The sequence below is a fragment of the Apodemus sylvaticus genome, chromosome 9 (assembly GCF_947179515.1).
Source record: "Apodemus sylvaticus chromosome 9, mApoSyl1.1, whole genome shotgun sequence".
Classification (NCBI taxonomy): domain Eukaryota; kingdom Metazoa; phylum Chordata; class Mammalia; order Rodentia; family Muridae; genus Apodemus; species Apodemus sylvaticus.
In genome coordinates this window covers 86,449,248-86,521,336 of record NC_067480.1, presented here as the reverse complement: position 1 = coordinate 86,521,336, position 72,089 = coordinate 86,449,248, and the positions used below count along the sequence as shown (strand labels likewise).

The window sequence follows — 72,089 nt, the reverse complement described above, 5'->3', positions numbered from 1 at the left end:
CCTACCTTAGTTTGCATACAGAATTGCTCCTGGCTCAACATTCTGGATTTTCTCTCTGGAAACACAAAATGGAGAATGCTTGATTAAATCTATACCAGATCCTAAAACGAGAAGAAAATTCTCTTCAAATCAGTATTTGAACTTAACATATCTTCATGGGTTATGTAAAATAATGTGGAACTATTTATGAAAGCTGGACTTTTTAAGGTTCAAGTCTTTGAGTTATAATTATTTAAGGTTCAAGTTTTTGAGATATATTTATTTAAGGTTCAAGTACTTGAGGTATAGCTAAATGCACTTTAGCTGCAAAACCAAATAAACATGAATAATTTTTGTTCATGTCAAGTGCAATACTTGATCATTCCCAGAGCATTTCTCCAACCTGAAATAGCCTAGTGAGGTTTAGGTGTTCAGTAAAAGCCTAGCTCTTAAGAAATATACTCTCATCTAAAAACCAACACAGCTCTATTAGGTGGACAATATAGTCCAGATTTATACATTCTGAATTTCAAGAACATTTAGTAATTTTGGGATAGTCACATCATAAGAAATACCTCACAGTTGCATGTCTCAAAAATTTGTAGTACTTTTTTTCATTTTACTGCCTTGTTTTATCTTTTTATTAACATCTCTTCCAAACAATTCTTTCATTGTCCCTTTGGCTATATTGAGAGCCAGCTTCACCTCCATTTCTGCAAATGCATTTTGTCCCTGCAGGCTTCTGACACTGGGGCATCAATGACAATCCATGCCTTTGGAGCTTACTTTGGCTTAGCTGTTGCAGGTGTCTTATATCGGCCTGGCCTCAGACATGAACACCCAAATGAAGAATCTGTGTACCACTCTGACTTGTTTGCCATGATTGGTGAGTAAAATGAACCTGATCCCTGTCTATTTGGTGATACCTACACTTGAGCATGTGTGTAAAGATGCTCAGAAGGCCTCTTTTGGAGATCACTTTGTTTTATGATGCGTCAGTAGTCCCTGTTCTGCCTGACTTTTTGGTTACCAAGCCTTCTAAAAGGACAGACATCAATTTCCAGGGCAAACAACCCTTTAAAATGGTCTTCCCTATAATAACAAACAGCATTTATGATTTACAGGAACACTTTTTCTGTGGATATTTTGGCCCAGCTTTAATTCAGCCATTGCTGATCCTGGAATTAATCAGTATAGGGCTATTGTCAACACATACCTGTCCCTGGCTGCCTGTGTGATCACAGCCTATGCCTTGTCCAGCCTTGTTGAGCGCCGAGGCAGGCTGGATATGGTAAGTGTCAAGATTCAACCAATTGAAACTTCCTTTAATGTTAACAGTTGCATTTTGGAGAACGTTTTGAAAATAATATTTATTCATTCACAGTTTTGTAAGGTATGCCGGTAAGTTAAAGTCAGACAGAATGGATCTTTTCTTTTTTACATATTAAAACTATGTGCTCTTAACTCCATAGAAATTTCCTGTTAATTCTTGAGTTGCCAAAGACTAGAACTAGGAAGTAAGATGGTGGATGTCAGCTCTATTTTCCTGCCTGCAAGCATTCTCACAGTAACAATGATTCTGTGCAGTAACTGGTCAAGTTTCCTTCCTCCTGTGAATGGTCCCACACCCTTGCATGTCTGAGCAGCACCAGCTGGACTTAGTGGGGTCTCAAAAATGTGACATTAGAAGGGAGCATGTTATAGTACATATAATACAGAGGAATTTGGAAGAAGAAAATAGGAGGTAGTTGTGATTATATTTTATTGTATATATGCATGATTTTTAAAGGAAAAAACAAACAGAAATAATAATCCCAAATATGGCTCTAGGAAAGGAAAATGACAAATTGGGTACTATTTAAATACAAATAAGAGTTTTAATGAGATTGATGGTTTTATTTTTCTATGTTTATGTAAGATGTTGATGCTGGAAGAATGTAGGCATATAGGAATTCTCTGCAGCAATTTTTGCAACTTCTGTGTGCCAAAAAGTAACATGACATCCTTTTTTAAAAAAGTTCTTGCCTGTGAGTTAGAGAAATGGTTATTTAGGACAAAACTTCAGATCAAGTACTCCTCTTCTCCTCTTTTACAATCTAAGTTAGGAAATAGATGTTGTATTATATATATATATATATATATATATATATATATATATATATATATATATATATATAAAGTTTTGTTATGTTTATAGATGTTTTCCCACGAAGTTTATCAGTGGACTACATGCATATAGTGCCCATGGAGCCAGAAAAGTACATTGGATCTCCTGTAACTAGAATCACAGAGCAGGTGTTAGCCACTGCACGGGCTCTGGGAACTGAACCAGGGTCCTCTGGTAAAGCAAAAAGTGTCCATAAATACCGACCCATCTCTGAAACCCATATATAGCATCCATAAAGCAAGGTTAAGAGCATATATTTCAACTCTTTACAATTTGTGTCATATGAGTCAACTGTCAGTACATTTTTTTTTGTTTTTTTGTTTTTGTCTTTTTTGTTTTTTTGGATTTGGTTTTATTGGGACTGGGTTTCTCTGTATAGCCCTGGCTGTCCTGGAACTCACTCTGTAGACCAGCCTTGCCTCGAACTCAGAAATCCGCCTGCCTCTGCCTCCCAGAGTGCTGGGATTATAGGCATGCACCACTACCGCCTGGCTGGACATTATTTTTAATCATACTGAACTGGTACTCTTTTTTAAAATGGCAGATACCCAACTCGTTGGGGATACAGGCCAGACTGTAGCTTCTGAGAATTCTGGTGAGCTGAAATTGGTTCTTTCTCTAAGCCATAATGTGTCTCAAGGAAAGAAAAAAGTATGTGTGTATGTGTATGTGTGTATGTGTTTGTGTGTGTATACATATGTGTGTACATGTGTGTCAACTAGCAACTAACCCAGAGTTCACTGACTCTGCCTTTCTCCTGCCTTTCTGACTTTGCCTTAGCCCTCTTCTCATTCATGGTTTTCCCTCCATGCAGGTACACATTCAGAATGCTACTCTAGCAGGAGGTGTTGCTGTGGGCACATGTGCAGACATGGAAATCCCCCTATATGCTGCTATGACCATTGGAAGCATTGCAGGGATCATCTCTGTGCTTGGATACAAGTTCCTGAGTGTATGTATGATAGGTATATTGAACCAAACCTTAAATCTGCATCACTGTCTTCTCACTTCCAACCAGTGGGGTGAACCAGTGGGATGAGTGGGAAAGAGAAATGGCATTCCCTACCCTAGGTGCCTTTCCCTGGAGGCCAGTTATCTTTCTTTCAGAAATACCATGCATATTGCAGCCATGCAATGACTCTTTCCTGACTTCTGTGAAGGAGAAGAGAATCTGGTACTAGTTACCAGTAACTTAGCATGAAGTCAATGTTAAGAGCTTATGTTCATTTCTTTAAAGAGGTTCCAGAAAATCTTTTATTCTTGTTTATTTGTTAACTTTGTGTTCTAATGAGGCAAATGGCATGTTCATAGAAGATGAGAAGTCACTCCCTTCCAATCTAGACATTAAAGCCCGTATTATCAGCAATTGTATTTAAAGTGTTTGGTATTGATGCATTTCAATTTCAAAAGAAAATCAGGCCTTGAATATCTTTTCTTCTTCTGAGAAGAGAAAGAAATGAAGAGATGGTGCGAGAGAATACAAAGTAGCAGACAGCAGATGTGTAGGATAAAAGAAACTTGATGTACACAAGAATTATAGATTTTTTCTTTCTTTTTTTTTTTTTAGTGTACCATATATGACAGTTACGCTAATGAGTAGTTTTTTGCTATTTATATCAGAAAATCAAAATTTTAAAAAAAGGAGTAAATGTGGACATTATGGGACACTAATTTAGTTTGCTATTATAACATTTTAACCATCCATTTGTATTGAGTAGCAGCACATGGTGTGTCTTATATATGTGTGATATGAATTTATAACTATATTCATATACACAGTGGTTTGCTCCAGTATGGAGCTCTGTCTATATACCTTACAAAATAATGACCTTCCTCTCTTTTACAACCTTAGCCACTATTAGCTAATAAACTGATGATCCAAGATACATGTGGGGTTCATAACTTGCACGGCTTACCTGGAGTGCTTGGAGGCCTTGCCAGCATTGTGGCCGTAAGCTGGGGGAAGTCTACTGCGTGAGTACAAACCAATGGGTGTGTCTTGGCCCTGTCCCTGTATTTGTAATTGTGTTTGTGGAAATAGTGATGAGGGTGGGCCCCTGTTGCTCCTATTGTTGTCATTGTTAACATTTTAGGCTCAAGGAGACAGAAAGGAGAGCAAACCACAAATGAATCTTTTCAGGTTGCCTCCTTTCATAGACTTCACTTGTTTAATCTTTCACCAACTCAGTTACTGGACCGTGCTAGTGATGCCACCACATTCAAAGTTCACCTACCATTTATTTAGTAGCCATACACATTCCACGGCTGCTTATCACATTCTTCTGTCCCCAAATTAGAATGGCTTTTTAAAGGTTTACACTTACTCACTTGATGTGCAGAAGTTGATTCTTTCCTTCCATGTGGATCCAGGTATACAACTCAGGTAGTAGGACTTGGTAGTAGTCTATCTTATACACTGAACCTTCTCCTGGACCAATATTTTATTATCTTTATTTCAAAGCAACGTTTCTCAAACTGTAGACCCCTTTGGAAGTTGAATGAACCTTTCATAGACGTTGCATATCAGATATCCTACAGATTAATAATAGCAGCCAAATTGCAGTTATGAAGTAGCAACAAAAATAATTTTATGGTTGGGGGTCACCCCAACATGAGGAACTATATTAAATGGCTGCAGCATTACAAAAGTTGAGAACCACTATTTTAAGATAATTGTCTTTGGCATTACCAACATATTCTTCAGTGTGTTCATTGCCTTCTCCCTAATATGTATGCTGAACTTTAGCTTTAATAAAGTTAATAGTGAGCCTCCTAATTTCACTAAAATTGATTATGTAGAGTGGTAAGAAAATGGCAGCTATGTTGTTTTAGATATTATTCTACTTACCATGTAAAAGAGGGGTTTAAGAACTGCTATTCAGTAGATAATTATTGTTTGAATCAAATCAAGGATCAGTCTTTTGAAAGTCTATAACTCCTTCTGATGAATTCTTTATTAACTATGGCTAGTAAATGACAAAGAAAAAAACAGAAAATAGAAAAGCACAAGTGACCACACATTTGCTTGTAGGTAAAGGAATACGTTGTCCTCAAGATGGTAAACACCTTCAGTAAACAAGATTTGTTTGTTGCCATTCATTCTTAGAAAAATATCTAATTCTTTGACCTTGATTATCTAGATCTATGGAAATGCAGGCAGCAGCCCTGGGATCTTCCATTGGCTCAGCGATTGTTGGAGGTTTGCTTACAGGTCTGCATCAAAAGGGAGCATTTAGTTGGGTATATGATTGTAACCATGGCCACTTGGGTGGTGACTATGAAAGGACGGAGACTTCTGGACCACTTTAAAATTATCTCAAAACAATAGGAGTAATATGAACGCTTGCCAGTTCCCTATTACTGTGTTTGTTACTCAGCAGAAGATACAAGTTCACTGGTAAACCTAAATGTGCTAAGCTCCTGCTAACTAATGATGTCAGCTAAAAGAGGTGTTTTCATAACAGTGCTCTAACCACTTAGTAAGGAAGAAGCCTCCCCCTTCATGTGCTTTGTTCTCCCTCTGCCCACACAGGTCTAATTCTGAAGTTACCTGTCTGGAACCAGCCACCTGATGAGTACTGCTATGATGATTCTGTTTCTTGGAAGGTAATGTGCAGGCTTCAAACAGGATGTAGATGACAGTTCTGCCACTATTCAGGTAGCCAAGGACCCTTTTGCTCTTCCACATCAAAATAATGGGTGGGTAAGGAGGACATTCTAAATGCTGGTATCCAGCACCGTCTCTTCTTTCCTGTTTGGTGGTGTCTGTGGGGACAGCAGCTAGGTAGAAACAATGACAACGGGTTCTCCCTAAAGTTTTAGTCCTAATGTAGGACCTCTATTGCAATGAAACATCCACCCTTGTCAGCAGCCTGTGCTATTGCTCCCATCCTTGGCCTAGACCCTTGACCTAGGAGACGTCATTGTGCTTGTGATGCTTACGGTGACCAGGCCTTTATGTTCCCAGGCCTTTCTGGCTCCTCTATTTCTCTCTCTCCCTCCCTCCATCCCTCTCCTCTGTCGGCCACCTTCTTCTACCTTGGCTGCTTTTGAAACTATCCACCCGATTCTTCATTTAAGACATGCAACAAATCAGCTGCCACTAGGATGAGAGTAGCCAAAGCACCATCTTCTGCCATTTTGTTTCTGGTGAATGTGAGGATCTTTCAGGAATCAAAGTCACTTTGGGAAGACATTCCAGGCACAAATTAGGCCTCTTAGAAGATGGGTGCTGAGAACCAGTCACAGAAAGAATGAGAAAGAGAGAGACAGAAACAGAGACAGAGACAGACAGAGAGAGGGAGGGAGGGAGGGAAGAAGGAAGGAAGGAAGGAAGGAAGGAAGGAAGGAAGGAAGGAAGGAAGGAAGGAAGGAAGGAAGGAAGGAAGGAAGGAAGAAAAAGAAAAAGGAAAAGGAAAAGGAAAAGGAAAAGGAAAAGAAAAGAAAAGAAAAAGAAAAAGAAAAAGAAAAAGAAAAAGAAAAAGAAAAAGAAAAAGAAAAAGAAAAAGAAAAAGAAAAAAAAAAAGAAAAAGAAAAAGAAAAAGAAAAACTAAGCTCCTGGTGCAGCTTGCCATTGCTACTCTATCATCCCTGCTGTTTTGCTGTTGCTGTTCCTGTCTGCTGGTGCTTTCATATTACCAGCTCAGTTTGCAACTACTCAAAAGAAGAAAGATCACTCAAGAGAGGCCATGTACTGGTGTGATCCGCCACATCAGGAGAGGCAATGCTGCGGTGCCTCTTGACTCCCTGGATGAAGCTGGGCAGCATACACTTACAGCATGAGAAGGGAAGACTGGAGCATGCACAACCACCTCGTCCTTGATGTTCAATCACAGCCTTGTCTTCTAGCGACAATCACACTCATTAAGGCTTGGGTTCCTTCTGCCAGCACCAGAGGAAATGCACTCCCTCTGGCCAGCATGGAGACAGTCACAAAGTCATCTAGAATTGATTGTGTCTTTTGATAGCAAAATATCTGGTACAAAAAAGGCTGTAATAGACCGGATTGGGATCACTCTGTAATCTTTCCAAAGTTTTCTCAAGGCATCTGTGGAATGCATGAGACAACTAGTGCTAGCTTTAAGAGTAGAGCAGTTGCCTGTTAGATTGGTAGATTTTTTTGATCAAGATATATCTATCCAGTAAGACTGAGCCTAGCAGCTGCTAATTAAGACCCCAAATGAGAGCTTACTTACAGGAAAACACACACCAGGAATTCTTATAAAATAACTTTAAAGAACTTAGAATGAACAGAAATTTTAACACCTTTTTGTATTGTGCACTACAGTGTGTAGCTGCTTGAGAAGAAGTGAGTTCTGCTTACTTGTCTCAACTCCACTGAGGAAAGCTGTGCTTAAGTCCCACACTTGAGTAGCATGTATGTGGTAAAACTGTGTAAACTTCCTAGTCACAGACAGAAATAAGGTAGCTCATCTAGCCAGAGAAAACCAAAAGTTAAGGGCTGGGGAGATGGCTCAGCAGTGAATGGAGTTTACTTCTCTTGTAAAGGACCCAGGTTCGTTTCCAGGATCCAAATCACCTGGCTCCCAGCCACCTCCACTTCCCCGGTATCTAAAACCCTCTTCTGTCCTTCATGGGTACCTCTATGTACATGGTGCACATAAATGCAATGCAGGCACACACATACAAATAAATTAAAATAAGTAAATGAGAAACAAAAATTACAAAAATTTCCTCTCTGAAACAGAAACTGATCAAAGACAGAATTTAACCAACATATATCTTTCCGTTCTTTTATACCAGTTCTTAGAAGGTGTGCATAGAGAATATGAGCCAATAGTTTGGTGTTTTGTATTCAAGGTAAAAGTGGGGGGGAAAAAAAGCAGATGTGTTGTGTGAGGCTGAAGGACTTTAGAGAGCACATGTGAAAAGGTCCTGTGTCTAAAAACTTAAGCTTCTTGCCAGCTCCCCACCCCCTATTCAGATGGTTGACCCCAGGGTCACTTTCACCCAAAGCATCTTCACACCTTGAATGGCATAGAAGCTTCAACAGATTAGTAGGAAACCTGGGTGCAGGAAGTAGAGAATGCAGTCAAAGTTAACAAGACTAATGATTTGTTTTTATATTTTCCTATAACTCAAGTAATTGGAATTCATGGTGTTTCTATTCTTAGATAATAATTACAGCAAACACCTTTGCTTCAGTACTAACTTACTTACGACAAGGTCCAGCAACAGAGCCATTAAGTGTCACACTATTGCTTTTGTTTTTCAAGGTTCCCAAATTCAGAGAACTTGATAATCGCTTCTTTCAACATGTGAATCACAACCACGTGGAACACGAAGTCTAAATACCACTCCTAAACTCAGCATCCTTGGAATTACCAAGAAGAGTCAAGTTTAAAGAAACAAAAACGTGGTATACAGAGAGATAGGCATGGCAATAGATACATTTCAGCCCCAAATAGCCAGTGTAAAAAATGCCGTTAGATTTGATATTATTCCTTGATGGTCAAATGATTTCTCAGTCGACAGGAAATTGTTCAGAAAGCAGTCTATGCCAGACCCTAAGAATGACTTTGGAAATGGAGAGGTTCATAATGAATGTTGGATTGTATTCTTGATATCCTGCAAAAGAGATGAATCATTGGAATCAATACTTCTTGATCATATCAGGCATTGTCCACTTTTTACATTAGTTCACATTGTGGTATCTTTGTGCACATCCTTACCCAGTGCACATCCCTACCCACTGCAGACCCTCATGACTCCTCACTCCCTGCAGCTGGGTCCCTTTTTTTCCCCGAGTTAGGTATTGCTTGTTCTATTCCATGCATTCTAGCCACAAGCCTTTAGCATCCTGATATACATATGATGTCTTCAGTTCCAACGAGCATAAAGCTGAAGTCAGAGGACATATTAAACAATCTAACTAGAAAAATGAAAGAAATCTATGTAAATAAAAAGCAACATTAATGTTGTAGTTTTCCTCTTTTTAAATCTTAAGCAGTCATTGTAATGTTACGCCGTTATTTGTTTGCATATTCTTATCCTTGATACCTTTTATGGTTGTTATTTGTAATAGGAGTTTAAAAGCCATTTGTATAAATTTTCAAATGATTAAATGTTATTATAAAATAAGGTATTTGTCTTTATCTCTTCTTTACATGACTGAATCCATTTAACAAGCACATACGCTCACAGCTCATACTTAACGTGTATTAAAAATATATTATTATGTATTCCCTATAAAAATCAAGTGACCTTTGCATAGTATAACTTTTAAAGGCCTGCATTTAGAAAAGTTGACTAGCACAGTCACATTAAACCATTTTTATAAAAATCAAGAAGCATTTTTCATATTTAGAGCTTCTGATATTTTTTTCATCCTCCTAGTCCTAAAATATTAACAGGAAGCAACTAGGTACCAAAAAGGATATAAACCCTACTATGATCATAGGGAAAATTATGGACAATCTGAGGACATGAAGTTATAAGAGAGTTGATGGCATCTGTGTCTGCCTTATGAACACTCTCCCCTACCTTACTTCAATTCAGGACTTAGAGCACCAAAATTTTGTTTTTTCACACTTGGAGTTAACATTCTCTTATTCATGGTAATTCTTTCATGGACAGGATACTTTATTAGGAAGAAATAACAAAGCATAATCTTGAGCAAATTCAGAGTTACTGTAGTGAATTCCTTTAATAATTACCAATTATTAGTATATGTTTAGGTTTTTATCATTATGAAGTTCACAGAAAACAAAACAAAGTTGACATTTTAAAAGGTAGAACATAAGGTAAGCTCCATTGCTTTCTGTCTTTAACAGGGTTGCCCAAGGTAATACATAGAAACCAATGATTATTTTTTCATTGAAAAAAATAAAATTTACTATATTAATAAGCATAATAAAAGGAATAGTACTTGTCTATTAAATTTATTTTCTTTAAAAGTCAGTAAATTATTTCGCATGAAGATTTATGTTACCTAATCAAATAAGTTCAGTTTTCCTGTTTGGCAAATCTGCTCTGAGTTTATCATGATATTCACATGGAAAGTGTATATAAGTCTTCTACCTTCCCCATTTTCATTATATTTATTCACTTTATCTACCCCAATTATATATTGCTTGTTCAAATCCAGTTCACTTTTGTAGATCCAACAAAATTGTATGTGCATGTATTCTGGCTATACATAAGTGTGTATATGAGAAACTGAAAACTCAATTACTTTACTCATATTTATTCGAAGAGGTGTTTATTTTTTTAACTCAGGTTTGAAGTCCAGACTCTGGTTTTTTTTCTTTTTCTTTTTTTTTTCTTTTTGTTTTTTTTTTTAATTCAATATAGTCTTTATTTACATTTCAAGTGATTTTCCCTTTCCTGGATCCCCACTCCCTGAAAGTCCCATAATCCCTCTTCCCTCCCCCTGTTTCCCAATCCAACCCTCCTACTTCCCTGTTCTGGTATTCTCCTACACTGCTGCACTGTGCTTTTCCAGGAACAGGGGGCACTCCTTTCTTCTTCTTGGGCACCATTTGATATGTACATTGTGTCTTGGGTAGTCCAAGCTTCTAGACTAATATCCATTTATCAGAGAGTGCATACCATGAGTGTTCTTTTGAGACTGGGTTACCTCACTTAGGATGATATTCTCCAGCTCCTTCCATTTGTCTAAGAATTTCACGAATTCATTGTTTCTAATGACTGAATAGTACTCCATTGTGTAAATATCTCACATTTTCTCTATCCATTCCTCCGTTGAAGGACATCTGGGTTCTTTCCAGCTTCTGGCTATTATAAATAGGGCTGTTATGAACATAATGGAGCATGTATCCTTATTACATGCTGGGGAATCCTCTGGGTATATGCCCAGGAGTGGTATAGCAGGGTCCTCTGGTAGTATCATTCCCAGTTTTCTGAGGAACTGCCAGACTGACTTCCAGAGTGGTAGTACCAGCTTGCAACCCCACCAGCAGTGGAGGAGTGTTCCTCTTTCTCCACATCCTCACCAGCACTTGTTTTCTCCTGACTTTTTGATCTTAGCCATTCTGACTGGTGTGTGGTGAAATCTCAGGGTTGTTTTGATTTGCATTTCCCTGATGACTAAGGATGTTGAACATTTCTTTAGGTGCTTCTCAGCCATTCGATATTCCTCTGGTGAAAATTCTTTGTTTAGATCTGTACCCCATTTTTAAGGGGGATATTTGGCTCCCTGGAGTCTACCTTCTTGAGTTCTTTGTATATTTTGGGATTTAAGCCCTCTGTCGGATGTAGTATTGATAAAGATCTTTTCCCAATTTGTTGGTTGCCGTTTTGTCCTTTTGACAATGTCCTTTGCCTTACAGAAACTTTGCAGTTTTATGAGGTCCTGTTTGTCAATTCTTGATCTTAGAGCATAAGCTATTGCTGTTCTATTCAGGAAATTTCCCCCTTTGCCCATGTCCTCAAAGGTCTTCCCCAGGTTCTTTTCTATTAGATTGGTGTGTCTGGTTTTATATGGAGGTTCTTGATCCACTTGGGCTTGAGCTTAGTACAGGAGATAAGAATGGATCAATTTGCATTCTTTTGCATACTGACCTCCAGTTGAATCAGCACCATTTGTTGAAGAAGCTATCTTTTTTCCACTGGATGTTTTCTGCTCCTTTATCAAAGATCAAGTGGCCATAATTCTGTGGGTTCATTTCCTGATTTCAATTCTATTCCATTCATCTACTTGTGTGTCACTGTACCAATACCATACAGTTTTTAATACAATTGCTCTGTAGTACTGCTTGAGGTCAGGGATACTGATTCCCCCAGAAGTTCTTTTACTGTTGAGAACAGTTTTAGCTATCCTGGGTTTTTTGTTATTCCATATGAATTTGAGAATTGCTCTTTCTAAGTCTATGAAGAATTGAGTTGGGATTTTGATGGGGATTGCAATGAATCTGTACATTGCTTTTGGCAAGATGGCCATTTTTACTATATTAATCTTGCCAATCCAAGAGCAAGGAAGATTTTTCCATCTTCTGAGGTCTTCTTCAATTTCTTTCTTCAAAGACTTGAAGTTCCTGTCATACAGATCTTTCACTTGTTTGGTTAGAGTCACACCAAGATACTTTATATTGTTTGTGGCTATTGTGAAGGGTGTCATTTCCCTAATTTCTTTCCCAGCCTGTTTATCCTTTGAGTATAGGAAGGCTAGTGATTTGCTTGAGTTAATTTTATAACCAGCCTTGCTGAAGTTGTTTATCAGCTGTAGAAGTTCTCTAGTGGAGTTTTTTTTTTTTTTTTTGGTTACTTAAGTATACTATCATATCATCTGCAAATAGTCATAGTTTGACTACTTCCTTTCCAATTTGTATCCCTATGACCTCCGTGTGTTGTCTAATTGCTCTAGCTAGAACTTCAAGTACCATGTTGAGTAAATAGGGAGAAAGAGGGCAGCCTTGTCTAGTCCCTGATTTTAGTGGGATTGCTTCAAGTTTCTCTCCATTTAGTTTGATGTTGGCTACTGGTTTGCTGTATATTGCTTTTATTATGTTTAGGTATGGGCCTTGAATTCCTGTTCTTTCCAAAACCTTTAACATGAACGGATGCTGAATTTTATCAAATGCTTTTTCAGCATCTAATGAAATGACCATGTGGTTTTTTTCTTTGAATTTGTTTATGTAGTGGATTACATTGATGGATTTCCGTATATTGGACCATCCCTGCATCCCTGGGATGAAGCCTACTTGATCGTTGTAAATGATTGTTTTGATGTGTTCTTGGATTCAGTTGGCAAGAATTTTATTGAGGATTTTTGCATGGATATTCATAAGGGAGATTGGTCTAAGGTTCACTTTTTTGTTGGATCTTTGTGTAGTTTTGGTTTCAGTGAAATTGTGGCTTCATAGAACGAGTTGGGTAATGTTCCTTCTGTTTCTATTTTGTGGAATAGTTTGAAGAGTATTGGCATTAGGTCTCCCTGTTTTTTTTTAATGCTTAATTAACCTAATGATTTTCATGTCACCACCAAAACAAAATTCGGTGTGTATAATCTATTGTATCAGTTCATAGGATAGAACAACATATGTTTATGTGATTTGTTTGAGAAAACTTCTGTCATTCTTTGTTCTTGACTAAAGCTGAAGGAGTGACCCAGAATTACTACATGCAATTTCAGACAGGTTTGTCAAACTTACAATTTCACAAATTTGGAGTTTTCCAGCCCTGGTTTCCACAGCCTTCAAGCTGGCTTTTGCACTAAATGAGAAAAGTCTGCTGTTTGGGGGGAGGGATATTTCCCAATTGTTCTCCTTTATTCCAAACCTGTTTTATTCAGTATAAACATTAGCCTGTTTTAATTCTTGTCGCTGGGTACATTGCAGGGGACTGCCTTTATATAGGCTGCTTTTTTTACTTTATGATTTACAGAAGGTTGAGTTCATGCTACTAAGGTTCCTTGAATAACAGACAGTTCAGCAGGCAGGGAGACTGGAACATGATAGAAGTATCAACTATCAGGAGACAAGGTGGGAAGAAGGTAAATTCAAGCCAGCCTGAGCAGCATAGCAAAGGGCTCTCTCACAAAAAACTAAAACCACAAAAGTGTGAGTGACAAAAAAAAAATCTCTTCTGCATAAACCAAACATCTGGCCCATCCCAACATACATTTCTTCTAGATTACTATCAACAAAACCCAAAAGAAAACCACCTCAGTGATCGTCAATGGAAAAAGGATATAAATCTCCTACAATCAGGGTCATCTGTATCAATGTTCCTGACTAGTCTTTCTGAGGCTCACAGCTGATGGAATTTCTCACCACTATCCCAAGGACTCCGTGGAGTAGCAACTCACTGCTGTGATGGATCCCAAGGAATCTTATCATTGTGTGTGTATCATAAAATATGGGTATTCACATGAGCCACAGCCCACTTCTGGAAGGCTGAAGAAGGTGTTATAAAGTCTGTTCCTTCCTTCTACCTTTACCTGAAAACAGACATTGGACTCAGGTTGTCAGGCTTATACAACAAATGACTGTATTCACTAAACCATTCCACCTCCCCCAGTAATAAAATCTTTTAGTCTGGCAACCTCTAACCATTTCTTCTATATCTTTCTGATGTTTGTGATCTTGAATCTTTTGAAAACTACAGGCCACTTGTACTGTGTCCAGTTAATCTGAATGTATCTGGTGTTTCCTTAAAAGTTGGATTCAGGCAATGCAACTTTAACACCAATATAGCAAAGGAGAGGCTCTGCATTACATTGTGCTTCCTCCTGGATGGAACCAGCTTTGAGCTTGTTTTGTCATTAATGATTATTCTTTGATAGCTGATGAATTTTATTTTTCCCCTCTTATTTAAAGTTTCTTGTTCAGGGAAGACAGAACAGACAATGCAGTCAGTAAAGTGCATACCATGCAAGTATAAAGACCTGAGTTCCAGGCCAGAAGCCAGTTGGTGGCAAGCTTTTGCAATCTCAGTGCTGGGGGACAGAGGCAGGCAGATCCCCGGATCTCTCGTGGACCAACCAGACAACTTGCTTGCTGAGCTCAAGGCTAATGAGCAACCACGTCTCAAAAAACAAAGCAGATGGTACTTGAGGAATGTCATCCAAGCTTAGACTCTGGCCTCCACATGCATGCTCGCACTGGTGCACATGCATCCATTCCCACACTAGCGCCTACACAAACACGTATGCATACCCACAGGATAAGTAAATCGTTTGTTGCTTTGACTTTGTAGTTACTACTTTGTGGGGAAGTAATATGAAATGCTCATGGACCCTGTGTCACTCCCTTTCTCCTAAGGCTTTCAGTGTATGTTTTTAATAATTGATACCTCTGTAGACTTACAATTTCTTGTAAACATCTTTATAAAATGTTATATTAAATTGATGTGAGTGTGACATTATCCCAGATTTGACCAGTGTAAACCTGTTTGTTATGCTTCCTAGATCATTCTCTTATGTGTTTGTGTCCTGTTTTGCTTGTGTTAGCTCTGGAATCAGCCATTTCTTTAAGTACTCATTTCTCCAAATGGCATTTATATTCTGAGATGCAAAGCTAGTTGTGTCGTTATTAGTGTGTTTGTTGATCCTTCCTCTTGTCAGAAACAGAGAAAATAAATGATGTGAATCTCTATGTATATGTTTGTGCGAATTATTACTTCAATCTATCTAAATAGTTAGACAAAACATGGGTATTATTACAAGACTTTCTTTGAAAATGTGAATTTCTGTCACTGTAATTGACAAGTTAAAAGAAAAAAGTATACCAAATTTGTCTTTACACATGTGAGATTTTATTTTTAAAAAATTGTGTACAAAATTATCAAAGAAGTATTTTTTTAAAAAATAACATAACCATATTTAGTAAATAATAGTATTTACATTAATTTCATGATGTATGCACATAAATATATTTATGCATGTCTATAGAAAATAAATTAGAGAGTGAGTAAATGCTTCATGTGGAAAAGTAATGGACTCTTATAAAAAACAGTTTGTGGAAGTGGAAGTTTTCATTTGCTCATTTGCTTCTTGAAGTGTTAGTGCTATTCACATCTTTTTTGACAGTGTGGTATGTGATCATATAACATTAATTCAGGGCAGAGAAGGTTTTTTTTTTTTTTTTTTTTTTTTTTTTTTTTAAAGAGAGAAAGATGGCTGGTTGTGGTAGCATACTCTTTCATTCTCTGCACTCAGAACAGGGGTGGCCTGTTCTCTTGTGAGTCTGAGGACAGTGTGATCTACACAGGAAGTTCCAAGACCGCAGGGACTAAAGAGAGATCCTGCCTCCAAAAAAATAAAGAAGAAGAAGAAGAAAAGAAAGAAGGAAAGAAAGAAACAAACAAAGAAACAAAGAAACAAAGAAAAAGAAAGACAGAAGGGTATGGGGGAGGGAGAGGGAATGAAGGAAGGAAGAGAGGGAAGAGGGGGAGCAAAAAGAAGGAGCTAACAAGAAAAGCAGAAGCAAAAACTACACCCAGCCAAAATCATGTATGTATATATGTATGTGTATGTATGTATGTATGTATGTATTACATGCACACACACACACACCTTTAAGACCTACCATTTATCAATTTATTTTGTATGTAACTCATCTGATGCTCACCTTTTGGCTTCAAGCCACTTTCTGTGGAAGTTAATCTCCATTGTCAGTTTGACTGGACTGAGAATCACCTGGGAGACATGAGACACATCTCTAGGCTTATCTGATATGGTCCTTTCAGAGACCAGTTACTTTTAGAAATTCTAGGCAGAATGTTGGTGGCACCATTCTGTCGACTGGGTTCACAAAACATGAAGGGGCAAGTGAGCACTGCATCCATCTCTCTGCTTCCAGAATGCTGACACAGATGACCAGTTGCCTCCCATCCCCAGCACCATCCTTTTCTTTCCATAATGGATCATATCCTTTCAAAACATGAACCCAAATTAGCCTTTCCTTCTTTAAATTGCATTCATCAGGTATTTTGTGAAATCGATCTCAGAGTAACTTTAAAGTTGCAATCCTTTGGATGTTTACTTAGGCAAGAAAACTGTAGGTCCTTTGTAAGGTAGAGACCTACACTTGCTAATCCTTGAGTCTGTCTTCTATAACTATTTGTAAACTGTACTATCATGGGTATTAGGTCTCTATCTTGCATGTCTGAGTGTGTGTGCATGTGTGTGCCCCTGTTGAAATTTTTAATGTTCTTGTTTCATAAACTCATGGTTGTTTGGTGTAATTTTTCTATGTATGTATGTATATATGATCTGCATGAGAATATAGTAAAAACACAAGTTTTTACTGAGGCATGTGTCAAACAGAACTGAACTGTTGAAATATGTATCAATTAATGCCAGAAATATAAAACTCATTCAAGTCTTTTCCATAGTGAAGCCCATTTCTCCATTATAAATGTGGCTCGTACTGCCCTGATGGATCAACTGTCTTACACAACAGATCTCTTGTGACTGCTATTACCTCATTCTCTGTGAAGGTGAATCTTCACCATCCACATTCAAGCTTCTCCTGTGTGAATGCCATTTTATGCTCTGTCAGCTTTAGCACCCACAGCACTAGGCTGATGACTGTATAATTGTTGGATATGTAAATAAGTGTCAAAAGAAGAAATCAGTGGGGGATAAAAAGGCAAAACACCCAGAAGACTAAAAGATTACTATGGGATACTCTTTCAGATTTGCATTATGTAATATATTTATTTATTTGTTTCATTCAGAGGGGGACATGAAAATTTTCCATCTTGAATTAGAGCAGTTGTTTTCTCTATCATTTGTACTATCATGTTTATTAGGTTTCCATCTTCAATGTTTGAGTGTGTGACCCTCATGAAACTGGGTCTACTAGCATCTACTTCTGGGGGAAAGGGGAATTTCTTAAAGCTCACAAGGCTTGCTGGCCTTCAGGAGTTCCTTCCAATGATCCTTCCCTCCCTAAGTTTTATAAGAGGTAAGTAATCAAGTGCGGTAAACCTCTTCAGTGCTACAACTATCTATAAGTTGACCAAGGAACTTCCTGGGGATTTGGCTGACTTCCTTTGATAACTCAAAATCCTACAGGTAACCAAAATAAACTCACTGATCCATCAAGTTGGTCTTGGAAATATTATCTCCTGGTCAGTCAGTACCTGTTCTATTTTGGAAGGAAATCACAAAAAAAGTATACATCAGAAAAGACTTTTCAATTTCATTGAAGGACTGAACAACTACATCTATTTTGAGCAGGATAAATAATCATCAGTCAACCTTCTCTCAGTATCGCAGTGCTGTATCCACAATATGAAGAATGAGCAACTAAGAAATATTGATCCAAGAGTTGCTGGTCAGTATTGGATTGACAGTCAGTGGGTTCTGCATTAGAGAAATACATTGTATAGTGGGTTACAGGGAGAAAGTGAATTTTAGCCCAAAGTTGATTCTTCATTTTGATGGTGACAGTATACAGAAAATTGATGTTCCTCCTACAGATAAAATACTGCAAAGGAGGGAATTCTAGATCCTGTGATGGGGTCCGTCATGATGGTGACTCTTCTGGACTCCAACAAACTGCTTACAGTCAGTTAATAATAAAGACATCACGTGTAAAACAATGAGGGAAAAACAGTCTGTAATCTTTGAATAGGCACATAAGCAAAGTTACAAATTGCATGACTACTTATTTAAAATGAAAAGTGTAGGTGTATGAGATTATTGTAAACAATGGGAATATCTTTAGGATCTAACCTAAGAAGTGTCTATGTCAGTCCAAACATATTCTTATAGAAACATTTTGATCACCATGTCAGAGACTTCACATGAATATCCCACAGTGCATCTCTTTGAGTTTATTGATGTGAATATATATTTTGAATGATATATATCTTACATTAATATGTAGATTTTGATACTCTGAACAGTCTCTTCAACATCTTCAAATATCCCAGTTTCAAAAAGAAAAAGAGAAGGAAAAAAGGAAGGAAGGAAGGAAGGAAGGAAGGAAGGAAGGAAGGAAGGAAGGAAGGGAGGGAGGAAGAAAGGAAGCTAGTTTTAGGCATCATTATGCAGAGGTAGATGAATCTCTGAGATTGAGGCCAGCCTGGTCTACAGAGTGATATCCAGAACAGCCAGGGCTATACAGAGAAACCCTCTCTCAAAAAAAAAAAAAAACAAAAAAAACAAAAAAAACAAAAAAAAAAAAAAAAAGGAAAACCAACATACAAATATCTGTCTCAAAGTTGGGTAGGAATGGAAATGAAGACTGGACCTTAGAAGGATTGGGGGAGGGTGTGTATAGTCAAAACACACTGTATACAGCTGAAAACTTAATGCAATGCTTATATTTTAGTAATGTTGTTAAGACAAGTAAGAACTCCTGTGTTACATGAACCACAGAGTAAAGAGTGTCAGGGTTGTTGAGGCCATTTTAGCATTCAATTAAGTCATTAGAAAGACACAGATTTTGGGAAAAAATAATATAATGGCAACCATAATTTGTTGTTGCAAAATGACACGAATTAAATAATACTTGCATACAGATATATGTGTTCAGGATAAGGTCAAGAGAATCCAGAAAAGGGTTGTGGATGTTTGGACCTTAAGGGGTCAAACAAATGAGACTTACTACTAAAATTTACTTTTGGCAATACACAAACCTAGACATCTCTTGAAAGACAGTATTTTAATTATGAAAGAACCTCTAAAAACATTGCCTGTAGGCAAAGTTTGTGTGGTCTTATCTTCATTGATGATTGATATTGGAAAGTCCAGGTAGGTGATCCTCAAATCTAAGATCTATATTATATAAGAGAACAGGCTAAGAACAGGCAGGCCCCCACTCCTTGAGTGCTGATCCATGAAAAGTCCTAGACCTCTCCCAGGGCTCTGCTGATTTTCAGTCAATTACGGCAGCATCCTCTCCGCTTTGGGTCCTGGGGACCCATGGGGACCAAGCCAGTAAGCAACATTCCTCCACAATCTCTGTTTCAACTCCTGCCTAGAGCTGAAGATTTCAATTTGGAGATTTCAACTTCCCTCAGTGATGGTGTGTGACTTGAGAATAAGCCTAAATAAATCCTGTCCTTCCCAAGTTATTTTGGTCATGACCTTTTTATCACAATAGAAACTCTTAAGAGTAATCACACAGTCATCTAAAAGGTATCTTAGATATCTAGTCAAGTATCCTTTAAAAGTTTTGAGGCAGGTCATTACCTTCAAAATGCCTTTTATGCAGTTTATAGCTGACAGACAATAGACTATTCCAGTCATTACACTAGATTGTTAAATAAGCACCACTTACACTTGGATCTTCATTCCCTAATTACTTTGTATTGTTTGTTTGGCTTTCTTCCTTAACACTATTTTCACATCCCCAGGGATTTAAATCTGAATTTTCCAGATGGTCACTTGAGAACAGTGAGGATAGATAGCACAGCTTACCATTTGTGTTACAGATGCTGGGTTATTTCCAAAATAACCTTTACCTATGTGACTTATGCAATCCTTATAAATAACCCTTTACTGACCTATGTCAAGGTCAGACACATACCCTGCAAAGTTTCACACACACACACACACACACACACAAATATCTGAACTACTAAGCCACTGCTAGTCAATCCGAACAATCCTCACCTCCTTTCTCCAAGCTTCAAACTTTGGCTCCTCCTTACATAGCTCTAGCATAATCCTCTCCAGAGAATGAGTCTAGTCACATGGTAACTAAGAAACATTATGAGCCATTATTCAGTATTTTTACTGGTTTGTCTTGTGTGCCCAACTCTCTCTTTGTTCATTAAGGGAATAATTCACCATTATTCAAAGAATTCTCCCTATTTCAATAACCCCTCCTCTTGTTGCACTAATCCCCCTCTCCCTTCTTTGTAATAATCACTATGATTAAAATCTCAATTTACTGTATTGATCTGTTTTTAATTTGATAGATGCTATTGAATGTTGAGCTCATATAGACTTTGGAATATACTTCTATTAATGAAATTAGGATAAAATACACAAGAAAGAAAACACATCTAGGGATTCATTTAGGCTAAACAAATACACACAGGAGCCCAGGTTATTGATAATTGATCTTGTAACAGGGTACACTTTTCACATTTACAAATTACTGGAAAATCCAAGCACTAATTACACTTTCCAGTCTTAGAAATTCTTGACATCCAAGTTCCCTACAGAAGGCTTGCTTCAAACACAGCTTAATTAACAGTACTTGCTTACTGTATACATGCCTGTAAGCTTGCCACAAGCTAAACAAATTATATAGCCAGTTTACAGAAAAAAAAATTGTTAAATAAAAAAGTAATAGTTTTATGACTTATGCAGTCTTAGACATTGTGAGAGATTAATAATAACTAAAGCATATCTTATAAAGGACTAACTTATATAATAATTACTACATACAACCAACAAATGTGCAGAATCAAAGTGCCAATATTTAAAGTTAGAGATTTGTTCACCTAATGCCTTACATTAGAACATATTCAGTCATTAACACAAGCTGAAAACTTGCTGGTAGTAGGTAGGGAGGTAGTTAGGTAGGTAGATAAATAGGTAAGTAGATAGATTGATTGCCCGCTTATAGCACCCCTGTTATTAGGGCAATCACTTTTAAAATGACCCAGACTACCACATTTAAAACACCTTTTATTTCCTTGTCTCTGAGAAAGTATTCCCTGGATGGTGGTTCCCTGCAACGCTGCGGCCATTGCTAGACCCTGATTATACAAGGGGCCAATTTCAGAACAGAGACGAATATAACCAGCCAAGTCTGTCTTTCCCCTGTGAGGTCTGATGGCCTCGCGGCAGGCTGCATTAGCATTTTCATAAGCTAGCTGAGTAACCAACGGATTTTCTGCCTGAGAATTTCCAAAAATTCTATTAGCTGTTTTTAACAATCTATCCACAAAATCCTGAAAAAGCTCATCAGGAGCCTGTTTGACACCTGTTAAGTTTCCACTAAGATCTCCCTTTGATGGTAAAAAATTCCAAGCACGGCGGGCAGCCATTGCAATCTGCGCATACACTGCGATGGGAAACCCAATCTGATTAGTATTCCCTTCATATACACCTTCTCCCAATAACATATCAGCATTCCATTCTGGATGGCTTGCCTGAGTATTTGTGGTGGCAGTTCTTTTGCTAGCCTCACGCCATTCAGAACTCCTAAGCAAGAAATCTCCTCCTGATAAAGTAGCCTTACACAAAGTTCTCCAATCCTGTGGAGTTAAATTTGACTCTATCACAGTATCCAATAAAGCTTGTATAAAAGGGGCTGTAGGGCCATACTGAGCTACAGCTGCCTTTAATTCTTTTATCACTTTGAATTCCAATGTCTGATATTGTCTAATCCTATTCTCCTGGTCTGCGATCTCAAGGACAGGAAAAGCTAAGATTTCTGACGTATCCTGCCCTTCTCCACGAGCCTGGCTTATTGCTCTTTCTAGTGGTGATTGGCGGGTCTCAGGATCATTGTTCTCTCTAGTATTTGATACCCTTTTTAGCTCCTGTATTTCATTAGTCAATTTCTGCAATTTAATTTCAAACTCCAACTTTTGTAACTGCATATCTCTCTGGATCTCGTCTCCTGCCATCAAAGTCATAGGCGGAGCAGATGGCACGATAGGGGCCCATTCTTCCCCATGAAATTCAGCTGTTCTCTTTTTGGGATGAGCTACCTTTTCTATAATTAGCTGATCAGCACTATCTCCACATTTTTGTAACTTAGGGTGGGGAGTCAAACCCTTTCCCTTTCACCTGAAGCAGCCCTAGGATTCTGCGGGGCGCAAGTTTCCGCGCTAACTTTCCTATCCCATTTTTCCCTATCTATCTATCCCAAGCAGCTCCTATACCGGGTCAGCATAATTCTGCTTGCCTAGCCGTATCCATCTGCACCCACAACAATAGTTTCAAAGGATAAAATTTTACACTAGCGCTAGCATTTAACTCCTATAGTTGTTTACCGTGCGGATACCATCTTCTTTCCACTTTTTCTGCGAAGCTTCTCCAGATAGGGTCACCTCAGGAAATTCTCCCGTATCAGGTCTGTCCGTGTTCAGGCGCCATTATGTAGCCGCCCGTGGCCACATGTGAACTGGATACCTGGAAAAGAATTCTGGGGATAAACGGGAGGGGGACAAAAGAGAAAGGAGTCAAGACGACAGCTGCCGATAGAGACTGACTTTATTATTATTTAGCCAATATATATAGTCTTTAGAAAACAACCCTGCCCCCCCCCCCCCACATCAAGTAGTAGGCCGAGAACTCCTTGGCTCCACTTCTTTTTTTTTTTTTTTTTTTTTTTTGAATTTTATTTTTTTTATTTTTTTTTGTTTTTTTTTTGTTTTTTTTACATCTTTTTTTTATTATTCGATATAATTTATTTACATTTCAAATGATTTCCCATTTTCTAGCCCCCCCACTCCCCGAAAGTCCCGCAAGCCCCCTTCTCTTCCCCTGTCCTCCCACCCACCCCTTCCCACTTCCCCGTTCTGGTTTTGCTGAATACTGTTTCACTGAGTCTTTCCAGGTTGCCTGCTTCAAGTCTAGCGGGTCTCTGCTGGTCTCCAGGTGAGACTGCCCTGTGGCAGCTTTGGTAGTCAAGGTGAAAGCGCCTGTGTTGTTCCCAGTGGAACAAAGGCCGGAGATAACACCAGGGGAAGGCTAGGCGCTGCCAGCCAGGAATATCGCAAATGGGCTGGGAAGTCCAGCTCAATGCTGTGGGGGAAGGGACAGCTAGTTTAAGTCCAGTGTGCGCTGTGTAGCAAGATCATATGATACAGCTATGCACTCCTGTGAGCACATGTGAAGGAGCCATTGTCACAATGTAATAGGTAGCACTTATTGTGTCATTTGTAGTAACTGAGTTATGAAATCACCCTAGATACCATCCATATGTAACTAGACAAAGAAAACATGGTATGGAGGTCAGCAAGATAGAACAGTAGGTCAAAGGGTCTTCTGCCAAGTCTGATGACTCCAGGGTCCATATGTTAGGAGAGAACTGCATACCACTAGCTATCATCTGACCTTCACAAAGTGCACACACATACCCTCACAAAGTGCACACACACACACACACACACACACACGATAAATAAAATATATGAATAATAAAAAGACAGAAAGGAGGCATGGAGGAAGGAAGAGAGAGCAAGAGACAGAAGAGAGAAAGAGGAGGAAAGGAAGTAGGAAAGGAAGAAAGAGGGAAGGAAGGAATGAGGAAGGAAGGGAATATGTATATGTAATAAAACATTATTCAGGCATAAAAATAAAATTATGATGTGAATGAAATAAAATATCATAAACTACCATTGTGTTAATCACAATAAACAAGACTTGGAAAGAACTATTACATGATTTCTCTCATGTACAGAATCTGAATGTGTTTAAAGACATGAGGTAGAAAAGAAATTATTTAGAAAGAGGAGGAAACCAGTAAGAGGAAAAAATGATAGGGTAATTGGGAAGAAGAATATGATCACACAGTATTCTGCATGTGTATTATAAAAGTGATGCCAATTATTAGAATTAGCATACATTAATAAAATAGTTAACAATATTCTTTTATAGTTGTTTGTAATTGTGCAATGTAAGTTGAGTATATTCACACACCATCATGTCCCTCCCTTTCCTTCTGATGACCCTAATCTCCCCAATGTTTTTAGAATACACTGTACTGAACACCTGAACTAGAGTCTGTACCCAGTACTTACTAAATTTCAAATAAGTGTCCTATCCAGGGCATTAAAGAGGAAGAGGAGGAAGCATAATATCCCATAACAGTGTAAGAAACTTGAAGCTTTAAATGTGGTTTTCATATCTAACCACCCATGCAGAGATCATGCCACACTCTACTTACCAAACAATGCATTTAATCTCATTGTGCAAGTGTTGACATCATGTTCAGTATTAAGCAGGTATTACCTATCAGGAAACATAAGGTTAATGCCAGTTTTAGAACAAAAGAAAATCCTTCCAGGTTTTATTGGACAGACCAGGTTGAACTGGAAGGAGAAAGGGGAAAGGTAAAAGATGAAAAAGGGGCAAGATACGGAACAGTGTTTATCTTCACTTATTTATAAACTGGGTGAAAGACAATGGCTATAGCAAACAGCAATACCTTCAAGTCTGATCTGCATGAGAAGTGTTGATTCTATCTGGTTGTAGTTGGAAAGATCTCTTAAAAATTGTATTGGCTTAAAGATAATGAGTGGCTTTGACTTTTCTGCTATGCTTGCAATTCTAGGACTCATTCTCATTTTTATTTTAAATATTAAAGTCTTTATGGCCAAACCATCAAAACAGCAGTCTCCTCCAGGACCCAAACCTTGGCCAGTTATTGGAAATCTACACATCCTCAACCTGAAGAGGCCTTATCAAACCATGTTAGAGGTATGACATAAAAACATGAATGATTATTCACTGTGTGTGTGTGTGTGTGTGTGTGTGTTTCCAAATCATTCTTAACCTAGGAGGTTTATTAGCTTCATGTGTTAACTATAGTTCAAATACATGTTTTGGATTCATCAGCATTCAAAATTAGCAGAGCTAATTAAAATGCATATATACGTCTAAATTTGTGTGTGTGTGTGTGTGTGTGTGTATGTGTGTATAAGTTAGCTAGCTAATGTAGTTCAAGGGTGGAAGTGGCAATTTTATTGTCAAGTACTTATGGCATATAAACTTCACCTCAAATGTTTTGGTTACATTTTTTCATTTATGACCTACTAAAGGTGCCCGAGTTTTGATCATTGGCTTGTAGACAACTTCAATTAACCTCTCAAACTTGTACACATAAATAAGATAAACATCTGCATTATGAATCCAACAGTTTAAATCTAGGTCTTCTATTAGTTTGACAAATGAGTTTAGCTTTTTCCTTTGTCTCACTGACTTTCAGGTTACAGACCTGGTGCAAGAGCTAGACAACATTTCTCTATGTTTTCAGTGAAAAAATTCTGGAGTTATTGTTTATAGGGTAGACAAGGTGAATCTTTTGAGCTTGCATTTAACTATAAGCTCTAAGTTGTTTCTAATTGAGTTGAGTTCTCATAAAATTTGTAACATTTTAATTTTAAAATCTTAAGGAACAAGGTAATGAAGAGGAAATTATAATTTCACCTCAGTTGGCACCCCCAATTTTGTCTTATGCTTTTTTTCATTTAATAAATCAACACAAGGATTTCAAACTCTCCTAACCTGGGGAAAAATTAAATGACATCTGTATCTCTATTTTACAGATAAATTAACTTCACAGAAAGTAGAAACAACATAAAACAACTTTGTGGCTCCTTCTACATCCAAAACTCACAAACCAGGTTAATCCCTTATAGGAATAAGATCCTCTTTCAGCAAATCCCTTTGTTTAATGCCATGTTCCTCAACGTTATTTCCATACTACCCCTGTCCTTTGCTTATTTATTAACAAACCTACCCTCTTCACAGTATTTTCTTTCCTTTTCATTCTCGTTTCCACAGATATGCCCTTGTTCTGTAGGATTTCCATCTACAAACAAAGAGGGTTCTACTCTTTCCCATGACCTGTGCCATTTTTTTTTTATTAAACTTATCCTTGAGTTGATTATCTGACATGAGCTAATCTACCCTCTATAAAGTAGTTCTCAATCAAGACACTCTGTTCTCAAACTCCTACTTTGGTTTCTACTTCCAAAATATTACTCTTACTTGTAGGTTTCTAAATCATTGAGTCATCCTTCAATTCCAAATTATCATCTCAGTTTCTACCAAACTCAGTTAAATTAAGAATCACCAACCGGTGTGCCACTAATTGGGTGGCCCTTACTCAGCGTTACCACCTACTTTGTGATATGAAAACACAATATCCTTCCCATCCAACGATATATCTACTTCTGGCAAGGATATAACGATGCTGAGAATAAGTCAAAATGTCATATATATATTGGTTGCTGCTACTTTTCAATTGTTCAAAGAAAAGTGGAATTCTTTTTTTCAGTAAAGAATTGTACCAGCAATGGAGAATTAACTTGGCACTACTAATATCATAGCACACATTTGAAAAAAAGAATGTGCATATGTGATCGTATCAGTGTGGGGACCAAAGAAGTCTTTTGTCTCTCTAGAATTTTGGCTGGGTATTTTCTGTTTTCAAACAAGAGCATATTGGGAGGGACTATAGGTCCATACTGTAATAAAAAGATGATTCATATTCTCAAAGTTGAAATCAAATAGAGTGCAAGGACCCCCCAACTAAAGGTCATCAGAGTAGCTGCAGGAGTTACGGCGGCTGGAGAAATGACCCTGGTAAAGCAGTCCAGAGGTCATGAGCAGCTATTTTTTTTTATATACTGTGATGTTCTAGTTGTTTCTCTGTGTTTTGTACACAACAGCTCTCCAAGAAATATGGCCCCATTTACAGCATTCAAATGGGGCCAAGAAAGGTGCTGGTGCTTTCTGGCTATGAGACAGTGAAAGAGGCCCTAGTTAATTATGGCAATCAATTTGGCGAACGTTCTCAAGTGCCTATATTTGAAAGACTTTTTGATGGAAAAGGTAATGACCCCTAATTTTCAAATATATCCCCTTTGGTTAAAATTACTGAATCAACTGTATTGTATGTATTTATTTCTATCTCTTCACATTGATGGTTTTATATAATCTGGACTAGTCTTTCTCCTTGGGAAATAGTTTGTGTGCAATTACTCATTGACACCTTATCCACACCTACCTTGACATAAGAATAAAATAAACATTCAAAAATTGTATACTGAATTTATTGAGAAAAAATGCAAAATGTTTTCCCAACCCAAAAGTCCTTGCTGTTTAATTGGAAAAAGAAAATATCTTCTTACTGAATAAGCATGAAAAGAAAATAATGTGCTTCGCAATCCACCACTGTGAAAACAGGAAGGACTGTCTTTTACATACTGGAATCATTATGTTCACATTGCATGCATGTTCTCAGGATTAAAATATTAACTATTACTCAAGATACAGTCTTTGCTAATTGGACCCATATAAAGAAAAACAAACTCATCATGCACTTATGACAAAAGCTAGTTTTGCAAGTTAGAATAAGTTAAACATCAAAGCTTGGCTCCTACCAGCCAGTGAAGCTGAGAAGCAAGGATCTTACATCCCTGGTCATTTCTGACCTGTCTCCAGACCTTTGGAAAACTACTCTAGTCATATGGACATCAAGACAAATTGATGACTTGGTTTTTAGAAATATTTGTATGCATTTCAAAGAAGAAAGGAAAGTGTTTACCATGTTTTCTACCACAAATCCTTCAAGAAATGAGAGACTTTCCACACTTAGGGATGGATGGGCTTTGCTTGTTTTTGTTTTTGGCTTGCTGAGAAACAAGACTAGGATTTGAAATATGCAAGATAAATCCTCCATCCTAGTTTACTATACCATAAACCCATTCTTTCCTTATTTTTAGGAGGGAACACCAAAGCTTTGGTTTATAATTTTTACCACTAAGTACTAAAGTAACTTAAACACACTTTATTATTATTATTATTGAATATTTTCTTTATTTACATTTCCCCCTCCCAGAAACCCCCTCTCCCATCCTCCCTGCCCCTGCTTCTAAGAGGGTGTTCCTCCACCCACCCCACTCCCACTTCCCTGCCCTCGATTCCCCTACACTGGGGCACCTATTGAGTCTTTTAGGACCAAGGATCTCTCCTCTCCTTAGTGCCTGACAAGGCCATCCTCTGTTACGTATGCAGCTGGAGCTATATGTACTCCTTGGTTGATGGCTTAGTCCCTGGGAGCTCTTGGGAGTGGGGGATGGGGCGTGGGAGCTTGTGGGCTGGGGGTGGGGTGAGGGGTGGGGGGTAAGGCGGGGCCTGGTTAACAGTCTCTCTTTGTCTCTAAGGAATTGCCTTTGCACATGGTGAAACCTGGAAAACAATGAGGAGATTCAGCTTGACCACCTTAAGGAACTTTGGCATGGGCAAGCAAATTATAGAAGACACAATTATAGCAGAATGCCAGCATCTCATACAGAGCTTTGAATCTCACAAAGGTGTGTCTAACAAATAAAGTCATTTCACTTTTCTTGAAAAAGAAATGAACAAAAGTATATTCTGTCACTTAGTTTGACATAATTTAACCAGTAAAAAAAACTCCGAGGATATATACATACCCAGTGCTGTCTACTCCAATATTGTCCAGGTCAACTGTAAATATTTGTTTATATTTTCTCCTCCTCCTCTCCTTCCTCTTCCCTCCCTGATCCCTTCCACCTTTCTCTCTCTCTCTCTCTCTCTCTCTCTCTCTCTCTCTCTCTCTCTCTCTCTCTCTCCTTTTCTCTCCCTTTCCCCCTCTCTTCCTCCCCTTCTGTCCTTCTCGCACTCCCTCCCTTTCCCTTTTTTTCCTTACATACATGAATCGATTAATAATATTTTTTTCATAAAATACATTTTGACCTCTTGCAAGTACTTGGAAAGCATGCTGTCCTTTTATTCTCAAAGCACAAAAAATGTTCTCATAACAGTAACCCAGTCTTCACATGCTGAGAAATTAGCTTTGACGTAAAACAGAATCTAGGGAACACAGTGTCATTTACATAAAAGAATTTAAAAACTGGCCCTTCATGGTAAGTTGGAGAGCAGATAAAAAGTACTCTGGGCTACAGAACAGAGAAGTCTTCCATCTGGACAGCTGCTAGCAGGAGGGTGACACAGATAGAGGAGGCAGCAGAGTTGTGTTAGGAAGGGAGAACTCAGATAAAAGGCTGGCTCAGTAGTCAAAGCTTGAGAGCTACTACCCCCATCCACCCAAGGCTTGGATTCTCAGGTCTTCCTCATTGTATCCTTTTTTTAAATTTATTTATTTTTATCTTTTAGATTTACCTGATCTTCTTTAGGCTATAATGCTTTCATCTCAATGCGGGAGATACTTAGCTTTTGTGCAGTGGAAGGAAGTACTCATTTGTAAAGGGTAGCACCAATCTCAGACTAGGGCACTTGAAAAGATCACTACCAACTACCAGCCATTAGAGGTGTGTGAACAGATGCCTGACACCAAGTGAGGCTTGGCAAGGAGACAGCCCCAGGTCCCTTTTCATGCCTTTCCTTTTTTTATGATGTTCCCTTTCAAACCCAAGCTATAAAAACTGGAACTTCTCCCCTCTGAGGATCCCCTTTTGCTCAAAGCAAGCCAGGAACATAACTTTAACCTTCACTGGCATTTCTGAGTTGGCTGTAAGAAAAAATTCTTGACCTACCATATATGACATCAGATCCCAAGACTCATATTTCTGAAGGAGTTCTGCTCTGTCCCTTATAGGATGCAATAGACAGATGGATGACACCAGCAATCTGAGCAGCCTCCCTGGGTTTCCAAAGTGTCTATCATGACTAGATCACACCCCTTGTGTCCATTCATGTTTTCACTTAACTCTCCATGATACATGGAAACAAAGTGTAAAATGGGTAGCTTACTTTTTGTCTCTAGGCCTTCAATCCAAGGGTGCCCGTGTCACACATAGTGATCAAACAAATTAGCCATTCTCTCATTAATTTATTTTTTATCATAGTGATATCAGTGCAGTGTTGTGAATGAACATGGCCCCCATAGACTCATGTATTTGAATACTTGGTCGTCAGTAGGTAGAACTGTTTTAGAAGGATTAGGAAATGTGGCCTTGTTGGAGAAGGTGTGTTACTGGGAGTAGGCTTTGAGATTTCAAAAGACCATTCCATTTTCTTTTAGCTCTCTTTGCCTCCTACTTGGGGATAAGAATGTAAGCTCATACCCAGGCACAGTGGCTTATACATTTAATACCAGCACTTGAGAGGCAGAGGCAGATGAATCTCTCTGAGTTTAAAGCCAGCATGGTTTATTGAAAAATCAATAGGGATGGGGAGGAATAGGAAGAGGAAGAGGAAGAGGAAGAAGAAGGATGAAGAAGAAAAGAATGTAAGCTCTAAGCTACTGCTCTAATACCATGACTGCCTGCTTGCTGTCATTCCTGTCCCATAATGGTAGTAGACTCTAACCTTCTGAAACTATAAGACAATTCAGTGCTTTCTTTTATAAATTACATTGGTCATGGAGTTTTCACAGCAATAGAAAAGTAACTAAGTCTGTCGGTCATGATTTTTTAATTTCAACGTTTAAGAGGCAGATGGATCTCTATGAGTCTGAGGTTGGCCTGGCTATATAGCAAGTTCTGGGCTAGCCAGGGTTACATAGTGGGATTATGCCTCAAAAATACATAGATAAATAAATAAATATGCCTGTTTACAGGTGGTTATGCTAGTTAATGTCCTATTTTATATAGCCCTCTTGCAATGCACTCAATATGATAATTTTCACAAATAAAGAAATGAATGAATAAACAATGTTTACCTACTGATACACAATATTCTTATAATCCAGGTAATCTGTATATGTGTTTTGGGGATATGAATCTAGGGTCCATGCATACTGAGGAAGCTCTTGATCACTAAGCTACAGCTACAGTCTTGCCATTACTTTTTATTTTGGAACTAGGTCCCACTGGGACCTAGTGACTAGGTTATTTAAGCTGACCTTGAACTCATTCTACAGCCCTGGGGAGCCTTAAACAGTAGATCATCCTACCACAGCCTCCACAGTAACAGGGATACAGATCTGTGAAACCAGGTCTAATTTCACACTCTGTGCAGATTTCAGTGATGCAAAAAACATCAAAATATAGTAGAATGCTATACTCCAAACTTCAATGCAGACACTGAATGATATTTTCCCATATATTGTGCATTAACAACCCTCTATATAGACATTGCACACCCAGGCACACCTGCAAATGTTAAATGCCTCTGCCACATCATTATTATTTCTTTAGCAAGTTTTCTTTCACATGTCCATTGAATTTTTTTTTTTTTTTTTTTTTGGTAGCCATCTGAGCATTTGTGCCAAAATCTGGTTGTTAGTCAAAGCTAAGACTATAAATGTCACATATCCGTGAAAGGCACAGTCACAAATAATCCTTCTATGAAACTCTTTACTGGGTAGATGTCCCAATCCATCTGGAACTGGATTAGTGCTGGGTATGTGAAGATTCCTGATCTGCTTGATGAATTGCCTTATAGGAAAACCCTTTGAGATCAAAAGAGTACTGAATGCTTCTGTCGCTAACGTCATTGTGTCTGTGCTGCTTGGGAAACGGTTTGACTACCAAGATCCCCAGTTCCTGAGACTCTTGACCTTAATTGGCGAAAACATAAAACTCATTGGACACCCTAGTATTGTGGTAACTGTTTCTTCTTTATTTGATTTGTTTTCCTTACTCAATTCCTCTGTGGTCCAAGAAACTGTGAAAAGAATGTCAGTGTATTCTAACTATGTTTATGCTATGAAAAACATGCTTGGTTTTAGCCTATCTGGTGGTCCTCTCACCATAAGGCAATGCAATAAATATCTTGATTCATGATTGTGAATCACACTAAAGTTATATGACTTTGGTGTATCATATGAGTGTAGCCATGCATTGTATACCTACATCAATAAACATTTATACAGTATGAACTAAATATCAATTAAAGAACTCATGGTAGAATTCATTTAGGAAAAAGAGTTTTAACAAGGAGAAGAAGGACATAAAGAAAAGGTGCTAAACTATACACTATCTCTATGTTTATGATGATCTATACATGTTAGTAATGGCTCAGCCATCTGATTCTTTTGTCATTGGAAACTGCCTCTTCTGGAGACAGGAGAAATGAATAAACAGAAAAGAACACTGTCTGCTCCTCCAAAGAATCCAAGTTCCTTTCTTAGGATCTACATGGCGGATCACAGCCAGCTGTAACTCCAATTCCATGGGTTCAGATGAACTTTTCCGAGCTTTGTGGGCATCAGACATACAAGTGGTACACAGATATACATGCAAACAACATCTACACTTAAAAAAAAACAGCTTTCATCTTCCAGATCCAAGAAAATAGAAGCTTATTTAATGTTGAGTAGAACTAATGCAGCCAACTATATCATTTCATTTTTGGAACAATTTAAGCTTTTCCTATGAATGCAGGTAACATGTTAATATAGGTACTTAGAACAGGTACAGGCAATGATATCATACAAACTTAGATGAGATCTTTTGTTCATTAAATTGTCTTGAGTCAAAAACTGAAGGTGTTATTTTTGTGATTTTTTTCAATAATAATATATTACTTACATTGTCCTAACTACTTTGTGCCTATATTTAAAGTACTTTCTTTTTATATTCCTTCAGCTTTTTAATATGTTTCCTATTATGGGATTTCTTCTAAGAAGCCACAAGAAGGTACTGAGGAACAGAGATGAATTATTTTCCTTTATAAGGATGACCTTCCTAGAACATCGTCATAATCTTGACAAAAATGATCCCAGAAGTCTCATCGATGCATTTCTAATCAGACAGGAGGAGGTAATGGTGTTTTCCTAGGAGAATTCTTTAGCCAATATTTACTATTTAACTAATTACTTGTAGAGGCCAAACATTCCTTCAAAGAAGAAAGTCGACTGGGCCCAAATTGATAGTGAGTACGTTATAGACTCTGAAGATGCTCTTTATTATAGTTTGAATACAACTTCCACATTATTCTCTGGGGGAATAAAGAGAAATATTGTAGGGAATATTTTAATAACTCAACTGAAAACTAATTCTGAAGCTTCCTAAACAGAAACGGCCTTTGATATTTTCAGAATCATACCACCATTAGCATCTGTGATGTACTTGAATCCTGGAGTTCTGCATGACAGCTGCATAATTGGTGGAAATTCCTCTAAGTTGAAGAATGCAATACCCACTGTTTTTAATTCATGGTAATTTTTTTTTTTACCTTTGATGAAATTATCCCATGACTAATAACTTATTTTATTGTTTTAGGAGAACAATGCATCTGCTGACTATTTCAATGAAGAAAATTTGTTAGCCCTTGTGAGTAATCTATTTACAGCAGGAACTGAGACCACAGCCTCCACACTGCGCTGGGGAATTATACTAATGATGCGATACCCTGAGGTCCAGAGTAAGTCTCCAAGATTCAGAGCATTCCCTAAATGAAGGAAAAGAAGCATATCTTGGAATCAAAAACCCAGAATTCTACAGTCACACTGGATACCTGTAAATTGCAGCCTTGACAGTAGCTTGTATGGTTAGTTTCCTTTTAGAATAAGAGGAGGAGCTTCAGTGTTGGAATGATAGCTAAGAGATTAAGTATGCAAACTGCTCTTGCATAGGGTCATCTACGTTTTCACTTTAGACAGATTACAACTGCCTCTAAGTCTAACTCCAAGGGCACTTTCTTCTGGACTTCATGGACACTTGAACTCACATTTATATACCCATAAATAGATTCATATGCTGGAGTGCGCATGCACGCGCCCATGTACACCCACACACACACACACTCACGCACACACTCGAGCGTACACACTCATATGTACATGCACATACACACAACTAAAAATCAAATAAATCTTTCAAAAATTATTTTTCAGAAGAAAATAGGATTTGTTCTTTAAGCATCCTGAAATAGTCTGAAATCTTCCCATGATCATTCCCAGAGCAATCTTAAAAGAGAAGGAAGGGGTCTCACGCCTTTAATTCCAGCACTTGGGTGGCCAAAGCAAGTAGACCAGTGTAAGTTTAAGACCAGCCTGGTCTAGAGAGTGAGGTCTAGGACAGCCAGAGCTTCACAGAGAAACCCTGGCTTGAACCCTTCTTCTCTGTTCCTTCCCCCACCAAAAAAAGCAAAAACCCCAGTAGGAAGCATGAAGGTAAAAGCACCCAAATTAAGACAGCATTTGGGTTTGGGTTTGAGTGTTTGTGCAATGAAAACATGTAAAATCACTTGAGTTCATGTCCAGGTTGGATACTCAACTCTTAATTGCATTGTATCTAGAAAAGGTCCACGATGAGATCATCAAAGTTGTGGGCTCAGCTCAGCCTCGAATTGAGCACCGAACTCAAATGCCCTACACAGACGCTGTAATTCACGAAATACAGAGAGTTGCTAACATCCTGCCCACAAGCCTACCCCGTGAGACAACCACAGACGTTGTATTTAAGAACTACTATATTCCAAAGGTAAGGCCTTATATAGGAGAAATGGGAGAGTATGTTCCCAATGTTCACAATCATGGGAGCACTGAGATTGAAGTTGAATGACAGTCGAGGTCTATATTTTGCCTTCCAACCCTGGCCACTCTGTTCTCTGCTTACTATCTCTCTCCTTCCTCACTCCTCATCAGTCAAAACAAGAAAACTGTGTGTGTTTATGTTTGTGTTTGTGTTCATGCATGTGTGTGTACATCTGTGTGTGTGTATGTGCTGCTGATGACTATTTTCTAACACTTTATAAGATAGTCTATTTTATAATTGAGAAAAAAAATGAGACTCAGAGAATTTAAGCCTTTTCAGAAACAAAAGGTTGTTCTCTGAAGGAACTAAGATTTCCAGTAAGCTGTGTCACACTCTGAGCTCTGAGCCCTGAGATTTTCCAAGGCAGGGTCTTTCCATCAGTAACTCCATGCTTCAATCCCATAATCCCAAACAATCACGTATACCTATTCCCATGCACCTCCATGCCAATCTTTGACTTCCTCTGGTAAACTGAAGAAAGGCATGTATGTCTTCTGAAAACTAGACTGAAGGCAAGAATGAGCAGAAGTTTGTGATAGGTACATGGCACCGATTCTTTTTCTCCTTATCTAGACTGACTGCCGCTAGTGGGCTCACCTGCATAAAGCCATGAAGCTGCTATTGTATCCTACTCTGGGAATCCTACTCTTTGAATGAGACTGCACTCATCTTTGGAGCTTCTCTTCTCAGTCTAGGCATACTATTAAGCTAAGTTAATAGATTAATTGTGAAGCAGAAACACAAATGCAAACAATGTGGCATCGGTAATCTTTATGTTATCATAATAAAATATGCAAGGCAGCTAACTTGTAAAGAGAAACAGTCATTTGATTTAGAATTTTGCCACTTCAAATCCAAGATTGGGCAGAACAGACCCATCTAAATTGAACTGATGGGGACAGTAGGTGCCATTGATACACAAGTGTATGGAGAAGCCAGTGGCCAAGAAAAACTGACAGACTAGATTCCCACAATTCCTTTGAAGAGAACACATCCATTGGTATAAGGACGAAGCACCCCATGATCCTCATCACCTAAAGATTCTAGCATACCTTCTGAAACAAGCCATGAACACAGGACCTTTGGAAGACTCTCCCCACCTTCAAACCATAGTAAAAGTGAAAATAGAAAAACAGTATTAAATGTTTTCTACAAAAAACAGTAAAGTGGTAGGGTTTCATATTTAGCTATCTACTGTGATGCAATCCACATAAAACACTGTTGTTGAAAGGGCTTTGCAGGTTCAGGTAGAGTCTAATTAATGTGCTATGCAACTAGGAGGTAGGCTCAGTCTTGGCACATCTCAATCAGCTCTTCAGTGAAGGTGAAGCAGGGAAATATAATCCAGTTAAATATATATATGTAGGTGATAATCGATAGATTGATAGATAAATAGATAGATAGATAGATAGATAGATAGATAGATAGATAGATAGATAGATGGTAGATAGATAGATGGTAGATAGATGAATAGATAGTAGATAGATAGATACATAGATCATCCATATTTTAAAACAAAATGCTTTTACTCAACTAACTACTTGAGTAAAAAAATAATGCATGAAGACTTCATTTGATAAAATAGTTAACCAGAATATTATATTCCAAAGCCCTATTAAAGATATAGCTATCAAGAGAAAGTAGTGACTATTTTTCTTTGATCAATTAATTTATTTCCTGATGGCTAAACTTTAATATCGTGAGTATAAGGCAAGCATTCCTACATCTAAGCTATAGCTCCTGCTCAGAGTTCTGCTTTTAATCATTATTTGACTTTGTTTTGTCTGCTTTCATCCTCAGAATGTCTTTTCCTATATAATAAAAGTCACTCTCATCATTTATAGAAAGTTGTTTTACGGTACATGGCCTGATATGAAAGCAGAGTTTATTTCTTAGAATCTGCCTATATGATCTTTCTTGACTTGGCACCTACTGTCACAGAACTTGCGGATATAAGAGCAAACTTTCAGTGAGTTGTTAAACCTTCCAGAAAGTCTACCAGATTTTTTTCATTTGTATCCTTTCATCTACAACCTACAATCCCAATAAGGGCACTTAATTCCCCCATACAGATTTAGAACAGAATTCATTAAAATTTAACAAGCTCACTGTGGTGGCTCATATTGTAAGTCTAGCATACAGGAGGCTGAACATCATGAGTCTGAAGCTGGCCTGGGCTATGTAGTGGGTCACATAGGGAAATCTATTAAATATGCCATTATCACATGATTAATACACTTCTGCTTCTTGTGGAAGTGTATTGGTCACTAAAGGCTCATTCCCATGACCTGCTTTTAGTTGGAAACTACAGAAACATTAGTGACTAAAATGAGCATCCATTACTAAACTTAAAGCTTTCCCTGATTACTTCATTTTCTTCCAGAACATTACATAGCTGGAAATTTACCAGCCATGGTTATAATGCATCTTTGGAGAAGAACCTCTTAGGGAAAATTTTAATTTAGTCCTTTCCATTTAACTGCATTATTATTATTATTTTTTTTTTTTTTTTTTTTTTTTTTTTTTTTTTTTTAGGGCACAGAGGTCATCACCCTGTTGACATCAGTACTTCGGGATCAAACACAGTGGGAAACACCAGATACCTTTAATCCTGCTCATTTCCTCAGCCCCAAGGGGAGGTTTGTCAAGAAAGAAGCTTTCATGCCATTTTCAGTGGGTAAGGTGCATTACTGGACCCAGCTTGTTTACAGAGTCAGAGAGATGCCACCTCAAGCTTATGTTAGGTCTTGTGTGTTTCATTATGAACAATTACCTCCACATTTGCTCTTGCATTGTGACTGATATAGTATCTACATTTGGCTGGCTTTTGCATACATTGTAAAACCTCTTTTGACCTTTAAACAAGTGGCAGTAATTCATAACAAGGATAAATAACTTGTTCAGGGATTTTACCAAATTTCCTGTGGAAATCAAAATTTTCATTGTAAGGCAGGAGAGACAGATGGGCAGTTATAAGTGATTTTTGTAAAAGAGCCGAGTTTGGTTCTTAGCACCCACTTTAGGCTAATGACAGCTGCTTGTAACTCCAGCTTCTGGATTCTGCCAGACCCTGCACTTGTGTGCACACCCCAAAACGCAGACTTAAAAATAATTAAAAAGAAATCTAAAAAAGAAATTTATTGTAGTTCTCAAAGAAAACTAGGAGTGCCAATACTCGTTTGTTTGTTTGTTTGTTTGTTGTTATTGTTTTGAAACATAATTTCTCTACAAAGCCTTGGCCATCCTGGACCAAGTAGACCTGTCAAGCACCAAACTCAAAGAGATCAATCTGTCTCTGCTTCTGGAGAACTGGGATTAAAGGCACGTTCCACAACACCCAGCCCAATATATATTTTCTAGTCATAGACAAACAAGTAAAATTCAAAGTGTAAGAAAATATATTAAATATAGGGCAGATTTATGTGCCCACTACAAGTGGTAGCTATAACTTCTCCACCCTTTTATACTACTATTTGTGTGCAAGACATCCTTTTCTCCCATTCCCATTTACATGTACAGACACACTTTTAGAAGTCTTGTTCTTTGAACAACTTTTATGATCTAAATGCTTTTGATTGTGTCCCAACATCATTCTGATTTACACATGCAATACTATTCTCTTGCTAAGGTTGGAACCTATCCTAATACATGTTTTATCTTGTTGAGCTGTTCTGCATTTACCGTGAAACTCAATGAAGTTTAAACAGACGATCATAATTAACATCCCAAGTTACTTTATTTATGATCCTATTAGACACGATTTAACTATGTCCTTATTTCTCGGGAGATGGAAATATATAACCCTAAACCTATATTAGCTTTTCCTTCCAGATGCTCCTTCTTGGCTTCTGACACTGTATAGTAATTATCTGTTTACTTGTTGGCCACCTGTTGGATGACCTATTACATTGCAAGCCCAGGAGAACAATAGCTGTTTCAAAGTCAATCACAATAATACCTGTGCCTTGTTGACCTTAATCCTATTGTGGCCTGAGTGGTTAGCTATTTTATGAACGTTTCTAAGCAGAAAGGAAATATCCATGACCTTTCATAAAACTCTTGCCCCCTTCCTGGGCCCAATAAAGAAATACGTAGTTATATGTAGAATTATTCTATGCCATATAAATCTCAAATAAACGAAAAAGGTTAACATGCGATCATTTCCTTCTGTTGTAAGATAAAAGTCTTCTGTGGTTGAGTACACCTGTGATTTATGTTCCAAGAAGCAAATCATAGTTCTACCACTGTATGAACTACAAAAAGTACTGGTCATAACATAAGCAGCATGTTAAAGCTCTCCTCCTGGGTGCAAGGTAAATAGATATGGTGTCTTCAGAAGAACTGAAAGCAGATCGTACATTAAAACTGCTACATTTCATTCAAATATGTTACTTACAATCTATAAAACTAACACAAAATCCATTATATTTAACCTAAAAGTAAAATTGTTCTTGACACAGGAAACACAGATAACTACCAAGAGCCTATGGTTTTAATAAATTTCTACCAGGACAGTTTCCTTTCTCAATTGCATTGTATTTTTTTCAGACATTTCCCCAAATAATTTACATTTCAGAATTGTGTCAATTGAGTCTAACTTCGAAGATGCTTTTGCAACTTAACCTCATTTCCTTTTTTTTTATTGAATGTAATCTTCATTTACATTTCAAATGCTAAAACCTTTCACAGTTTTCCCCATTCCCCAAAGCCCCCAACCCCTTCTCCCACCCCTTGTCCCTCCATCCGACTCACTCCCACCTCCCCCCCCTCAATTCCCCTTTGTTGGGGCATCTATTGAGCCTTCACCAGACCAAGGACCATTCCTCCTACTGATGCCTGACAAGGCACTCCTCTGCCACATTTTTGGCTGGAATCATGTGTACCCCTTAGTTGATGGTTTAGTCCCTGGGAGTCCTGGGGCTTCTGTGTGACCGACATCTTAACCTCATTTTCAAGATCACTGTGACCTAGTTCCTGCTCCTTCCTCTGGTATGACTCATGATCATCTACCTCACACTCTGTGTATAGTGGGAGTCAAATCTCATCCAGTTAATGGTATAAGGACTTCATAGTCATCTTCCCTCATCTTCACCTGACAAATTTCTGATCCTTCCTATTAAAGCTTAGCTGAAAAGCTCTCATTCAAGGACTGAACCTTCCTGGCTTATCGTATAGCCTTTCACATGTCAACTCATAGATTGACACTGTATTATAATTGCCTGTTTATCTGTAGGTCATCTGTTACACAGTAAATCTTATCAGAGCAATAGCACATTCTGCAACAAGTTCAGTAGCCACTCTGTTGACATTAAACATGTTTATGGACTGAATGGTTAGCTTTTTCTTAGCAGACACATCATGTCCTTTTACCTCATGATCTTGTGATGCACATGACTTAGTCAAAAAATACTTTCAAGTTAAAATATTGTTCTTGGGTTTGGATTTTTGTTTTGTTTTCCTTTGTTATGTTTTATTTTCCTGTTTCTGCAATAAAATCATGACCAAAAAAAAGAGCAATTTGGAGCAAAAAGGCTGATATTTCCAGGTCACTTTGCATTACTGAGGGGAGTCAAGACAGGGACTTAGGGCAGGAGCCTGGAACCAGAAGCCAGAATCCTGCTTCCTGACTCTATCTCTGGCTCATGCTCAGGCAGACTTCTTAGACTGCTATAGCCTCCTGCCTAGGAAAGATGCCACCCACAGTGGGCTGGGCATTTCCACACTGATCATCAAGACAATCTTTCAGAAACATGACTACATGCCAATCTGATCTGGGCAATATTTCAGTCGAGGTTACTTCTTCCCAAGTGACTTTAGGTTGTGTCATTTAAAACAAAAAAAGATGGGGACAATTTATTATGGTTAATTGCTTCTCTTCGTCGTTAAAGCTGCCATTTGGATCTTTCTTTTTCTTATATATATTTCAAGGTCTTACTTGGAAGCAAAAACCAATAAAGCGCAGAAGAGGTTGATCCATTCTTCCAAAGTGTACTCTGATCTTGTCTAGTGCTGTTGGGGTTCTTATGCTGATGTCTTACAACTTCCCATCTTTTCTGTGTCTCCAGGTCGTCGCATGTGTGCCGGTGAGCCACTGGCAAAAATGGAGCTTTTCCTTTTCTTCACCAGTCTTATGCAGAAGTTTACCTTCCAACCACCCCCTGGAGTCTCCCATCTGGACCTGGACCTAACTCCTGACATTGGTTTTACTATTCAACCAAGACCTCATAAGATATGTGCTCTGCTCCAAGCATCAGCATTTTGAGTTTAGTGCAATCCCTGTTCTTGGTGTGCTCTTGTGGTACTTGGCACAAAAGCTTACCTTTCCTTTATTTCTATAGCTATGGTATTCAGCCAAATCATGCAGGATTATTATTGTAGTTAGCCTCCTTCTCACAGAGGGCTGTCTTTCCAGAATAAATTTCTCTGCTAGCTGCTGTAGAAAGCTCCCTACTGCTTTTGCTGAATACAACAAATGAACAGATAATTTCACAAAGAAGAACCCAAGCATTGTTTTCTAAGGCATGAAACACCTAAGCATCACAAATTAAGAATTGTAAATTGGTGTTTATGTGCAGGGAGGTAGTATAAAATCTATGAGTGTCAACACAAATGCTGTGAAGAAAATTCAACTCTTAGTGATGCATACACTAAAGTTGGGGCATTGTTTTCATTCTGAGACCAAACAAGCAGTAGTTAATAGCAGATAATTGGTTGTGAGCACAGCCAGGTTGCTGAGATCAGAAAGGATTAGTATGGGTCCTACTAGAGTGGTAGGTGGTGGGCTGTAAAGGCACTTAGCATGTAAGCCTAGCACTGGAGGTTTGAATCCTTGCATTCATGTAAAGGTAGAAAGAGAAAACTTATTCCACAAAAGTTCTTCTGTGACCCGCACATGCATGTTATGGCTTGTAAACCTATATCCACATATCATGTACATACACATTCCTCTCTCTCTCTCTCTCTCTCTCTCTCTCTCTCTCTCTCTCTCTCTCACACACACACACACACACACACACACACACAGACACATACATGCACACACTAGTATTATTGTTAATGATACTACATGTTTTGAAAAGTAAAGTGTTTGCCTGTGTTCCCGGCATATCCAGAAAGTGCAGAGTCATTCCTGTGGTTAGTGTTCTAAAGTCCCAGTGAGGTCAAATACAAAGGGACCCTGGCAGCAGAACAAAGAAAACCCATTTTGTTCTCTGACACAAAGACATTGCCAGCTGTAATGAAGTCCAATGTACCCTCAATATACATGCTTCCCCCATGTTCATATCTGATTCGTAGCTAAGTAAGAATTGCACTAGACAAATAAGACTTTCTTTAAGGGTGTTGCATTATAAGGCTAGAACTTAGTCAGAACCCAGCTCTGCAGAAGCACAGAACAGAAAGACTTTCAGCAGTGGGGCATGCCATGGGAAAGTACCTGAGATTGGGAGGGAGTCTGGCCAACAGGCTGTCTCCAGGCCATTGAACCACGTCTGCATTTTCAAATATTTCTATGGTAGAGTTTTTGCACTTGCAAAAATTGGTTCCAGTTTGATGTTTCCCTTTTATCAGAGGCCATAGCTAAGAACTCAGGGCTACATGCTTCATAAGCAAGCATTCTTCCACTGAGACTGTGAGCCTCATTTGAAAAGCTACTACTTCACACAGAGAGTAGGAGTCTGATGTCCTACTTCCTGGATGATTACAATCTCAAGGAGATCTCTTAAGTCCTTAAGAAATATAGTCCGAATCAATGAAACTGGCAAGAGATCTTTTTTAAGACTTGGAATTTCCCTCTTTCAAAGGAAAAGAATTAACAGAGAATTTTCTCAAGTCTCAAGAGAGTAGACATAGTCATCAGGAAGAAAACCAACTACAGTTTAGTAAAATGCTGGAGAACATTAGGCCACATAAGTCATTCTCAGCACAATATTATCCATGAAGCCTTTTGATAGGAGACTTTTAGGTACCCTGATGGTCCAGAAAAGTACAGAAAATAATGAAATTAAACACAAGTTACATCTGGGCTCAGCTTTGATGTTTGAATGCACTGGGAACTGTACTTTCTTGGTTGCTCTTAGCTTATTTTGCAGATTCAGTGGTTCAGTAGTGTTTTAGTTAGTTATGAATCTGCAATCAAAATCACACAGTGGGCTTGTTTCTCTTATCGGAGATACAATTAAAAAAAATAGCTTAGAACAGAAATCTGGAGAACCAAGTCTAAGTTATAGCCTTGACAGCTTTCCCTTCGTATGACTTCAGACTGGCAAGGTCTATGTCCTCTGTCTGCCACCAGAAGCAGGGGAGAAAATGAGGTTTCTCATTATGAGTATAATGCAAAAATAATTATAAGTATAATGTAAAGCAAGTAACCATTTCTTCTGTGTCCGAGAGTGAAATAACATCCTTTTATGTCATTGTAAAGTATTAACTAAACTAATATTAAGCAATAAAGATGAAAATGTCCACAGAAGATACAATTGAGAAAACTGGTTCTACTAATGCAGGTTTCCCCTTGACTCATTCGTTAATAATAATAATTATAAGAATTTCTTCTTCAAGCTATTCAGGTCTAATAAAACTGTACTTATACAATACAACCATTACATTTTATTATTTCTCTACTTTAAGTTTTGTGTATAAATTATATACTACAACCAATATAACTTAATTTTTCCTGGGTCACCATAATTGCTATGTTATTCTCTGTATCAGTCATTTAAATTTTTAAAATATTCTTATTATTTTATTAGTTTTTTTGGACACGTGTACATTTCTTTTTCCAAGATAGTATTGAATTCCAGTGGTCAGACTTGGCAGCAAGTACCTGTTTCCACTGAGCCATCTCACGTTTTACCCTTTGCTTTTGCAAAACTGAAAATCAAAACCAATTAGAAAAGAGATGTCACTGAGTGCCACCCCAGCTGAATCTACTCTGGGAATGTAGAAATAAGTTAAGGATGAACATACAGTACACTTGAAATGGGCTTAAAAGAGTCAAACCTTTAGGAATATCCTCTAATAATGCATGGTGAGTGGTGTGTGTGTGTGTGTGTGTGTGTGTGTGTGTGTGTGTGTGTGTGTGTGTGTGTGTATGTGTGTGTGTGTATGTGTGTGTGTGTGTGTGTGTGCATGTGTGTGCGTGAGAGAGAGAGAGTAAACTGGAGATATGACAGATAAAGTGCTCTTTAAAATGATCTTCTACATATGAAAATAGTAAGCAGATATTGAAATATGCTATGTTAAAGTTCATCTGCATGATGAAAATTTGAAGATGGAGACTAAGAATTCAGAATGGCAGCTGCAAAGCTTCACATTAAATTTCACACTTGCAATATACTATACCCATTGAGTTGTGTAGGCTTTGGGTCTAGCGAATTTTGCTGTATGGTGGGTTTTTTTTCCCACTTATTTATTAGTACCTCTTTTTTTTAATGATAAAGCTTATTTAAGGTTTTAAAATAAAATACAAGTCAGATCAATGACTTTTTGCAAAACAAAAATATTTTATCCCTAAACATGGTGATAATAAAAGGCAAAACAACTTTTTGTCTGATTTATCGTTGTCCTGACCTCCTTGGTTTACTCCTTAGGACAGTTGTTCATCCCCATCACTTAAACCTCTGCTCAACACTGAATAAATTGGCTCCACACTGAATATGGGTTACAGAATCCTTTATTTTACCCCAACATAATTCCCCAAATGAATTATATTATGGGATTATTTAGTTTATACCTTTGTAATTTTCCTGCATAGTTGAGATGGACACTTGAATTCTTACAAATTCTAGGATCTGGGTCAGCATTAAGGTAGCCCAGTCTCAATTATTCCGCAACATTATTAGTTTTATTGTATGAGAAAGTCCTTCTCACCCTCAGAATCCTCAAGTGTCTTCATAATTGAAGAGGGCTGAGTATATAACTCTGTAGTAGGGAGCACATTTTGTTGCAAGGCCTAGGGTTCAATCTCCAATACATACAGAACTCAAAATTAGTAAAAGGATGAATCTACAATCAGTATATTTACTGAATTTGGTGGATATAATGAGGACCAAATGCAGGGCCTCAGACATAGAAGGCAAGCATTCTGCCAGAGACACATCCCCAGCCTAAGATGAAACCATGTGACAGTGGCAATATTTGAAAACAAACAGAAAAGGAACTCTGTAGAAACTGAAGTATTCGGTTGTCATTTCAAAGTACAGCTTGGGGTACTTTTAAGATTGCTCAGTTGTTAAGAGCAGGCACTACTTTTGCTGGGAATGTGAATTTGGTTTCCAGCATCCTTGCGGGATGGCATACAACAGCTTGTAACTCCAATTTAAGGGGTTCTACTAGCCTGGAGGTGGTGGTGCAAGCCTTTAATCCCAGCACTTGGGAGGCAGAGGCAGGCAGATTTCTGAGTTTGAGGCTAGCCTGGTCTACAGAGTGAGTTCCAGGACAGCGGGAGCTACACAGAGAAACCCTGTCTCAAAAAAAGTGTGTGTGTGTGGGGGGGGGGGGAATTCTACTGTCCTTCAGTGACACTGCGCTTTAGGGCACATTACACGCACGAAGATATCTGTACAAAATAATAAGTATGTGAAGAAGGGAAGAAAGAAAGGAAGGAAGAAAGAAGGGAAGAAAGGAAGGAAGGAAGGAAGGAAGGAAGGAAGGAAGGAAGGAAGGAAGGAAGAAAGAAAGAAAGAAAGAAAGAAAGAAAGAAAGAAAGAAAGAAAGAAAGAAAGAAAGAAAGAAAGAAAGAAAGAAAGAAAGAAAGAAAGAAAGAGGGGGAGAGAGTAGTTGATTAGAATGAAGCAAGAAGTAAACGCACCACTATGACTGATTGCTACTATGATAATAATAGCTAATTTGGGTGTTTACCACATGGCAGGCCCTAAGTAGCTTTCATTAAACTTAATCTCAGAGAATTACCACAATGCTGACAGAAGGCCACTCAGTGTCTGCTGCCATTTGTCCCTAATGGATTGCGCAATGACAACAAGCTTTCTAATGTGCCTACCTTGTCACGCAGCCTATCCTATGAGAAGATATCTTCCTAGACAGCTCAAACACACACACACACACACACACTCAAATTTTCGATGCCAAGGATTTGACATTTTGACTGGAGGACAGACACCTCAGCCCTCCCCTTTCTCTGTTTCCTCTTCAATATTAAAATTAAATGTCCCAGCACTCTGGGAGGCAGAGGCAGGCGGATTTCAGAGTTCGAGGCCAGCCTATTCTACAGAGTAAGTTCCAAGACAGCCAAGGCTATACAGAGAAATCCTGTCTCGAAAAAAGCCAAATTCAAAAAAAAAAAAAAAAAAAAACCAAAACAAAACAAAAAGTCAATGTCTAAACAGATGTAAACAAAGGAAGACCTTATCAAAGATTTTTATGCTAGGGGAGGAAGAACATACTCAGTTCCTCTGAGACTGATGTAAAAGAGTTTTTAAACTGATGACAATGTACCGAAGGACTTTGGAGACAAGTTGGTCAATATGATTAGGCCATCTGTGTTTGTCAACTGACAGTTAGAAAAGCTTCTATGCTCTTGTACAGGAAAAGGGAATTTGGAGTCTTCTCTTCTTCGGTGTCTCCATTTCAAAGAAATAGCGCCTAGGCCCTAAGTCAAGATAAGAGAATATTCAAAATTCTCCCACTTTTGCTTCCAGCCAGCCTGAGGGATGCTAATCAATTCCCTTAACATCCTACAACTTCTATTTTGCTTTTTAAGATGTTAATGTTTATTTATGTGCACATGTATGAGTGTCTGTCTCATGTGTGTTAGTTCCTGAAGAGGCAGAGGAAGGCACTGGAACCCCTGGAGTCACAGTGACAAATGGTTGTGAGATGCCCAACATGAATACTGGGAACCCAACTCAGGTCCAGCAGTGGGCACCCATAACTGCTGTTCCATCCTCTCCCCAGCCTTCGGTTATTCTTTTTTAAACTAAAAAGTCAGATCCTGACTTTAAATTCACTTCCTTGTTTCTGAGCATGGCCATCTCGAATTTTTCAGGAAACTCTTGGCTAGAACAGTGTTAATGACTTCAACCTGCTTCCTTCTGCCTCCTCAAGTAATCTAGATGGTTCTTTTTCTTATCTTCATACATGAGATTATTTAGAGAAACCCGGTTCATTTAAAAAAAAGTCATTCTTCGTAATTAAAGAACAAAGTACTAGCTGTGGCTTTAGCGATATCAGAATGTTCCCAAGTCCCAGCCCTGATTTCTTTCCTGAATCCGTAGAAAGTCAAGCCCCACCTTTGCCTCACTCCCTCATAATTCATGCCAAGTGACTGACTAGCTGTGACTCAGAGGTCTGAAGCTATGCTGTCTTTAATGACTTCCTGTCCTTCCTCCCCTAAGGGGCTTTTGACAATAAATCATTTCACATTCTTTGATAATGAAAGACCCATTCTCATTTAAGAGATCTAATAATCAATCAATAGTTCATTAGGGACAATCATGACATTATACAGCTGTTTAAAAAGGCATGCTTTGAAAACAAAAAGACATGCTTATTTTCTTTCAGTTTACAAATCCCCATGAACTGTACTGTATACCCTTTTAGAAACTCTAAGGGTTATCCATACTCCTATAAATTGTTCTTGCCCTGGCATTGTTAATGATTAATGAGAAGTTTTAATAGATATTTTTAATTGTAGTAAGTAACCGATGTGTTAAATAAACATGAGGGAATAGATCTACGCTTGTGAAATTTTAAAAGGAATCACCCAGGGATCTTTGCAAAAATGCATGTCCTGACTCAGCAGACTGTGAACAAAGTGGGGACTCTGCTCTTCTTTCTTAGAGGACTCCTTGCTACTAGGTAACCAGTCACAGGTCTGTGTTAGCCTAGCATGTTATCCTTCCTGCTACTATGATAAAACTCAATGACCAAAAGAAACTCAATGAAGTAAGTGTTATTTCTTCTCAGAATAACCAGCTAACAAACCAGCACTCATAAAAGCATTCCTCAGAAAATACACAGGAGTCAAACTAGGATTTTTTTTTTTACTTTATGCTTATAATAAATAGATCAGTAAGTAAATATATATGAAACAAGTATACAAAAGCCATACTTTGAGTTAAACATTCTACAAGGGTGATTAATTAACTAACTAACTGATGGTAACTTTAATGGTTATAGAGAGTTTGAATGTTGCAGGTCAAGACCCAGTGTACCTTGAGATATGGGAACTAGCCTGTGTCTGTGATCAAACATCATTGAAGTGAACAGACTCTTGGTTTCCACCCAAAGGCTAATAATGACATCAGACTACATCTAAGACCTATAGCAGAAATTTCCTACATTTGCTGTAACCGACCTACCTGATGTTTCTTCTAGTGTATTTAAAAAGCCTATGGATTTATAAACTATTCTGTTTCTGACTATAAAAATGCCATAAAACCACATTGGCATGTGGGTTCCTGGTCACCCATGTTTAGTTTTAGAATGAACTATCTTTTATTCCCTTTGAGGTGAGAACTGTATATCTTGTGACAACATAGGAATATACTTAAAAAAAAAACAATATTGAAGAAATCCTGACTATTAAAAGATTTGGGACCATGGGAGGTTTAGTTGTCTTTTAGTCTATCTTTATTAATTTCATATTTCATTATTTTTTCTGGATGATTAAATATTTTCTCATTCCTGCCTTCCTTCCTCTTTCCCTCCCTTTCTTTTTCTCCTTCTTTCTTTCTTTCTTTCTTCCTTTTCTTTTGTTTCATTGTATCCCTCCTGGTCCTAGAATCACAGACTTCCTCCTACCTCTTGGTCTCTAAATTGCTACAATTCAAAGCTTATGCCACCACACCAGGCCACAACATTTTGTTTTGCAAATAAAGCATATTCTTTATTCTTTTAAGAGTCACATTTAGTCAAAGGACAACATAAACCCCATTTGCCTCCATTTAAGAACCAGGCCTGTTTTTGAAGAAAAACAAACAAACAAACAAACAAACAAAACAGGCTGTATAGAATCAGTCCTGGAATAGATCTAAGTCCCAGAAACTAGGCCATAAGACACCAGTCCCAGGGACAGACCATAAAATCCAAAAACAAGATCGTAAAACCCCCTCCAAAGAACATCCTGGCGATAACCACAAAAATGGGGAAATATATCTCAGAATGGGCCATGTACCCTGGGCAGCCTTATTTCACCATATGGTTAAATGTTCATGACATAGGAAAGCAGACCACTGACTACCTGTGATCCCCTAGTGCCCACTAATGAAATTTTAGATTACCTAATCCTTCCAGAGAGTTACCCTGGTTCCCTATAAGAAGGTCTACATGCCTTTGTCTGTGGAGGCCATTTTGGAGAATGGTTGATTCCCTCCCCCTACCCCATGCTGGATGTTTCTGCAGAATAAACACTCTTTGTTTTCGCATACTATCTGAGTTTGAGGTCTTCCTCCAGTAATTTTTAAACCCTTACATCAGGGCTGTACAAATAGCTCAGTGGTTAAGAACATCAGATATACTCACTGAGGGTCCATGTCCAGTTTCCAGCATCTATATGGAGGCTCACAAGCACCTATACTCCAATGTTAGGTTTACATTGTTTTGTTCTTTGTGGGCAGCTGGCACACACACTGTGTGCATTCACACATACAGACACACACTCATGCACAAAAAATTTTTTAAATTAAAAAAAGCTTTAAAAAAAAAAGAATCACAGTGAGTTTTAATTGAAACATAATATGGCCCCTCAATACAACAGCAGGTCAAATATATTGAACATCAAGGTAGTAACAGGTGTGAATAAAGGAATTAGAGAGGTGGTGGTCAGGCATTCTGTCATATACTGTCATCCCAACATGTGGGAGGCTCACAAGGAAAGATCTCAAGGTCAGTCATCACAGGCTAGACACCAAGTCCAAAGTAAACTTGGGCTATCCAGTGAGGCATTACCTCAAACAATTAAAAAAAAAACACATATTAATAAAAGAGGTAGACGCTTGCCTGAATCCACAGTAATTATGTGACTTGGATATTTGAACCAGTCATAATGTGCCCAGATGGACCTCTCAGAGTCATTGATGCAATTAATCTAACAAACGCAATTTTAGATAAACTTGTTTTCTGTGAAGTGGAGGTTAAGTGGTAGAATGAAGCCCCAGTCATTGGAGAGATTCCTTGGTACTGAGGACAAGTCCAGATAGATGCTCTTCTGAGACACGGAAGGAAACTGTTCTTCACCTGTAAAGCAAGTCCCGAAAGTTCAGCATCTTTCTTCACTTTCAATATGACAATTCTTTTAAACATGTAACCATGTTGCAGACAGCTAACAGAAGTTAAAATAGCTTAAAAATGTTTTTGTTTTTTCAATTCGAGGCCTAACAGAGCATGCCTTTAATCCCAGCATTTGGGAGGCAGGAGGATCTGAGGGCAGCCTGCTCTGCATAGAGTCGCAGGCCAACCAAGACAAATAGCAAGACCCTGTCTCAGAAGAACAATTATCCAAAGTTTTGACCAACCTAAGAGGTGATGAAAGCTTTTTAATCTCTCCGTTCTCTTAGCATAGTGACCACAATCCTTTATTAGCCTTAGTTGGCACCCCCGCCCCACTTGGGTAAAAGGTAAAAGTCATTCCTAAGGAGTTTGGAAAATGTACTTACTGATCTACCAAGGATGAAAAAAGCTAAAAATCAGTCCTTTCAAGAGTATATAGGAAAAGCCTTAGTAAAAACCAATAGTTCAGTTCTCATTAGTTGTTTTGTTGATTGCTTAGTTTTTGTGATTCCTATGTTACATTATTAAATAAAAAAAACTAAATCTTGGTCAGAAGAAAAGTGGGTTAAATGGTTAACTACCCTACACCAGTAATTAAAGAGTTAATACTGAGTGTGTAGTCTGTGCCAGGCAGTATCCTAAATAATTTAACTAAAGCCTACCACAAAAGCACAATGTTTATTATACCCACCTAACAAGTTAACCAAAGACATTAGGCACCTTGCCCGAAGTTACTAGTTAACAGAGGGGTTAGTAAGAGTCACCTTAACTCCAGGGCTGAAGGATGCTACTGGTTTTGGTGATTGCAAAAGAGGTTTGTTTCTCTTGTCTCCAATCAGTGTTCACCCACCTGGGATCAATGCAAAAGGTGCAGATAGGACACTTAATGCTCATAATTACTGTATGAAGAAACCACTTAGTATTTCTGCAAAAGAAGAATGTATGGGGAGGGGCACACTCAACATCTCCTTTTTCAACTCCTTGACAGATCAATAGATAGATGCTTTCAAGGGTTAAATTCATTCCTCAAGGGAAGTTCGCCCAGGCCTGAGCACTGCTAGTGGTGAATCTTCAGCCAACAGGCCTTGTAGCATGCATCGAGATAGATGACTATCCTAAACATGCTGTCATTCTAAACCTGAGTTAAAAAACTATGATGCCCCTAGATTATCTCTCCTTTGAGAATGGCCTAGAACTCAGAGTCTTCTGCTTGGATATATATGGACCTCTAGAAGTAAGACCCAGCAAAAGTCATCCATGTATCGTTAGGAGGGATAAGACCACATTCCTTGTCTACTTAGTAAGCATATACAATCTCTTGATTGGGATCTACAGAAGCTTTGTGACCTCTAGGCCAAAGTTAACTCATTTGTAAAAGAAGAATACTATCTGGCCAGGCAAGATAAGAGGTGGACCAAGACGGTTTCAAGGCCATTCAAGCTCAAACTGAAGATAGTTTTGGAAGGACCAGGGTAAGAGCAGTGTTTAATCTTTACCACACCCCCACAACCTCAGAGCAGAGCCCCATTCACTTGTTACAGTAGGTTACCAAACACCCCTCCCACAGGGACAACTCAAGCCCTTCACCTATCTCTAAGAGCTTTGTTTGTTCCTTAAAATTCCAAACTGCATCCCAATACTAGAAAACCTAATGATAGAGAGATTGATCATTCAGAGGATTTGAGCATTTGCTGCTTTTGCAGCCAGCGGACCCAGGTTCAATACCCAGCTTACAACCATCTCTAACTCTAATTTCAGGGGATCCAATGCTGACTTCTGAGATTGCCTGGCGAACTAGTGGAACCCAGATGTTCATACAGGCAGAACATTCACATAAATAAGATAATAAAGTTTAAATGGTTTTGTCTAATGACAAAGGGATTAAAAAAAAAGTGGTAGGCTTAGATAATTTTAAACACCCAGAAAAGGATTGGAGAGAGGGCTCAGTGGTCCAAAGTTTGGATTACTCTTGCAAAGGACCAAGTTTGATTCCCAACACTCAGCTCCCAAATTCTCAATTTCCTTTAGTTCCTGCTCCTAGTTATCCCGTGCTCCTGGCCTCCATGCAGTCAGGTTTACTTACATATCCACATAAACATACATCTAATTAAATTAATTTAAAAATTAAACTAGAAACAGTAGACTTACTGTTAATCCAATCTTAACTACAGCTACTTTTTTAAAGAGGTATTTATTTTTATGTGCACTGATGTTTTGCTTGCATGCATGTCTGTGTGAGGGTGTCATATCCTTGGAACTGGAGTTGGAGACAGTTTGCAGCTACTGTGTGGGTGCTGGGAATTGAACCCGGGTCTTCTGGAAGAACAAACAAAGCTCTTAAAACCATTGAGCCATCTTTCCAATCCTTAACTATAAATCTTATTCCTTAAAAGCTATGGAAAAGAATAGGGCATATAACCATTTATGACATATTGCATACAACATGTCTACCTTCCTTATTAAATAGTAAACTAAGCAAGATGCCATCTGCAATAAAGCCCTGTTAAATTGCATTTTCCAGGCAAAGCACAGATCAACCTCCCAAAGTGCCCCAACCCGCCAGTCTCTCTTTCCCTCACTCCCTTTCCTCTTAACATGGAAATATGGCAGATGGGAATAGAAACTGCACACCAGTACAGAATACCTAGAAACATTTTGCTTCACTTCCTGGTCATTTTATTTTTCCATTTAAAAAAATTTTTTTCCTTAAAAGCAAAGATCCTCTCTGCATCCACTCCACACACTACACATCCCAGAGAGCAGACCTCAGACTTTTCTTCTGCTTTTGGCTGCTCAACGGGAACTAGGGATGCAGACAGACAATACAAGTAGCTTGCAAAATGCCAACAAGGAAACTGACTAAGGTTTTGTGCTTTCAAACTCCCATTTACCACCAATGTAAAAACAAAACAAATACCTTTTCTTCGCTAACCACTGTGTGACACTTAAGCTACAGAAGACGTCTCAGGCTGCTTAAAATTTGTTCTTCAAGCATTTTCCCGCATCCACTGTCCTGGAATATTTCTCAGGCTCCAGAGATCTGTGTGTTTAATTTCTTGAGCACCAGGTCCTTGGGGCGCTGGCGCTCTGGTAACCCCCATGAGCTGTGTCACTCCCTCTGTGTCCGAAAGGTGACTGCAGCCACAGAGCGCTCTTCCGTCCTCGTGGTCATACTCCCCTTGGTCCATGCGGTCCACTGCACCTCCTGCGTCACCTGGTAATCCACGACCCGCACCAACACCGACCTGGGTGTGGTGTCGGGGTTCTCGGGCTGGGCTCCCGGGACGGTGGCAATACGCCTGCGGGAAAGCTTCGGTTGCGGTTCCGAATCACGACGATCTCCAATAGTCAGGGGAAGGTTCTCGCTGTCTACCAGCGCTGAGTAATCAGGGTCGGCTTGTGTTCCCAACCACCTCTCCGGGTGCAAAAGAAAGAGCACTTTCTCTCTGACCCGGGACTGGCAATCCAAATTCTTTCCGGTCTGCGATCTCAATTTCCCACTTGCGGCTGATAGGGCCCTATCGGTCCCCGCCAAGGTGAGATTCGGGGTGCTGGAATCCAAGGGTGGCCCACGCCCCTCACCGCGCGGAGAGCACCCAGAGCGCCCCCGGGGTCTGCCGGGCTCCACCCCGGAGGGGAGATCATTCATGCGTCCAGGTTTCTTCAATTCTGGGAGGAAAACTCCAGCTAAACTCCGCGGGCAGCGCCAAGTACTGGGTGTGGCTAGAGCAAGTCACCGACTAGAGGAGCAGCCTGAGGCGACACAGCGAATTCCCGCCTCCTATCTTGGTCTACTTTCAACCTTTAGACCTCATTGGTCTCCACCCACTTCAAACAGTCTTAGATCCTCCATAGGCGCGATTCTTTTATGCTGTATTTAGCTCCAGCCCCAAACTGCCTTCTGAGGTCTCCATCTGCCCCCACTTTCATCGTTTCTTCCAAAACTGAAAGGAGAGACGCATGGGTGCTATGACCTTTCTTATTTTGTTTCTGCGGATGTTCAAGCATAAAGGAACAAGCTTGATTTTTATTTGTCATTTTTTCATTTCATTTTTTGAAACAGTTTCACCGCGCGGTGTTCTGCACTCTGTAGACCATGCTAGCCTAGAACTCACAGAGATCTGCCTGCCTCTGCATCTGCGTCTGCCTCGGAGTGCTATGATTAAAGGCTTGTGCCACCATCTCTGGCATGCGTTTGGTTTTTAATCATCTGATTTAATTAAAGTCTTCTGAAAAGAATACTTATTTCTTTGAGAAAAAGTCTCCTGCTGTAATCCTGGTTGGCCTAGAACTCACTGGCTAGCCTTGAATTTGGCAGGCCCACTCCCCTAGCATGAATGTGTGCTGGAAATGAAAAGATTTCTTGTCCACTTTAATTCTCCCCTACTCTATGGTACCTCTAGGTCTATGGAATGAGCTCACACGGTGAGGTTGGGACAGTCCAAGTCTTAGGGAACAGGGCTGTGAGTTCAGTTTGCTTTGGAATACTAGGTAGGATCTGTTGGGATAGTGGTCACTTCGGTCTGTGTTTTAGTTGTTGTCATCAACACGTGTCTGGAAAGGGGGCCTAGTACTTTGACTAGAAACAAACTTTTAGAAAAGAACGGACACAAACAAGAACAAATCACTAAAAGGCGTTTCAGAGTTCCCATGCCTTTTAGATTCCCTTCCCATTCACCCATGTGTTCCTCTTTTAACCTCACGGTACATATGTTCCCATGTGGGCATACATCACTAAGCTTATGGATACGCCTGTTCTTATGCCACAATAGTCTATGCCTGAGGTTCATGAAGAACACTAGCCAATAGAAGAAAATGTTCCTATGTGTATGTTCTAGTTCATTCTTGGTTTTAATGGAAAATACTGTTTTCCTGTCTGGTTTAGCAGAATGATTTAGCCATGATTGTGATAATTCCTGCTCTTACATGAAAGTCAGAACAGCATGGCGCAAAGGACTCCCTGGTATCAGCCACCCCTTGCTGTCCCACATCTAACATTCTTGACTGCCTTAGACGGGAATGGTTTTAAGCACTGTAAACTCAGTTATGCTTCACAATGAAATAAGGCGGCAGTGCTATCTATTTCTTTGGTATCTTTGAGAGCCTGGTTGCTATTATGTTTGTTCCCAGCCAACCTCTAATTTATCTCCTTATCAGACTGAAGGCTCTGTCTTGTTCGTGTATTTGACTAGGAAGTCCTTAGTGGGTGCTAAATGCCAGTAGCTGGGTGATGGGACATTTAGAGGAGCAAGCCAAACTGCTTGCTCTTCTGTTGTGCTCTTCGCTGGAGGTACAATGAGGGACATCAACCAGGAGTCATAGGATTAACTCAGCTCTAGCCTGGGTGAGAGGTATCCACAGTTCAACATTCTGCCCTGCTCTCGCCAATTTAGTTTCCACTGATTTAGTTAGGCTTTTTTTTTTTAGCTTTCTTTTTTTTTTTATTGAATATATTCTTTATTTGCATTTCAAAAGTTATTCCCTTTCCTGGTTTCCTCCCCTCCCAGAAAACCCCTAATCCATCCTCCCCACCCCTGCTTCTATGAGGATATTCCTCCACCCAACACATTCCCACCTACCCTCCTTCTATTTCTCTACGATGAGGCATCTATCAAGCCTTCATAGGACCAAGGACCCTCCTCCCATTGATGCCTCTGGCGTTCCTCTGCTACAAATGCAGCTAGAGTCATGTGTATCTCTTGGGTGATAGCTTAGTCCCTGGGAGCTATAGAGGGGTCTGGTTGGTTGATATTGCTGTTCTTCCTATGGGGTTGCAACCCCTTCAGCTCTTTCAGTCTTTTCTCTAACTCCTCCATTGAGGACCCAGTGCTCAGTCCAATGGTTGGCTGCTAGCATCTGCCCCTGTATTTGTAAGGCTCTGGCAGGGCCTCCCAGGAGACAGCCATATCAGGCTCCTTTAGGTAAGCATTTCTTGGCATCCACAATAGTATCAGGGTTCAGTGACTGTTTATAGGATGAATCCCTAGGTAGGGCAGTCTCTGGATGACCTTTCCTTCAGTTTCTGCTCTACACTTTATCTCCATAATTGCTCCTGTGAGTATTTTGTTCCCTTTCTTAGAAAAACTGAAGCACCCACACTATTGTCTTCTTTCATGAGTTAGTTAGGCTTTGAATATTGATTTGTAGCAAGGCTCTTAGTAATTCTGATGCAGGTGGTCCATGACATTATGAGAACCATCACAAATTCACAACAGCTGCAGGTACCTGCACCATCTCAGTACAAGAATAGACCTTATAATAGGTGTGGATGGTGAAAGGGCACTGGGTGACCTAATGCTTACTGCTAAGATATTTGCTACTGAATGATTCAGGAGGAGGGAAATCATTATCTTCATTTTTATAACCAATAGTCACCCTGCCAGGCTCTGATGAATAATCCCAACAGATGGCCCTGATTAAACTAAGTGGATCACAAATGGTCAGCTTCAGAAACATACATACAAGAAATATTATACAGACTTAATAGGCTATATTGAGGAATATATATATATATATGCATAAAACTGTCATGGGGTTTGCTTAAATCCGACATAAATCCAACAAAACTAAACACCAGGTCAATGCAGATGACAAAATTTTATTGTAATGAAGCTGCTACTAATCAATCAGGACTGCAGAACAGAGTCCAGAGCTGGACTATGACCGTTAAGGGACATTGTATTGCATGTCTAAAGAATGAGACCATAAAGCAAGGTGGTGTATGGTAGGCTGTAGCATTGTCCAATTTCATTTTGGCATAAGGGTGAGCAAAGAACTTTCCACCAATCAGGAAAGGTGTTGGTAGCTGGGCTTGGGAACATGAATTAAGTTGACCCTGCCAGCAAGATAGAGAAGTCCCTGAGATATCCAGACTCAGACAACTGTTTCCTTATTATAGAAGCTGTTCAGCTATTGGAAAAGTCCCCAGATCCTTTAGGGCCTGAGACCTTGAATTTAATTTCTCCCTCTGATTAAATGGAATTTGAAAACAAAACAATAGTACTTAGAATAAGTTTCTGTTGCTTGTTCCCAACACAACAATTGGTGAGAAAAGAGGCCCTGAACTTGTAAGCAAGCAACAAAGGGTATCTTGGAAGATATGGAGGGAGAAGAGGAAAAGGAGAAATGATGTGCTTTTATTGTTTTTTTTTTAAACAGAAATAGAATTCATAAATCAGAGGAAGGTTGGTAGAGATGAGGAGAGGAATAGGAGGGATTTCAGAGAAGGTGTGGGGAATAGAGTATTGAGAATACATTAAATGCATGTATAACATTTTCAAAAATTCCAGGTGTATCTTGCTCCTTTGAAGCAGCAAGAATGCTATTTATTCCCTCTTTTCAGCAAAATTGGGAGAATTCTATTTGGAGTGTCTGTGTCTGAAGGATGTATAATGTAAACCACAAGGTCATTGCTTTCTAGTAGTTTACTTGCCTTGGGAGGAGATGAAGAATTAAAATGGAGAATGGAAATTGGAAGAAACAGTTTGCTAAGGAATGAGACAGACACATCCCTCCCTCAGAGAGCTCCTGCTTTTTTAAATGAGAAGAAGTGATATATCAATGCATATAAGAGCATGAATAGAAAATGCTGAATAAATAAATTCCAAATGCACCAAAGCAGGTCACTATCCTCTGGGATGGTGTTTGTTGTGTGTTGAACCATTGTATAGCTTCCAAATGAAAATAGTTTCTCATGAGGGAGGGGAGGGAGGTCCATGATATTCAGTGAGTAAACAAAACTTACAAGATTCAGGGAGCTACTGATAAGTATGCTGTCCTTAAGGCCCATCCCGAAAGCTGTATACACAGTAGCAGTTGCTGTGTGGAGTACTAGCAGTCTGACAGTTGTGCAGGGACCTCCTGGAATGCAGTTTAGTGAGTCATCAGTCACGCTGGGTGGGCTTGCAGGTAATATAGATGCCTTTGCATCACCTATGCTCTTGTAATTAACCCCAGAGAACTCACAGGTTCACTAGATTTAAGTGATGTCTTGACTTTGACGCTTTGTCAGGGCCCCTTCAGGGCTGAATATAGAACTATTCGGGCTCCCTTCCCTAAGTCCACAACACTGTGTTTTAACAGATAGAAGTAACTTTTAAACTGTATAAATGGTATTGGGATGAGCCCCACTGGCCATCTCTCTAAGTCAGCTGCAAGCGCCTGGACACTGAGGGCTGGTGAGTCAGTGTATACTGAACTGCACTGAACAGTAATGGTGAAACTCCAGTTTGCACTGTATCCTTAAAAGTTGGAAGAAGATTTTGGTTAATTCACTGTGAGAAGCTACACCCATAAAGTCCAACATGACTGTCCAAACAGGAGCCAAATGGGAATGAAATCAGTGGGTCAAAGTGAATGAGGAAAAGCCCACGAGGCCTCAGGCACACACAAGAACGAAATGCAACTGAGGAATGCTGGGAGTCAAACAAAGAGTCTTCCTCAAGGAAGAGCACACCAGATGGTTATCCCATGCCAAATTTTGGTCAGGCCTGAAAACATATAAACATATGTACAAGAAAAACATACAAATTGAGCAGGTTAAATTTAGGAACCTATCTATCTATCTATCTATCTACCTCCCTACCTCCCTGCCTATTATCTATCATGTATCTACCTATGATCTATCTATAATCTATCATTTATCTATGTGCATATATACATACATATATGCATGAAATAACAGTGAATGAAAAAAGAAGCAATGAATTTGAAAAAGACCAAAGAAGGAAATATGAGACAGTTTGGAGAAAAGAAAGAGAAAGGAGAAATGTTATATTATAATCACAAAAAAAGAAAAAAATTATGATTACTATTTTTTTTCTGTAGTTTAAGTGTATACTTTTGTTGGTGTTCTTATTTTATGGGTTAGACTCAGAAGGATGGTTATTGCCCTCTCCCTCCCTGTCTCTCTCTGCACATGTATGTGTGCTTGAGCTTGATTGTTTGTGCATGGTGTGTGTGTGTGTGTGTGTGTGTTTATACTGGGAAAGGCACCCAGGGCCTTGAACATTGAACATTATAAAAAGGACTCCATGGCTTAGCTACCTCCCTGGCCATCAGGAGTTCTTTCATAGATTTATATCTCAATGTTCCTGTTGGTTATCCGAATTCTACTTCCTCTACTTATACCATCTGCATGCAACCTCCTAGCTTAATTTATACACACATTAATATTTTACAGCTTTCTTCCCTTATCAGATCTAACATCCAAGAGTTGAAACACTGGTCTAGGAACCAGTTCTCAGCTCATGGGAAAGGAACTGCAGCCCTTTCAGCACCCAGGAAGTGATGAGCCGAATGGAATGTCGTCAAACAAGCCTTCCCAGAACAAAAGCGTTATTCATCTCCAGCAACCTTGTAACCAGAATTCCAAGTTACAAATACCTCAGTGCTTCTCAAACTTAACTAGACAAGGGGATAATCTAGCAAAGTGTTTTTAAAATATGTTATGTGGTCTTTTCCAAAAGATTTTACCATAACGGTGGTAGAGTTTGGCCAGGGAACATGCTTACATCTTTCCAATTGGTTCTGCTGCCATCTATAGTTCAGAATTGTTGGATCAGATCACATTATGGCAATACTAAATGAAGAAAAAAATCATACTGAAATGGTACAGTGAACCCTGAAAGTACATACAACTACTGCGTGTCCACTCAATATTTTTTTTTCCGAGGCAGGGTTTCTCTGTATAGCCCTGGCTGTCCTGGAACTCACTCTGTAGACCACACTAGCCTTGAACTCAGAAATCTGCCTGCCTCTGCTTCCCAGAGTGCTGGGATTACAGGCATGCACCACCACCGTTTGGCTTCAATATATTTTTTTTAAGTGGGACAGCACTTGAGGAACCTCTAAGATTGTCTTCAGGTCTCCATATGCTATGCATACAAATGGGCACACACACACACACACACACAAACACACACACACACACACAAAATGGATGGATGGATGGATGGATGGATGGATGGATGGATGGATGAATGAGTATAGAGAACAATAAATACTAACTGACTTACATAGTCAAATACTGACCGACTGGCAATAACTAGAAATGAGTCATGGGTTCATGATGCAGTATTCTGAAGAGAAAGACATGTTGTGCGATCTCATTCATATAAGATATGGAAAGGGTGACCAATTGTCTGCTTCCTAGAGATTCAGAGGGGGAAGGGCAGGAGGGAAAGGTCAACATGTCCACCAAATTGTGCACAGTCAGGAGATGCAAGCACAGGTGACTAAATTTAATTAGGATTGGTTTTTAGTTTGTTTTTGCATTATTTTGGTGGCTGTCATTGTTTGGATGAATAATACAAAAAGTATATGTGTGTATTCATATGTATTTCATTTTGAAAGCATAGGATGCACATTAAGAAATACAGCTTTGTATGCAGAACTCACAGTAAATAAGTATCATCAAGGGGAAAGAATGATTAAAGCTAGAGTAGTTGAAAAAGATATTTTGGATAAAGTGAAATTTTAGGTATTTTGGTCTGGGTACTTTCACTGGAAGCTATAAAAGACTAACAGCTGTGGGCTCAGTACGTACCTACTAAATACAAGAATTGAAAATGGAATTCCAAATGTTACTAAATCAGATCTTCAGTAGATAATACAGATAACATGAAGCCTTAAGGGACATGCCCTCAATCTGATGGGACTGCATCAAACAGCAAGGATGGAGGTGGATTTAGTTCTTCTCCACTGTAGGACATTGCTAGGAGGGAGTTATCCACAAACCAGAAAGAGAAACTTTACCAGCCAGGACATAACTATGTTAGTACCTGGATCACAGAGCTCCCAGCTCTGACTTTTTTCCTTATTTAGCCCACCACCCATTTTATGATACTTTGTTATGACAGTCTTACCAGATGCACCAACCCAAACCTGTTTAAGGAGAACAGGCTTTGTTATAACGATACCAAGAACATCAGGCCTTTAGTAGAAGAAAAATGTTACAAAGGAATAGCAAGCTGGTCTGAGTAGGTTCCATGTCTCAGCTGAATGAAGAATTGTGTCACTTATTCTTAACATATTTACCCAGTAATTAGAACCCCACTTGGAAACTGGAGCAGCTTACACAACCTTTTCCTTATTCCTTAATTTTAGTATTATTAACAATAATATTTGAAAGATCTTCTGGGGACTACTGTTGGCTCTTAGAGTATTTTAAATTTATTTTTATAATTATATGTATGTGCATGTATGTGTGTAGATATGTCAACATGATGAAAAATGTGCATAGAAGCCAAAACAAGTCACTAGCTGCCCTGTAGCTGGAGCTAAGGTGGTTATAAGCTGTACCCTCCTATGTGAATGTTGGGAGTCAAACTTGTTCCTCTGCTAGAATGGCAAATGCTCTTAACCACTGAGCCTTCTTGCCAATTCACTGATGTTTATAAATAGAAAACCAGTTAACTAAGTAATAAAATTGTAAAATCTGAATTAATGGTTGAAGGCTTGGTCCCTAACTGGTGAATCTATTTGAAAAGGCCTGGGAAACTTTTGGAGGAGGGTCTAACTGGAGAAAGTATGTCACTAAGGCCATATCATTATGGTGGTCACATAGTATTCTGGCTCTGAATTGTCTCTTTCTTCATTTGACTGCTATGAAGTAAGGGTCTCATTTTTCAGGGCTCCTTCCTCCCCATGGTGCTTAGCCTCACCACAGGGCCCACAGAAGCAGAACCAAGCAACCCTTTTCTCCAACCTTGGAAAATTGTGAACCAATGTAAAAAAAAATTCCTCTTTTTAAATTACATCAAGTGTTCAGTCACAAGATGAAAACTGAACCAATAGACAACTTAGATATGGGGGTGGCAGAGTTTCTATATAAGACAACATTATAAGCCACAATAAAATGGTAAACAGACACATTTGAAGAGATCAATATGTTTTGTTCCTGTTTATTTGTCTAGACAGGGTCTTACTATGTAACCCTTGCTGACTGGAAACTCACGCTGTAGATCAGGGCCTTGAATTCACAGAGATCTACCTGCCTCCATCTCTAGAGTGTTGAGACTAAGAACATGTAGTTCTACACACCCCCAGTTATTTTTTGCATACCTCTCAAGTTAGAAACAATGTCCATAATATTATCCATACTCATAGTTTGACTATATCCTACATTCTGATACTTCTTAAATTTAGATAAATTCTTGATACAGCTGCTAGCATCCATTCTTATAGCAGACAGGGCTGCCGTCTCAAATCATTCCCTTCCCCATCTGAAATGGAAAAATACCTCTGGCTTGTTGTTTGCTTACCATGTGACTGGCAAGACTCTATGTATGAGAATTAGCATTGCTCCAGTGATGTTGGGTTTGGCCACAGGCCTTCTGAGTACATGACACCCAAACAGTCATGACACTGGAAGCCTGTATGCAGAAGCTTGCAGGCATCACAAGGTTAACCAGAGGTTGGCTGGGCTCAAGATTCTTATCTTGGCCACGATCCCACAATGAAGACAACTCATTGAGTAGAGCAGAATAGAACCCAGCAGAGTTGGAGTAGCTGATACATATTCAGAGAAAGAAATCACCATTGTTATTACAAGCCAGCAAAAAGTTGGGGCTTATATAATACTGCAATCTGACCAAATAAAAACCATCCCTGATGGAATTTCTGCTGAATTGCTTCAGAGTATTCCTCATTCATATCAAAACCCAAATGTCCAGAATAATACCATTTATTCTCCTGTATCTCTCTTTCTCTTTCTTTCTAACTCTCCCTCCCTTTTTTTTTTCCTATTTCTTTTTTGGCACAGGATCTCTATAAAGTACTGGCCATTCAGGAACTTGCTATGTATACTAGGCTGGCCTTGAACCCATAAAGATCCTCCTAATAGAATTAAAGGCATGTGCCACCATAGCCAGCTCTTAACTCTCTTTTCTTATTCCTCTCTCTTTTGTTAATGGTTAACAAGGTTGCAATTTTATTGTATTTTCTCTCACTCAATAACTCCTTCTCCCCCACATACCTAGTATTTAATAAAATATTTGAAATTTCACTTACTTTTTTTCTCTTTTTCTGTTCCCTTACTTATTAGACCTAACAGCTAAATACTCTGAGTCAAGACATAAAAAAAAAAAAAAAAAAAAAAAAAATCTAACGTTATCCAACCAAATTACCACATATGGTAGATGAAATCCTCTAAACAGGAACCTAATGGATAATATCAATAAGCACAGAGTACAAGTTTGAGAAAATATGACGTGACTCAGTATAAATAAAATCTAATCTCATATGAATAATCTTGAAGACTACAAACAATTTTAATGGAGAACTTAATCACACTTCCTTTTATAGCTGATACTCTTGTGACTAATACACCCTGACTGTGAGAAGAAAAACAAGCCTTTCTGAATGTCCTCCATGACTTCAACCTTTATATAGTTCAGATTCTACCAAAGACTCTGGAGTCAGCTGCTATGGTGAAAGCCTGTTGCAGAGAAAGCACCCAGCTGACCTTCCTCCTTAAACAACTTCCCAGTAGGGAAAAAACCAATTCTCTTCCACACAGTTTTAAGAAACACTTCCAACTGAATGTCCTACTTTTTAACTTCCTGGGAGTCTTTCTCTGATCTCCTGACTTCCTCCCGTTCTCTATGGTTTTTTTCCTCTGTTCACTCCCTGTCAACTGGTTGCTTGCTCTGCTTTTTGACCTATGGTTGACTTTACTCAGTCGTTTACAATATTGACAGAAAGCTCTCACATTAAAGGCCTGCACTAGGGCTGAGCCATACCACAACTAAAAATAGGTTTTTCCAGTATACAATCTTGGTATTCACAGTATGATCAAATATCTTGCAACATGAATGCTTTGCTATATATACATACACATACATATACACATACATATAAAACCTCTTTATTTTTGTGTCTTCCATTTTCTTTTAAATTAAGAAGCTACTGCATGTTTTTATAAGTTCCTTATAGCCAAAAAATGGAAGCTAAATGTGAATATGAGTGCATGTGTGTGTGATTGTGTTTGTGTGTTTGTTTGTGTGTGTGTGTGTGTGTACATTTTCATGTATTTTCCACAGTGGAAGGCCCAGAACAGTTGTGGAATTAGCTCTTTCCTTCCATTATGAGGATCCTAGAGATAGAGCTCAAGTTGTTAGTCTTGGAGGCAGGTGCCTTTACCAGATGGATTTTTAAAAAAGACTTTGAGTTACTCCCTATGCATGTTTGTAGGAGAAGATTATAGAAACTTTGTCTTTTAACCAGGAATATTAAAATATCTTACCAACAGTATTACACACAGGAATTACCACCTCTTCTATGGCATAAAAATGTTTCATATAATACTTCTGTAATGAAAGCATCAGGGATTCAGAACACATGTTGGGTAAAAACTAAGAATACAGTTAACCGAAAGGAATAATGTATATTTATATTTAAATATTATATATCATAATATTTATATATGACATTCTAATTAGTAAGTAGGTGCTTTTCTAGAAATTCTAAATTAGAGTTAATTGTTTGCTATTTGCAATATTCAAGGGCTTAGAGGAAATTCACCATGGTTTTCTTCTGTCAGAGATCAATTTAGGGCTCATCTCTCTGATGATAAGCAGATATCTTATAGAACAGGAAACTGTGCCATCAGTAATAAACAGAGTTAGCATTGAATGCCAATAATGAAGAATCCCAGGATTCTTCAGACTGTAAGCAACTTCAGCGTAAAAATAGTATAACTCTTCAACAGAAGCCTGTAATGTTTCTCGAGAAAGAATTTAACCTTTGACCCAATACATTAGCACTAATTACATACTTCAAATGGAACTCCCTGAGATCAGTGAGTTAATGTATGAATCTCTATATCTGCTATGGTTTGAATGAGAAATGTTTTCTACAAGATTCTGTGTTTGAAAGCTTAGCCTCACCTGGAGGAATTGTTTTAGGAGGAGGTGAGACCTAGCTGGAGGGACTGGATCACTGTGGCTGTGTCTTCAAAGAGAATACCTGGTATACCTATTCCTGGGTATTTCTCCCTGTTTCCTCTTTACCAGGAAGTAAAGAACAGTCTCTGCCACATGGTTGTGTCTCTGATAATTTGCCCAAGCACATAAGGGTGAGTGGCTGTGACGAGAAGCCACTGTAGCTTCAATCTGCATTAAACCCTTGTCTTCTAAATTCTGCGTGTAAGCTATTTTATTCACAATGATCAATAGCAACTAACAACAATAGTTAGTCTTGATCACAACAAAAAATAAGGGTGTAAGGTTGCTTTTCCTCCTATGGCATCACTGTATAAACTCTCTCTCTCTCTCTTTCTCTCTCTCTCTCAGTAACATTACATTCACAGAGATTTTGCTATTCAAATATTTAAGTCTGTATGAAGATTCATGAATGTGCTGCTACTCTAAGGAAGATAAAGCGTGAGGATACTGTCTGCCTGTCCACAGGTTTGCAAGCAAGTTGTTCTAAAATATCTATCTGCTCAAAGAAAAGATTAGTAGTGTCTTAGGGTTTTATTGCTGTAAAGAGACACAATGAACAAGGCAATTCTCATTAATAACATTTAATTGGGGCTGGTTTACTGTTTCAGAGAAGCAGTCCATTAACATCATAGTGGGAAGCAAGGTTGCATCTAGGTAGCATAGTGCTCTACTAGAAGGAACTACATCTTGATCCAAAGGCAGCCAGAAGGCTGTCTTCTGCAGGAAGCCAGGAGGGTTTCCCTAGCACTGGACAGATCTTGGGCATAGGATCTCAAAACCCACCCCTATAGTGACACACTTCCTCTAACAAGGCCAAACCTACACCAACAAGACCACATCTCCTAAGAGTGCCACTTCCAGGGCCAGGCATATTCAAACTACCAAAGCAGTAATTGTTCATTTTCTCACTGTTTTGTATATATTGCCCATTCCTTAAGGTCAAGGCCTGAGCAGAATGCAGTGGATTGAGCTGTTCTTTAACATTTCTCCTCCTCCTCCTCCTCCTCCTCCTCCTCCTCCTCCTCCTCCTCCTCCTCCTTCTCACTTCTCCTCCTTCCTCCTCTTCCTTCGTCCCTTTTTCTCCTCCTTCTCTTTCTCCCCCTCCTCCTCTTCTGTTCCAACCTGCAGGACAGTCAGCAGGGTCCCGGACCAACTAGGAGAGAATGTGGGGACAAGAGGCTCAAGAGATGGACAGCAAGACAGTATTCTGATCCAGCTGTTAAACTTTATTGTTATACAAACCACAACATAAAAGAAAGCAAACAGGATCTAGGGAGGGGGTATGAGGGGCAAGCATTGTCTCAGGGGAACAGTCTCTTAATGGCCAAGCACTGTCTCTATACATTGGCTCTAGGAAGTAGTCTCTCAGTATTTTTTCTCAGAATCTCATGACAAAGCTGGCTTGGGCTTCAAGGAAGCTGGCAAATTAAAATGAGGAGGAGGAGGTGAAGTGGAAAGAGATTGTTATAGTAACCTAACTGCAGGTGAGCTCTGTTTGTTCTAACCAGCATGAGCTCTATATGTGCTGACCAACTTGATATTTGCAAACCTGAAAGCTAATATTTTTCCTTCTAAAGGCAAGCTTGAGTATGTAAGATGGCCGAAAGGAGGATGTTTTGAGATCTAAGTGAGAATGACTCCTGGCACTCTTCCCCTCTCCTCCTCTCCCTCCTCCTCTCTTCCTCCTCCTCCTCTTCCTTCTTTTCTTCTTTTTCTTTGTTTTTTTCTTCTTCTTCTTCCTCCTCCTCTTCCTTTTTCTTCTCTTTCTCTCTCTCTTTCTTCTTCTTCTTCTTCTTCTTCTTCTTCTTCTTCTTCTTCTTCTTCTTCTTCTTCTTCTTCTTCTTCTTCTTCTTCTTCTTCTTCTTCTTCTTCCACCTCCTCCTCCCCCTCCACTCCCCTTCCTTCTCCTTCTCCAATACCAGGACTTTCTTTGGCCCTACCAGTGGTATAAATAATGACACAAAGTCTTCTATATAGGTTAAAGCTTAGGCTGTTCCCTAGGGTAGTCTCCCAGCTAGTATTTAAGGTTTGCCAGAATCTTCTAGCCTGAAACTGTCCATATGGCTAATGCTACATGGCAAATCCTGTACCCCTCTGCTTTTCTATTCCTACTGTGTCTTTCCTGAATGTCTTGTCTGCTCTCTTTCCCCGTGTCAACTCTCTCACTTTCTCTTCTTTCTTTATTTCTTTATTGCTTGCTTGCTTGCTTTCAGAGAGAAGATCTCACTATGTAGTTCCAACTGCAATTGCTGCAATAACAAGAAACCACTATAATTTTAATCTACATTAAATCCCTGTTCTCTAAATTCTTGGAGCCCCAACCCAATGAGAGAACAAATGCCAGATGGTGAAGTCTCAAGAGTTAATTAGCTGAAGACTCGGTGATACTTCTACTCAGGAGAGAAATGTATGCCTTCTGTAGAAAACTTCAGTCTTTTATACGAATTTTGTTGCTACACAGGAAGAGCTAGAAAGCAGATTATACAGGCCAATGAAAAGCAGTTAGCTTAGGCTAAACCACACAAGTTTTTCAGACTTTAAAGTAACAGACATGTTCCCAGGTGTGAACCAGTTTGAACAACTGCTCTGAGCCGGTGTCCTCTCCTTCCTGTTAATGTCCCTTCCTTACAGCACACTAAATTTAACCCTTGAGTTCACTTCTTTTGCAGAATATGTTTTCTCTCCTGAGTCACTTCAAGATGAGCCTAGAGCTCATGGTGCATATGTAGCTCAGGCTAGCTTTGAATTCACCATTCCTGTCTCCACCTCTTCTAAAGGAGTACCCAAAAAAGTCTAAAGTTTCCCTCTATTTATTTTCAACATTGTAATTTCACTAAGAAACTAATAGAATCTTTTTGATGCAATCCTTTCTTTGATTTCTAGACCAATTCAGTATAGAAATTTAGGACTACAGATGGTAACATCAACCTTTGTAACTTTAGTTCCAATATCAGTTATATACTGTCTGTAAAGCTTTAAGCAGGACACTAAGTTTCATCTTGCCCCAGTTTAATCAAGGAGAATGTTGGAGAGGGAAAATTAGCAATTTGATAGGGCACATTACTATCTATGAAGATCTTAGAAAAATGCCTATCAGTAAATGTTATTCCTCCTGTGATGAAGGAAAGAGGTTTTGTTTCTTTTACGTGCTGCAACACAACCATACCTACTCTGTTCTTATAGGTGAGCTAAAGACTTTTTAAGAGTGCTGTGGAGTTAATTCATCTCTTTTTGGTTTCTGTCATTTACAGTACTATTTGTCCTGTGAACCTTGCCTCTTTTCTCCTCTGTGAGATGCACTTTGTCCATACCACATAGTTCCTCCCCTATCAGTTTTCCATAGCCCATTGCTGGTGCTCTCATTTAAGGTTTTAAAGCAACATAAGACTTTGGAAATACAATATGCATTGATAATTCTTAGTTATGGGCTTACTTGACCAGAGTGAAAATAACATTTATATTACATTAAGTAGAGTTTATGGGAACTTCTCCTTTGGTCCCTTCTATAGTTTGAACTGTTAAATCTTCACTTTTAAGCAATAGTTTTATTAATTAAATTTATTAATTAATATTTATTAATTAAAATGATAGTATAATAAACTGCTATGTGCCTTTATTGCATATATTTTATCATCTACATTATCTTCATTTTTTGTATACTTTCTACTCACACACACACACACACACAGAGTGTATAAACCAGTGTATACTTTTATATATCTTTCACTAGAAAAATTTGAAATTAAACTACATAAATAAGATTTACTGCTGGCCTGGAAAAATTATTTAAAATACTTTCTTATGTAATCACGTGACCCCTGTAACATCTAGGAAAAATAACATTAACTCACAAATGCAAGTTAATATAAAATTCAAGTTTAGCTGTCCTCTATTTCCCTGAGGGTCTGACAATTATAGTTGATTAAGTCTTTTGACTGTCTTATAATACAAAATGAAGTGTTTGTAATTTTTTCCAATGACACCAACTTTTGAAGCAGTCAGGCAAATGGTCTGCTATGTTCCACATTTTAGGTATCTAAAATTGTTATCTTGTGATTAGATTTTTTTTGTTTGTTTGGCTTTAGGGTCTCACTACGTATCCTCCAATTGGCAATCTTCCTATCTACACCTGTGTACCAGGATAATGGTGTGTACCATGCACAACTTTAGTTAACTACTTTTAATTTCACACTTTTTTTAAATCCCATAAGCCCTCTTCCCTCTGCCTATTCCCCAATCAACCCCCTCCCACTTCTCTGTCTTGGTAATCCCCTACAATGCTGCATCAAGCCTTTCCAGGACCAGGGCCCTCTCCTTTCTTCTTCTTGGGAATGATTTGATATGTGAGTTGTGTCTTGGGTACTCAGAGCTTCTGGGCTAATATCTACTCATCAGTGACTGCATTCCATGTGTGTTCTTTTGTGAATGAGTTACCTCACTTAGGATGATATTTTCCAGTTCCAATAATTTGCCTATGAATTTCATGAATTCATTGTTTTTAATTGCTAAGTAGTATTCCATTGTGTAAATATACCACAGTTTCTTTATCCATTCCTCCATTGAGGAACAACTGCGTCGTTTCCAGCTTCTGGCTATTATAAATAAGGCTATTATGATAAAACCAGACACACTAAAACTAATAGAAAAGAAACGGGAAAGACCCTTGAGAACATGGGCACAGGGGAAAAGTTCCTGAACAGAACACCAATAGCTTATGCTTTAAGATCAAGAACTGACAAATAGGACCTCATAAAATTGCAAAGTTTCTGTAAGGCAAAGGACACTGTCACTCAGACAAAAAAGCAACCAACAAATTGGGAAAAGATCTTCATCAACCCTACATCTGACAGAGGGCTAATATCCAATATATACAAATAACTCAAGAAGTTAGACTCCAGAGATCCAAATAACCCTATTAAAAATGGGGTACAGAGGGCAGCAGCAGCAGCAGCAGCAGCAGCAGCAGCAGCAGCGGCTGGTCCAGAGGAAGGGCCATCAGCAGTAGAACCAAGCAGACAGGGTCCAGGCAGACCCGGCACCCACGACCACTGGCCATCGCTGGCCAGCCAGGCTGCAAGCAGCGGCGGATTTACGGTGCCTTTCACCACACAGAAGCCACATCAGAACTCTGCCTCCCGCCAGTCAGTTACGAGGGCTCCATATTGGTTCTCGGTCGCCAGAGAAATCAGACTGAGGTACGCAAATATAACCCGAGACCAACATCTCGGGGGTCTAAGCCCGACGGGCGTTAGCCTGCACCCAGGCCCTGGGCTGATGGGGGGGGGGGGGTCCACCGGGGTGCAAACCTGGCCAGGAGGTTTTTTTCCTCCCGGGCCAGAGCGCGCACCACCACCATTTTGCCTAAGGGAAGCCAGGGAGACCTAGCAGGCAAAACCAAACCGGCTAACAGGCATAGCCCGAGGCGGACATAGCAGGGGTCTCAGACGGTCAGGCCCTGGACTGCCCCCAGGTCCTGGGCTGCTCGGTGGGCCATCTGTGTGCTGACCCAGCCAGGAGGTTGTTAGCCCAGCAGACTCTCCCAGCACTCTCAGGGAACTCGCACACCCCACCATCCTAGCCACCTGACACACCCAATTAACACCCACAGCTGAGGGGAACTTTGCACAGACATTGGCCTGCCAGGCTTTCGCCTAGACTCAGGGCCTGAGCAGCTAGGCTAGCCTTGTGTGCACCAACCCGGTTGGGAGTTCTGCTGCCCAGATCAGCCTGGGCGGCAGCACCACATCTCCAAGTCCTGCAAGTGGCTAGCTGGGTTTCCAGGAGGCCAGCTGGGAGAAGTCAGTGTGCTCCAGTGAATCCAGCGGGCCCCAGCGGGAGCCTTCGGGTGCCTGCTTTGGGATCTGAACAGCCTGGGCAGCAGCACACTGTCTACAAGCAGTGCAGGAGGTAAGCTGTGCACCAGAGGCCAACTGGGAAGGGGCAGCTTGCACTGGTGAGTCCAGCACTGACAAGACAAACTAACACCAGTGAGAACTAGATGGCAAAAGGCAAATGCAGGAACGTCACTAACAGAAATCAAGGCAATATGGCAACATCTGAACCCAATTCTCCTCTACCAACATGTCCTGGATACCCCATCACACCAGTAAAACAAGATTTGGATTTAAAATCACTGGTCATGATGCTGGTACAGGAACACATGAAGGACATACTTAAAGAAATTCAGGAGAAAATGGATCAAAAGTTAGAAGCCCTTGCAAGGGAAACACAAAAATCATTGAAAGAAATCCAGGAGAATACAAAAGCCAACAAGGAGGAAATGCAAAAAACACTTAAAGAAATACAGGAGAACTTTGGTCAACAGGCTGAGGTCATGAAAGACGAAACACAAAAATCTCTTAAAGAAATACAGGAGAACTTTGGTCAACAGGCTGAGCTCATGAAAGAGGAAACACAAAAATCTCTTAAAGAATTACAGGAAAACACAAACATGCAAGTGAAGGAGCTAAGCAAAACCATCCAGGATCTAAAATCAGAAGTAGAAACAACTAAGAAAACTCAAAGGGAGACAACTTTGGAGATAGAAAGCCTTGGGAAGAAATCAGGGGACAGAGATGCAAATATCAACAACAGAATACAAGAAATAGAAGAAAGAATCTCAGATGCTGAAGATTCCATAGAAACCATGGACTCAACAGTTAAAGAAAATGCAAAATGCAAAAAGCTTGTAACCCAAAATATCCAGGAAATCCAGGACACAATGAGAAGACCAAACCTAAGGATTATAGGCATAGATGAGAGTGAAGATTTACAACTTAAAGGGCCAGCAAATATCTTCAATAAAATTATGGAAGAAAACTTCCCTAACCTAAAGAGAGAGATGCCCATGAATATACAAGAAGCCTACAGAACTCCAAACAGACTGGACCAGAACAGAAATACTTCCCGTCACATAATAATCAAAACACCAAATGTTCTAAACAAAGAAAGAATACTAACGGCAGTAAGAGAAAAAGGCCAAGTAACATATAAAGGAAGACCTATCAGAATCACAGCAGACTTTTCACCTGAGACTATGAAGGCTAGAAGGTCCTGGGCAGATCTCATGCAGACTCTAAGAGAACACAAATGCCAATCAAAACTACTATATCCAGCAAAACTCTCAATCACCATAGATGAAGAAACTAAGATATTTCATGACAAAACCAAGTTTACCCAATATCTATCCACAAACCCGGCCCTAAAAAGGATAATAGGAGGACAACACC

At 39.1% G+C, this 72,089-nt stretch overlaps 3 protein-coding genes across 3 annotated transcripts in view; 2 read left to right on the top strand and 1 right to left on the bottom strand.

The window, feature by feature from the left end:
* Positions 1 to 9,247, top strand: part of Rhag (Rh associated glycoprotein) — a 27,798-nt gene extending 18,551 nt beyond the window's left edge. Inside the window, exons 4-10 of the mRNA XM_052192420.1 lie at positions 718 to 865; positions 1,104 to 1,270; positions 2,961 to 3,098; positions 3,999 to 4,120; positions 5,287 to 5,357; positions 5,679 to 5,752; positions 8,383 to 9,247. Coding sequence (XP_052048380.1) covers positions 718 to 865; positions 1,104 to 1,270; positions 2,961 to 3,098; positions 3,999 to 4,120; positions 5,287 to 5,357; positions 5,679 to 5,752; positions 8,383 to 8,457 — 795 coding nt within the window. The 3' untranslated portion in view covers positions 8,458 to 9,247. The remainder of the gene's footprint in view (positions 1 to 717; positions 866 to 1,103; positions 1,271 to 2,960; positions 3,099 to 3,998; positions 4,121 to 5,286; positions 5,358 to 5,678; positions 5,753 to 8,382) is intronic.
* A 15,538-nt stretch (positions 9,248 to 24,785) lies between these two features.
* LOC127691955 (cytochrome P450 2K6-like) lies at positions 24,786 to 40,949 on the top strand. Its single transcript, XM_052191857.1, has 9 exons — positions 24,786 to 24,971; positions 26,948 to 27,110; positions 28,445 to 28,594; positions 31,650 to 31,810; positions 32,795 to 32,968; positions 33,431 to 33,572; positions 34,449 to 34,633; positions 37,223 to 37,364; positions 40,753 to 40,949. The coding sequence occupies exons 1-9, from the start codon at positions 24,786 to 24,788 to the stop codon at positions 40,947 to 40,949; spliced, it is 1,500 nt and encodes a 499-aa protein (XP_052047817.1).
* An 8,401-nt stretch (positions 40,950 to 49,350) lies between these two features.
* On the bottom strand, positions 49,351 to 53,625 carry C9H6orf141 (chromosome 9 C6orf141 homolog). Its single transcript, XM_052192615.1, has 2 exons — positions 52,833 to 53,625; positions 49,351 to 49,882 (listed from the first exon to the last, which is right to left on the bottom strand). Exon 1 carries the CDS (start codon positions 53,562 to 53,564, stop codon positions 53,025 to 53,027), a length of 540 nt encoding a protein of 179 aa, XP_052048575.1. The 5' UTR covers positions 53,565 to 53,625; the 3' UTR covers positions 49,351 to 49,882; positions 52,833 to 53,024.
* Between the last annotated feature and the right edge of the window lie 18,464 nt (positions 53,626 to 72,089).

Coding starts and splice junctions, on each gene's coding strand:
- C9H6orf141 (XM_052192615.1), bottom strand. CDS start 53,564: ATGAATGATCTCCCCTCCGGGGTGGAGCCCGGCAGACCCCGGGGGCGC.
- LOC127691955 (XM_052191857.1), top strand. CDS start 24,786: ATGAGTGGCTTTGACTTTTCTGCTATGCTTGCAATTCTAGGACTCATT. Junction 24,972..26,947: donor CTTATCAAACCATGTTAGAG/GTATGACATAAA, acceptor TGTACACAACAG/CTCTCCAAGAAATATGGCCC. Junction 31,811..32,794: donor TTGGACACCCTAGTATTGTG/GTAACTGTTTCT, acceptor ATATTCCTTCAG/CTTTTTAATATGTTTCCTAT.